This window comes from Phymastichus coffea, unplaced genomic scaffold (assembly GCF_024137745.1).
Source record: "Phymastichus coffea isolate CEN01 unplaced genomic scaffold, Cenicafe_Pcof_1.1 PCOF00115, whole genome shotgun sequence".
Lineage (NCBI taxonomy): Eukaryota > Metazoa > Arthropoda > Insecta > Hymenoptera > Eulophidae > Phymastichus > Phymastichus coffea.
In genome coordinates, this window is record NW_026706926.1 from 340,485 (window position 1) to 411,525 (window position 71,041).

At 45.1% G+C, this 71,041-nt stretch overlaps 4 protein-coding genes across 6 annotated transcripts; all 4 read left to right on the forward strand.

Moving 5' to 3' along the window:
• Positions 1 to 3,901: 3,901 nt before the first annotated feature.
• Positions 3,902 to 29,294, forward strand: LOC131670774 (electroneutral sodium bicarbonate exchanger 1). Of its 3 annotated transcripts, none has more exons than XR_009302474.1 (25): positions 3,902 to 3,974; positions 4,483 to 4,707; positions 7,778 to 8,129; positions 12,767 to 12,927; positions 13,817 to 13,948; positions 15,778 to 15,846; positions 16,905 to 17,043; positions 17,133 to 17,352; positions 17,437 to 17,560; positions 17,980 to 18,153; positions 19,864 to 19,971; positions 21,016 to 21,119; positions 21,206 to 21,391; positions 21,466 to 21,672; positions 21,749 to 22,161; positions 22,234 to 22,399; positions 22,474 to 22,644; positions 22,715 to 22,864; positions 22,940 to 23,215; positions 23,289 to 23,678; positions 23,749 to 23,856; positions 23,943 to 24,077; positions 25,888 to 26,066; positions 26,132 to 26,389; positions 27,235 to 29,294. XR_009302474.1 is itself a non-coding variant. In XM_058946674.1 (25 exons), exons 3-25 carry the CDS (start codon positions 8,110 to 8,112, stop codon positions 27,307 to 27,309), a joined length of 3,831 nt encoding a protein of 1,276 aa, XP_058802657.1. In that variant the 5' UTR covers positions 3,902 to 3,974; positions 4,483 to 4,707; positions 7,778 to 8,109; the 3' UTR covers positions 27,310 to 29,292. The 3 variants fall into 3 exon arrangements, 2 of the variants coding, with proteins under 2 accessions (XP_058802657.1, XP_058802659.1); XM_058946674.1 differs by having other exon boundaries at positions 26,132 to 26,255; positions 27,235 to 29,292; XM_058946676.1 differs by having other exon boundaries at positions 26,132 to 26,246; positions 27,235 to 29,292.
• Positions 29,295 to 31,392: 2,098 nt separating this feature from the next.
• On the forward strand, positions 31,393 to 32,801 carry LOC131670775 (uncharacterized). Its single transcript, XM_058946677.1, has 3 exons — positions 31,393 to 32,438; positions 32,516 to 32,602; positions 32,675 to 32,801. The coding sequence occupies exons 1-3, from the start codon at positions 31,398 to 31,400 to the stop codon at positions 32,762 to 32,764; spliced, it is 1,218 nt and encodes a 405-aa protein (XP_058802660.1). The 5' UTR covers positions 31,393 to 31,397; the 3' UTR covers positions 32,765 to 32,801.
• A 402-nt stretch (positions 32,802 to 33,203) lies between these two features.
• On the forward strand, positions 33,204 to 34,795 carry LOC131670776 (uncharacterized). The gene is made up of 3 exons (XM_058946678.1): positions 33,204 to 34,260; positions 34,326 to 34,412; positions 34,482 to 34,795. The coding sequence occupies exons 1-3, from the start codon at positions 33,259 to 33,261 to the stop codon at positions 34,539 to 34,541; spliced, it is 1,149 nt and encodes a 382-aa protein (XP_058802661.1). The 5' UTR covers positions 33,204 to 33,258; the 3' UTR covers positions 34,542 to 34,795.
• Positions 34,796 to 45,107: 10,312 nt separating this feature from the next.
• Positions 45,108 to 52,757, forward strand: LOC131670746 (uncharacterized). Its single transcript, XM_058946630.1, has 11 exons — positions 45,108 to 45,382; positions 46,586 to 46,691; positions 46,781 to 46,997; positions 47,078 to 48,542; positions 48,610 to 48,723; positions 48,817 to 49,212; positions 49,426 to 49,775; positions 49,847 to 50,362; positions 50,449 to 50,561; positions 50,705 to 50,912; positions 51,047 to 52,757. The coding sequence occupies exons 1-11, from the start codon at positions 45,272 to 45,274 to the stop codon at positions 51,591 to 51,593; spliced, it is 4,143 nt and encodes a 1,380-aa protein (XP_058802613.1). The 5' UTR covers positions 45,108 to 45,271; the 3' UTR covers positions 51,594 to 52,757.
• Positions 52,758 to 71,041: the final 18,284 nt, after the last annotated feature.

Here is a 71,041-nt window from a genome sequence, read left to right on the forward strand (position 1 = left end):
TATCAAAACGTCATCGGGTTTCTCAATCCTCGCCCGTGTCGCTCGCACGCACGCTAGCGCTGCCGTTCGCTCGTGGGAACGTCGCGCTTCGACGCTGCTGCCCCGTCATAAATAAACAATTAACACGGCGCTGTTAGACACAGCTTGCGCATCCGCGGCGCGCCGGGAAAATCGGGCCGAGAGGGACGATTTGAAGAGGACGAGGCCGCGCGCTGAGCTTGTGCTGCGCTCGCGCTGTCAATATTTGGAGGACGACAGGAGTCGCGCGCAAGTGCACTGCAAATATAGACCTCGTCAGCTCGAAATTTTCTGGGAAGCGGAAATGCCGGCAGGCGGGTAGGGGCAACGGCAGGCGATCAGCCTGCACGCGCGCGCCGATAAGCGCTTATCTCGCCGGAGAGGGCAGAGCAAAAAGAAAGAAAAAAAAAACGCCCGCAGAACACGTGTCGAATCCGAATGTTTGACGTGCGCGCTCGTCGTTATTATCCATTAGCGGTGTACGGAGAGTCCGACTGACGGGCAGAGAGCGCAGGGGAGCGTCACGTTTGCCAAGCTCAAACACCGGCTTATCTTAATTCTCGGCTGAAGAAAGCCCCGAATTATCGAGACGCGTCGATGCGCTTATCTTGATATTTCGCGTCCTGTCTCACTACTTCTGCGACCGCTTCCGCGTGTTATTTTTTCGTGGCACACAAAAGCCAAGGGTCCGGGGCCTCGTTATTGGCCGGCTCTCCGGGCAGACAAGCCGCTGTTTTCTCAAGATTCGGCCGGCGCGCGAGCTGACGATTCTGACAGTCCGGAGGGCGCGAGCAGCGGGGACTTTTTAACTCGCCAAGATAAGCCATCTCTGCGGGGCTCGCGCGGGCGACCAAATTGGGGGCCCCGGCCGTCCTTCCTCGTACCCTCGGCCAGCGGCCTTTTATGTTGTCTGCACGCGAGAGAGCGCGTGCCCGCGATGATGCTGCACTTCTTTCCGCTCTTTCTTTTTAGCCCGTCCACTCCTCTGCTGCCTTCTACGCCGACGCGCTCTCATACACTTTCCGCCTTTCCACGCTAATTATATCTCTCATTATCGTCATCAGTTCTTTCTATATCTTTTATCCGAGATCGTCTGATTACTATTGCGCCTTTCGATATTGAAATATCGTGGGAGAGAGAAAAAAACTCTTGGATTCCTTCGGTCGTGCACCGCTGTTTTGCTTTGCCCAAATTGCCCGTCTCACTGACTCTAACGCTTATAGCGTTTCGTTGTAAGCTATTCTGCCAATCACATTCATTTCCTCTTTCCGCACAATTGCATTACCGAGCAGTTCATACGCCCAATATCACGATAACAAGAGTCATTATTTTCAACAGTTTAATTGTCGCAACGTGTATCTCCCAGTGTGATAAGATGCAGTAATGAAATTAAATTACAGCTCTGACAGCTCGTTAATAAATCAATGAATTGATACTATGTACACACGCTTCACAGATTAAGCGTCACTTCCTAAGCTAATTTGCATAACTGGCTGAGTAGATTTAACTTGCAAAGCAAACACTTCATGTCAGTGAACAATAGCGACATCTATCTAACTTCTTTAATTTCATCTGTTGAAAGTCGAGTAGGAATCCACTTAACCGACCGCGAAATCGCGGCTCATCAGTCATTATCTGCTAAATATATACATATTATACGTTAAAAAGTAAAACGAAAAAATTAAAATTTTAAATGTTTTATTATTGACATATTTTTCAAAACCATTTACAACGACGAAATAGTTGATCAATATTTATATTTTTCATTAATTCAGTGAAAACCAAATACAACGACTTTCATCGCAGCTTTCTTCGTAAATCAAAAATCGACAACATCGTACACTTCATAATCAGCAGATCTGTCGAGCCCTACTCCGTTTGCAGATGTTACAGTAAACTAGCATTCCAATCTGCATTACATATTTGACAATTTTGAAAATTGTATATCTAGCGAGTCAAAAATAAAGTTACTTTTTCGACTCATCGTTCGATTATCACAATCGCCAACAGATTATTGCTCTGTAAATACTACATAAAATCGATTTATCTCAAAAATACGACAAATGCTAATATTCGCTCTAAACAACAGCTGTTAAAATAGTTTCAAAAGCTTTTTAAAGAGTCTCATTTTGGCCGAATACTTGTAACACTAAAATCATGTAATCGAAAATGTGTAGAAATTGACGGCATTATATTAGCGGTATATCGTTTAATTACACAGTGTTTTATAAAGTACGCTTAGGTACACAAGTATTGATCGTCATTTTATTTTTTATATATCTTCGCGATTTTTTTTTTATTCGTCGATGATGCCAATATTCAAGAACGATGCTCGATTGCTGTATTTTTAAAGTAAGCAGTATTTGTTTAATAAACATTTCGAACATGTATCAACGAAAATAGAAATCATTCAGTCAATTCGCTAACTGAACACATCTATCATGTAGCCTCTACAATCAAGAATATCGCGACATCTCATTTTCATCTGCAAAAAATGATGACAAAGCGGAGCCACTTGTATAAAGACGATAATAATCCAGTGGAGAGAGAGAGAGAGAGAGAGAGAGAGAGAGAGAGAGAGAGAGAGAGAGAGAGAGAGAAGGAAATAGTCGTGGAATATCAGAAATGTCGCCTCAAAAATAGACAAACGAGTGATTCTCCCTAAGGGCAACAGTTGATGGTTGGGATGTGTGCACGATTCGCATCGATCCGGCGCGTACGCAAGTGCCTCTTTTTTCATCTCGCAGCAGCCCCCAGCAGCCTGGACGTTGCTCTTTGGATCGGGCCGTTTCTTCCTCTTCGCGATCCCCACCAAACCACGGCTGCTGCCGTCTGGACGTCATGACCTTTATTCTATTGCTGCCAGACCGTATTCCCGGGTGCATTGCTTCGCTTGTCAGGCCTGTTTAGACAAAAACACGTCTGAGTTCGCGGGTCGAACGCATTAGATCTGTGGTGAAGGAACGGGAAGTCAATGGAATGAGAGAATCACGCCGTTCCGACAGATACACGTGAACGCGCGATGGAAGAACATTGCGAGGAACTAAAGCCGACGATGAACTTTTTTGTAAAAACGAAAAAAAATGTATATATCGAGAAAAGTTCAAAAGAGAACCCTGAAAAATTGTGACGTATTTGACAGGCGCGGACCTTGAAACGAGATAAGCATTTGCTGTGCAAATGAGCTGACCCCTTGAGATGATCTAAATACGCTAGTTTTAGGGGTTAATTGAGATCGATACAATTTATAGCTATGTCAGCTTTTTTCCTGCATCTCTGCATCGCACATAGTCCCTAACTTTGATGAATTTATCGTGGCACCCGCCGTCCAAACTCGAAATGCTTGACATAGATAGACTACGCGTTAGTATTAAATTTCCAAAATGAAGTAGTACGTTTCCAAGTTTGTGGCGGCTGATAAATATCATAACCTATTGAATTGGAATTCACTGGGAACGCTTAATTTCGAGAGTAGAAAAGGCGCGCAGCGCAGCGTGAAGACGATAAAGCGTAGCCAGGATAAGAAGAAGCCGACGAGACAATAGGATTGCAGCGACGAACGATCTTCCGAGGAGTCCAGCGTAATGATTTTCAGATCTGAATCTTTATTTACCGGCAAGCTCGCTCGGCAGCAATCAAGGCCGCCGCGGCACGAGCATTCGGCGTGCGCGCGCGAAAGCTCGCAAGCTCGCTCCCTCTTTCTCCCTCTCCTCCCGTCCGACCGGGGGGTAGCCGAACGTGCGGCTGCGCGCCTACCCGTTCTCGCTGCCTCGGCGAGAGATCAATACTCTCCCTCTCGCGCTGGTGCTGCTACCACCACCTCCACCACCACCACCGCCGCCACCGCCGCCACCGCCGCCGTCGTTGCTGCCTCGTCGAAGGTAGTAAGTAGTCTACTCTCGCGTGTCATGCGTGCGACAGCTGCTTCTTCTGTTGGCTAACCCTTGGAGTTGCCGGTGCGTGCGACAGGCAGTTGCCGCGAGCTCTCCACCTGATCTTGTCCCACGCCGTGTGCTGCTCTCGCTGCTGGGTCGCTTCGTCGCGTGGATTCGCGCTGCGGCATGGATCGAGCGAGGGAGGAAAGAAAAGCACGAGGCAGAAAACGGGAGCGGGTCTATGAGCGGGCGCGCGTGCAAGGTCGTGCGCACGGCCCATAGAAATCGAAGCGAGCTTGCTGGCTTTCTTTGCTCCTTGGCTAGGCGCGCGAATGCAAAGGCGAAGTGACACCGGCTTGTTTGCCCAGTCGCACGACCCGCGGGCGGCACACGGAGCAGGGCACGGACGGGTCAAGGGTGCGAGCTTCTCCGTTCTGGGCGCGTATCTTGCTTGCTTGGGGCGGCGCGGGGGCGGGGGGAGTAGCTCCGCGAAGATTATCGAGCGAGGCGCACGTGAGGCTGCGTGAAATCGACGGGGAACCTCAGGGCTGAGTGACAGGCGCGAGTGATACATGTATATGTCCGTCAGGGAGGATGCTGCTGACTCTCAGCGAGGAGAACGAGGACCCGGAGAAAATCCTCTAGGAGCTTACTCTCCTCACCTCCTCTTCTTCTTCGCCGTTGGACTTATTCTTCAGTTCCGTTCTGTTTGACCGCCGATGTATTGACACGAGCTTTCAATCAACATCCCTGTGTAGGTCCGCTGGCTTTTTTTCCGGGCAGTAGCAACAGTAGCAGCAGCAGCTTTTGAAGGGTGAGTCTCTCTCTCTCTCTCTCTCTCTCTATCTCGCTTTACGCTCGCAGCGCCGTCTAGCCCTATACTGTAATTGATGTGCCTCCTCATATTGTACTCGAGCTCTGCCCTTTATATTTTGTCGAGCAACGAAGTTAGACCGTGCATTGTGCGAAAGCTTGCCATCGATCGTTGGGCTTGCGGATAGTTATAGAAACGATTGTGCGAGCGAGAAAGTTTGATGAGCGAACAGTTCCAGGAAACTCCAATGTCCTCGCTGAAATTGAAAAGCTTTGAGAGTCTTTTGCGATGAGATTAGCATCGAGCGGCGGCCTCATCTCTCTCTCTCTCTCGCTCTCTCTCTCTCTCTCTCTCTCTCTTTCTCTCTCTCTCTCTCTCGCACAGCAGAGATGTTCTCGAAAGGACCTTCGTTGTCAGCAAAATGCGCGGCTCAAGGTGAGCTTATCGGCGCGCTCTGCACAACTATTGCTTCTTTTCAACATCGCTGGCGAATTCGTGGCTCTAGGTGCACGTGGCATGCTGTACGCTAATTATTATTTCTAGCCTTTCCGTTCTTGCTCGTCTTTAACTGGTCTATCGAGGCGATGACACTTTCGTCGTGCTGCGAGCGCACGTTTTTCGTCGAAAAATCGCGATGGCTTACATGATAACTGAGCTTTCTCTCTTCTCTCGTTTCCCTCGTTTTCGGTCAAAAGTTAAAAAGTTAATCTGAAAGTTTCATAGATAAGATCGCCTGCTTTGCTTATCTTGCGACCAATCTAAGCTCTCATGTTTTGCAAATGAAAAATCTGATAAGCGTAATCCACTTAGAAATACGTCACCCGCAGGATATATGTACATATCAGAAAAATGTGATGAAGTTACTTCGCTCACAGCCGGGGAAGAATAATATTGAAAGATATTTAATTTTTCTCTAAGTAACCTTACTTTTTATTAAAATTTATACAAGGTTTGCTTGGATTATTCGTTATGGCTATAAATCGCCGTGTCTCCTTGGACGTATCTCAATAAAACTATATTATTGCCAGTCAGAGAGTTTCAAAACGACCGAGAATGAAAGTTTTTATGAGCTTTTAGTAATGCTTCTCATTTTTACGTGCTCGAGTCAGGAAAAAAATTTTTTTTAATGTAAGATCAAAGCTGATCTGCTCTGCGCGATTTCATATGCAAAGTCCTACGATTTCATTTATTGTTTTATTTTTCAACGAACGTACAATGTTCTTACCAAAGAAACGCTACACAACAGCCGAGTATCGGGTAATTTTTTTTGAACAGCGAATGACAGAATTAAATAAAATTAGCGGAACGAATTTTGTTGAAAAAATCGTTAAACTATATGCAAAGTTTAGGAAGAATGCGCAAGAAATGACTGCAAACGAAGTGACGCCGCAACTCGTACATTTGCTTTACGTCTAAAAAAAAATTCTGTTCGGAAAGCCGCGACGTGAAAAAGGGGCCTCTGTTGACTGAATCTGAAGTCCATTCAACGCTGCAATTATGGAAATGCTCTGCATAATGCGCTTATTTTGCTTACTTTTTCTCGGTTTTCGACTAGCTAACACTCGCCAAGTGCTAGCTTCAACGAATGGTAATTAGAGCTCTGCTCAAAGCACTCGTGACCCATTACGAAAACGAGGAAAAAAAAGCCTATAGACGATAATCAACGAACGCATACATCGCCCATCGGAATTTCGCTCGGAATCTCATTTGATTTTTTCTCTCACCTTCGCGATTTCGAGAAATGTGCCAACGATTTTGGCATACAGCTGAGAAAACACGCAGGCGTGCGGCGAGGAAAAAAAGAGAGCCGATGATGTAACAGGCTGTGTTATTTGTCGAGCGGGCTTATGCCTCAACTACAGAAATCGCGAGCTTTCCTCGGATAGCGCCGCTCGCACGATAACGCGTTCGGTTACCTTGCTGGCCTCGCCGCCGACGACTCGCCAGCTGAAATACAGCGACGAAAAAAGGCACGGGCGTCCCCTAGAGAAACGGAGCGTGAAAGAGCTTCGCCGAAGCTCCGACTGCGAGCAGACAGCTCGACGCGTCCGTCGAGGCAAATGAGTGCGAGGAGTAGCCGCTGCCGCTGCCGCCGCCGCCGCCGCCGCCGCCGCCGCCGCCGCGAGCATTAATCAGCGGCTTATCGGAGTTTTGTTGTTGGGAGCGCGAGCGAGCTGTCGAGTAGCGAGCGTTATGTGCGCCAGATATATATACGTGATCGCGACAGACAGCTATACGCGAGAGATTCTCCGCAGGTGAGTATTAACCAGCTATCTCCGGTTTGAGGCGGTCACAACCGACTGCGTGCTCGAGAGATGTATTCTCGATCGATATGTCTTTCCTAGCGACGGGCGCTGCCCTCGGACTACGACGAGGTGCGTCAGGCACGTGCAGCTTTGGAAATAGTACGAGTACGCTTTGAGAGAGAAAAAGGGAGAGAATGAAGGGAAAAGATAAGAAAAGTGCTCCCGCCGGTAGCGAGCGAGAGCTGAAGATTGACGCTGTAGAGACGCCGCGAATATATGCATCCGATTCCAAGTAGCGCACAAGACCGTCTACGAAAAGATCGTGCATTAATGCCGCATTAGTTGGAACGGTCTTCCGGGCCGATAATCGACGGCTGTCGTACCTCGCGCGATATTTCGTGCCTTTCACTACGCGGCCCCCGCGGGGACAGTGGACGAGGCTTCGACGCGCGACGAACGCTCGTTTCTCGCCGGATTTTTTATGAAACTCGGCTTGGATTTCGCACTTCGTGAGCGAGAAAACAGACGGAGAGGCGGATGGAGAAGGCAAGCAAGCTTCGGGGAATCGAAGTCGCGCGAATTCCGTGACGATTGTCGGTAATTGAGCGGATCGCCGGCGACGTCGCGTCCGAAGAGAACAGCGCGTACACTCTTCTGGCGCACCTCGAACGCCGTGAGCCGCGGGCGCTAAAAATAGCCGCGAAAAGCGCATCTGCGGGCGAGCGAGGTGGCGGTGCGTGCGCGCGCGCGCGCGCGCGGGTGGAGGGAAGAGATAATCAACAACAACAATGCCCGGAGTATATTAACGCGTGGACAACGCGCAGGGAGGAGCACAAGCGCATTCCTCTTATCAGAGAGCAGTCGCTCTCTTGCCGCGGCACGGCGAGGCAACGAGGACGGACGGACGAACGGACGTACGTACGTACGTACGTTGTCTATCGAGTAAACGCCCGCCGAAGTGAAAAAGCCAGTCGGCGCTGCGCAGCCAAAGCGCGCACTCACACGCGCGCGCGCGCGTGACGCCCGATTGTGACGAGATCTTTTCGACTTTTAATCCCGAGCGCGAGAGTGTCAGCCAGTTGAGAAGATGCTCGGACTGATGAACGTGCAGTGCCGCCCGTAGCAGCGACCAGTGCGCGATCGCAACTCTGCAGCCATGAGCTTCTCGACACACAAGTACGTCGACGATAAGTCAACCGTAAGCTGGCCTATTGCCGATAACAATTTCAACAATGCTTTTCCGTTATCTTAACGCCGTTGCGTGCGCGAATCGTTGCAGTCGTCGGCGCGGCCGCGGCCGGACTGTCCGCGCGCTCGGGGGGCGTGCGCGAGTCGCCGCGCTCGCTCGGGAGAGGCTCGGCAGTTTTTTTGGCACGGCGTCCGAGGCTCACCGACGATCGCGCGACCACCTCGCGATAAAGAGAAAAAGCTCGACGAACGGTGCGCGCGTGGACGAGAGCCACGAGCCCGGAGTTTCCACTGCAGAGCACTGCTATCACGTGCGCTTTCGTGACTGTCGGCCTGCTCGGCGAGATGCACGCTCGTTCGTAGGCGCGAGCATGAGGCAATGCAAGAGGAAATCGCGACTCGCTTCTGCCACTTCTTACTTTCTATCGTCCGTGTGAAAATCTTTTGCCCACGCGATTCTTGCAATGTTGCCAAAGACATACGCATCGGTAATATATCTATAAATAAAAACGCTTGCGATCATTTCATTCAGTGACACACATTCAGCCGCTGTTGCTTTTTTAATTGCAAACCAAAATAATCACCGTTCTTTTGTCGATGCGTCGGTCGCACACGTATGATTCATACGCCCCTCGTACATAAATGAAACGAATTGAGAACAAATCGGATTTCATTTGCTCGTAGCTCAAATACAAATATTTGTTACGCTTTCATGCCGAATTATTGGTGGCCCGATCATTCTCTGGGATATTTTCAAATTTACTCAACTGCAACCGAAAATACTTTGAGAAGGTTTCCAACGTCAGATAAAAGCCATATCTCTGATAAAGTCCTTTTTCATGAATTTTTCAAATCCGTCATCTGACCTCGAAAAATTTCGAAAACTACTGTAATACATTAATACGAACCGTTCGACATTCTCCAAATTTCCAACGAAGAGCTTACACTCTTTACTCGCGCTGCCAGTGGCATTTACAAGCCCGCAGATAAAGTATACTATGCAAACGATCGTAAAAGCAGTCAAGTATATATCAGTATCAAGTAACAAGTTGCACCTTTAAGCGGCAAGTGCCTCAATCTCGCGTTTCTAACGTGTCGGCTACTTTGTATGTATACACACTCGAAAAGCTATATCAACGCCAGCGTTTACACAAGGTTTTATCGTATTACGCTTCTTTTTCTCTCACTCTCTCTTCTCGCGAAATTGCAACTCTGCGAAGGACATATCCCCTCGGCGTCGCTCTCGCGGAAAAGCCCGCAACTGGTGTAAATTCAACAAGTGCACTTTTTGCGAAGTCGCCCTATTCTCAAGATACTCGCGAGCGCAGCGAAAAATTGCAGGATAGGGCGCAGCTCATTACTATGCGAGAGAGAGAGAGAGAGAGGCATTAGTAGCTATTTATCTCTGGAGAGTCCGCACAATCGCGTGTCTACCTCCAGTACAGAGCCTCTGCGCGGGTTGTCGCGGTTGCGTACTCGGCACGAGGAAAACGCGACAAGGACTTTTCAATGGTTTCGATCATGCGGAAGTTCGATATCGTTAATTATTGGAGTTCCGTGCAAGGATTCACACGGAGAATCGCTCTCGGGATGAAAATTCATTGGTCGCCGCACGCGACACCAATTTCGATCCGAGTCGAGCGCGGGATAACGGGTGGGTATCGACGACGACGATCACGACGACGACGTGCACTCCGGCGCGTCAATTAAAAAACCGAAATCGCGAGCGCGCGGCAGGCGCTCCTCTCGTGGCTCGATTCCGATTCGTCTCGGTCGCGCGATATTATTAAGCGCGCGCATACGCAAGCGCTGGCGTAGCCAAGACGCAAACGACGATCGCGGCAGAATGTGTCAAATGTGGCGCTGCGGTGCGACGCGGATAATCGCCCGCGGGTAATTGTCCACTTGACGGACGCGTAATCAGCGGCGATCTTGACATTCGTACGCAGACTCGTGCCTCGCTCGGTCGAAAAGCTGGCCGCGCGCGCCTGTTCGCGTGCGTTGCGTAACTTTTGCCTGGCACAGCGTTCGGGGCGCGGAACGCTGGATCTGGGGGGGAAATCGAGGCGTCGCGCGAATGTGAAAAACTCCGCGACGACGTGGTTCGCGCGCTCTCTCTCTCTCTCTCTCTCTCTCTCTCTCTCTCTTTACTTGCGCCTCTTATTTTCGCGCTCGGACGATTGGAAAGCGCTCGAAGCGCATTCCAAGAAAAACCAATTAAAACTAATTAGCGCTGCCGTTGACTAAGCCGCTGCTGTTCGTATATACGGAGGTATCTATGAATTTCTCGCGGCTAAATATACACGCGTGCGTGCGTGCTTTGATGTGTGTCTATCCGCCGATCCGCCGATCCGCCGAAGGCTTTAAGTGCAGCTTACTTCGTTTTTGCCGATCCAACGGCTTCTGCTTGCGCGACGCTATTGTGTTTACATAGCGGGATGATATAACGCGCTTGTAACGACATTAAATCCAAAACCGTAAAGATGACTGACGTCTAAAAGCGCTCGGCTGGCAAATTGGCTATACGTGCGCGCGGCGGCTATCGTTTGTGAATAGAATCAACTTTCTGCGAGCGAGGCTGTTGCGTAACGCACTCTTGACCGCTAAATAGGAAGCCATTAATTCACCTACGAATTTGCCAGGCGCTGCTCTAACGCGATTGTTGACAGTGCCGGCGTGCCGCGGCACTCTGAGCACCGAAGACGACGAGGCGCTCGCGCAGCCTTGCGAATTGCTTATCCTCGCGAGCACGTGCACGCGCGCCAAAGTTCGACAAGTTGTCGGCGTCACCGCTGCCAACCAGATGTGCCGCCCGTCGACCTCTTCCAGCACTCGCGTGCTCGGATTCTTGACCTAGATCGGCACATACATTATGCGCGCATTTTAATAGCGGATTATGCACTTTTCTTTGTCGTCGCCAGACGGCCTGAGTCACGTCCACGTAATGCGAGCTAAGTGTTTCGACCGTCGCCTTTTTCGACTCTCCACTCGGAAAAGTCGCCGTCGCTAACGAAGCCGCCGAACGTGGCCTCGCACAGTGGCGTTACAACGACAGACGGACGCGAGCCAGCTCCAAGAGCTCCTTGCACGTCTGTTCTCTCGATTCGACTCGTCAGCAGACGTCTTGTGTATTCCACACCCTGTCGCCGTTATTTCTAGCATCGCGGCTTCATTTGACTTTGCGCGCGCTCGGGTCGTATACCCAGCCGGCTCGAGCTCGGCTGTCGTAGACTAAAGCTCGGACCGCCGATACACATGAATTAAGTGTGTCGCGGTCGGATGCATTAGTTACGATGCTTATTAGTGTGCAGCTTCGAGATAAAAGCTACACTCGCGCGCCTCTCGACTGAAATATTATCTTAGTCGGGAAAGCACTCTTATCTTTTTCACAGTTCGTTATTGTTCGTGATCTTTGACCATTATTGACAACGAAAAAAAGCACAGTGCACGCACTTTTGTCACTTTACCCGCAGTTGTCTTTTATCGCTGAATACTTATCGTTCACCACGTATTACGTTGTTAAAGTATTACGAGCGTTTAAAAAGATACTACAAAATGACGTTCCCATATTAAAGTATACTTTTTTTTTTTGTTTTTTTATTATCAACGTCCTACAGTCAATCTTTCTTTATGCGGGAAATAAATTTTTGTTTATCTTCAGCTTCGCAAACAATTTTTATGATAGAGAATGAATTTGAAGTTCGTGTTTGACTTGACGTTTCAAATACACGAGCTGGTTTTCCTTCTTCGAAACATCACGTCGCGAAATAGATTAGCTTGGACGTCTCTTCAAAACTGACAATAATTCAGCACCGCGAGCTGTTGATTAAGTCAGTGCTGTTGCGCTTACCACCTGTCATCTTGCTACGGCGATTGCCGCATTCAGTAAGTCCCTTGACGATTATCGCAGCAAGGCCAAGGAAATGATTTCCACGAGGCCACGTAATCGGCCCTCGTGCGCGCAATTCTTTAAACGCTTCCTGGTCGTGCGACGTGGCCGAGGCATCGAAATTCCAGATGAGAACGCCAGACTGCAGTTCCCTCGGCAGTTCGTCGGGACAGGCGCGCGCCCAGCGAACGTACAAGTCGGGGGTGGAAGAGTAAATCGAGCGCGCTGGGAAGGTTTTCCGAGCGGCCGGCCTCGCGCGGTGGCTTTCTCGCCGAGTGCGAGCTTTTATCCGAGCGCGGCGCGCCGGCGCTCTCGGCGATCGCTCAGCTCAACCCGCACTTATCCAATACTTTCACGTCAATAGCGCTCGTTAAAAATGTCAAGGTTCAGCGGTATAGCTTGCGCAATACGCGCACTTTGTGTTTCTTGTTATTTTCCTTTTTCTCGGAAAATTAGCAACGCTAAAAACGCCGACCGGCAACGCGTTTTCGCTGCAGCACACGCGAGTTTTCGTGCGCAATTAGTATCGGTGTGCAAGAACACCTGTTCAGCCTAATTAGGCGTTTCAAACATTTGCATTAACAGAGAGAGAGAGAGAGAAAGAGAGAGAGAGAGAGAGAGAGAAGGCGACTGTTTAGAGAACTCTGTCTAGTTTTCCTACGTTGCGGAGTCGTTAATTGCGCAACTCTATTAGTCGCTGTAGTTTAATGCCTTCGTTTGCGCGTTGATGTCGCAGACCGTGGATGCAGCCAGGGGCTGGAACCGGCGGTGGTGGCGGTGGCCACCAAGCGCCGACTGGACAAGCTGGTGGTGGTGGCGGCACTGGCGATGACGAGGCACCCAAAGACCCTGGTGCGCGGATTACTCATGCCTCCTACACAGAAAAGGACTTTGAAGGTAACTTCTTTATTTATTTGACTATTTATGTATCTACTCCGGAAGAAAATTGTCTTCGGTCCCGGTGTTTCGGTGACAACACCGTGTACAGTTTCGTGTAATTTTCTTGCACTCGGCGAGCCGTCGAAAACGCTGACATTTTCATTAAATAAAAAAGCATTTATCGACATGTTGCCCGATCCTCATCGGATTAGCGAACTAGAGCGATCTCTGGGGAAGGGTTGATTTCGCAGCCAGGTCGCGTCTGTGATTGTCCCAGCGACAGAGTAAAAACTGTGGTACGCTCGTACAGCGAGCCATATAAAAATCACCCTCGTCTAATCCGCAGTATGACGTCAAATCGGGGCGATCGAGCGCATGTCACTGAAAATAAAAGTCGATTCCCCGCCGCGTCGAAGCTCAATCATCGAATTCGCGCACGAGAATGAGAGAGAGAGAGAGAGAGAGAGAGAGAGAGAGAGAGAGAGAGAACGACAACAATCCTCTTGCTTATTGGCTCGCTCTATAAATGCTCGGCGGGACACGGACGCGAACCTCGAAGACGATTGCCTATATAGGTCACAGCATTATACGAATCTGGCTTCTTCGTGTGTGCATACATACCGGTGCTTCGAAAATCGTTAGCAGCCCTTGACTTTGCCGCCGCACGCGACCACTAATACTCGAGATTCGAGTGCGCTATTGTTGCGAGCGCCGTGCGCGCGTGTATTTGCATAGCCGATTTGAATTTCAAATCAACCGGCGCGAACTGCCGCGAGGGCATGCAAACTCAATTGGGAGGCACAACGTCGCGCATTGTCGCCGACAAAAACAATTGGACGAAAAAGGTGAATGAGCAGGGAGAAGGTGAGAGAGGAGCCGACTATTGAGGCTGTTCGATCCGTTTTAGGTCACCGAGCGCACACGGTCTACGTGGGTGTGCACCTGCCCGGCGAGCGCAGGCATCGTCGCCACCACAAGCATCATCATTCCAAGGGTGGTAATGGCAACGGCAAGGACGAAACGGACCTCGACAGGCCCAGTGAGTAACGACATCTCTGATCCTTTTTCTGCCTGGTTCTTTTTTTTACAGCTTCTTGCACAGAGCAGCGGACTTTACGGTGATATAATTTATCAGTTGAATACCTCGCGACAAGAGAAATTAATATGCCGGAGCTTTCACCGAGTGCGTGTGTCGTTTGCGTCACGCGTGTCTAACGGATTTTATTTTTAGGTCAATGTACAAATTTGATTTTTTATTCTTCTGCCGCAACATTTTTAGACCATGCGTGGCTGCATATAATCTAATGAAAATACACTAAAGCTAGACTCTAATTATTTAACAAATTATGAAACGATTGGCGTCGGAACTTAATGGATGTATACCGAGCCAGGGACACCTCTCGACTTCAGATAAACGTCGAGAATGTACAGAAGCCGGCGCAGCTTGGAAATGAAAGTTATGCGATTATCAACAAAGCCATTAGTAGCGATTTTCTTCAAATCAGTACTTCCATTTAATTAATGAGTTTGACTTTTAAAACGTATGGAATAACAAAACGAACTTGGACGTTGGCTGACGACACGCTCGAGAATGGTATTTACGAGGACCCTTATAATAGCTTCATCAACTTTAACTGAAGAATTTATCAAATCGAATGATAGGAAAGCTTAAAAGTTTCGGAACATTCGAGAGTTTCGCGTAATTTCTTGATAACACGCACGCGCTGGCAATATGACTTATTTAGTCGGGGATTTTTGACGCCAACTAGACGTTCGCTTGTCATACAATCGTGCTAAGTGACACGGCTTGCAAGCACGAGCACACGAATCGATGATTGGTGGCAGCGAGCCAACCACTTGTCAGGGAGGAAGGTTGTTAGACCTGCGAACATGCTTGTCGAGAAACCATCGAGGATGAGAGGAGAAGACATTTGCGCGTATATGTAACGAGACGCGCGCGACGTAGGTCAAGGTAGGCCGGAAACAGTTCTGCTGAAACTCGATTGATGAAAAAAAAGCAACGGGCTGTACTCTCACCACGCGGGATTTCTCTTATTTTCTAAGCAAATAACTACAGATCAATTCGGAGGTACTTCTGCGTCCTTTAGATGAAAAGCTTTTCAATGCTGGCGTGTTATTGTTTCGTGCACTACAATGACTCGCGACACACGTTTTTTTTCTTTTAGATCTCCTTCTTACTTGCACTTATATACGACGACGATGAAGTGAACGCAACCCGGGAGGTTACAAAACATAGTTTTATACTACTTTTTGACGATAAGATTATAAGATTAGTCGTTTCCGCGTTGGCACCGATAAAATTAAAAAGTGAGCATATGATATATGGCTACTAAAACTACTTCCTAATCTATTGGCTTTCATTGTAGAAACTTCGTGCAAGCATTGTAATTTTTTAATTAATTGTACATTTAACCTTGTCATATTATCTCGTGCAATTAAATAAATTATTTTGCAAAGTATTTTACTTTCCGTTAAAAAGTGAAGATAAGGAACGCCGCCCTAAAAAAGAAAAAAAGAGACAAATAGGTCGTCTGAAAATGGCAGAGTGGCAGTAGGTCTCGTTGTGCGAAGCATTGCGTAGAAAATGGGTAATTAATTACCCCGGATAAGGCTAATGCTTGACGAGTCGTCTAATTTAAGTAACAAAACATAGCTGGCGGCGTCGGTGGCGGCAGAGCGAGAAAATCGCAGCAATTTAGCAATTGAGCTCGATGGGTGTATGTACTCAAGTCACATGTGTCGACGGCGCGCAGAGCTTAGAGTTTTTAGTGACGAGAGCCAGGCCGAATTTCGCGGCATAAGGCAGTCGTAGCCGCAGCCATTCTCTCAACTCCTCCTCGTTTGCAGGGCAGCAATTGCTGATGGCTCGAAGGGGTCGACTCGCGAGTATCTGCGACCCCGACGGCGAGTTCATATGTAAGCCGCACACCAATTCACTCGAACGTCGCACGAACTTTCTACTCTCTCTCTCTCTCTCTCTCTCTCTCTCTCTCTCTCTCTCTCTCTCTCTCATGCTAGCACTCTTTGCTGTTGTTTCCTCTATTCTTCCCATTTGCACGTTATCGCGCTGCATGAATCAGAAGTGCATGAACCGTCACTATTCCCAATAATTTTTTCCTTCCCCTCGATTCCAGTCAGCTTTCAATCCCGCAGAACTGCCACCATTTGTAACTGAGTGCATGCTTGGTATTTTCTCAACGGAGCATGAAATGCCGTCAGCCTTATCTATGCAACGGCCGCGATAAAATTTATGTAACGTTCAATTATGCAATTTTTATGAATGCTGCATTGATTATCGGAGCCAAACCCGACCTTGTTAGCATATTTACCAAGAGCATTAATATACAATAACTCAAACGATTATGCGAGCTGGCTGTAATATATTACACATACATAAACGCATCCTCGTTGACGGCTCTGTTTGCTTCAACTTCACACTGCGTATCGTATGCGTTACAAGTTGCTCGGATGTTACTGATTGATTGGCACACGCTTATGTTGACATTTATATTTCTATGTTTTTTGCTCGTTGGCAATGACACTCAGAGCAGACAATTTTACTTAGACTTTCCATTAGTTAGATAGATTTGACGCGCAAATCAAGAGGCAAGCGATACTCGTGAGAAGCGCTCAAAATAAGAATCAATCGTCAGTGGAAAATAATTGGAATTATGCAAATGTATAATGCTTTGGTATAGCTGCGCGGAGTGAGAGACGTAGAAGCCACTCTCTAGATATCATACAAATAGATATCGATAGTCAATATGGGAAAGAAAAAAGTATCCTCGCGACTATCGGCATTTATCGCTTACCCCGACAATGACAGATTATATTTCACGTTTTTTTATCTGAGGAATGCCACTTATTTGGTGTTTTTGAGAGCGTTCAACCAACTCGTGCACACTGCACCCGACAAAGTAAAGGCAGCCAGTGTGATCGAATGTCCGCTCGGACGGGCGCTATGTTTGTTGCAGTAACGCCACCGGCCCAACGCGTCCAATTCATTCTGGGCGAAGATGTCGGGGACGACGCCCATGAGTCGCACCCGCTGTTTTCCGAGATGGAGGAGCTGGTTAGAGACGGCGACGAGATGGAGTGGAAGGAGACCGCCAGGCAATTACCATTCCCATCGATCGTTCAAGCTTCCTTGCGCCGGGCAGAGCACTCATCGGTCCTGTTTTTGTTTCTGTCATTTCGCACAGATGGATCAAGTTCGAGGAGGATGTCGAGGAAGGTGGCAATCGCTGGAGCAAACCTCACGTGGCGACTCTGTCTCTGCACTCGCTGTTCGAACTGCGCAGTCTGCTGCTCAACGGAACGGTGATGCTGGACATGGAGGCTAGCGGCCTCGAGCAAATCACCGACCTCGTGCTCGACAATATGGCCAACAAAAGTGCTCTATCACTCGACGTTCGCGACAAAGTGAGTGTCTATAGGCTGCGGCAGAAAGTGAGCGTACGCCGTAGACCGGAGATTGCGCACGCTTAAATACTCGATTGCGTGCAGGTGCGCGAGGCGCTGCTGGTCAGACACCGACATCAATTCGAGAGACGCAAGGACAACAACATGTCGAGATTGCCGATTATCAGGTCCCTCGCCGAAATTGGGCGCAATCACTCATCATCCAAGAGTAAGTTCTCAGCCGATCGCCTCTCTCGTTCGGTCTCTGTATATACCATATATGAACCGTCTCCTTTGAGAATAAGGACAAGAAAAACTGCCGTAACAAAACAAATTATATGCCTCTCATGACTATACCATTCGATACTCGCAAACTGGATGAACTTGCTCTCCTCTACGAACCAGGCCCGAGACTCTCAAGACACTCCACAAGGATTTGTTAAACTTTCATTTTTTTTCGTTTATACTTTGCTTGGTTCATTGTCTTATTTTCCACTTTTCTTGCCTTATAGTTGCCTTATACTCTGCCACATTATGATTATTTATGATTTTGTTTTGTTATGTATGATTTTTTATTATGATTATTGATTTTGTTTGACCAACACAACTTACCGAAACACATACGACCTCCCGGCCAAACTTTTACAGATTGTGGATGTTCATGTGGTATGCATGCCTTGTTGACGTCAGATTTGCAGGAGCGTCACGGCGACGCTTATGTGCCGGCCTCCGTGGCCAGGAGTACAAGCTGCCCGAATCCAAACACGGCTTTACTCTCCAAAGAGGCCAAAGACCTCAAGGGCCCATATCTATTGGTTCCAGGTATTGTTTAGGCCAGTTGCTAACTACCAAGTGTCGGATGCCTCCTCGATCAACAACAATCATAATAATCCGACTGCTTGACCCGAGAAAAAGCCATGTACTACCATAATCTTTCTCTCTGCCTCTTTCATTGTATTTTCGAGTCCATATCGCAAGCATGTAGATATAAATATCTTGAAACGTAGCTGTTACTCCAATGAAACCAATCATATCAAGTGCATGCTCTCGATATGGGTGTTGCGATTAACATCATGGTAAAAGCAGCATCATGATTACAACGCTTTGTTGGGATAAAATTAATCAGTGCTATGCTTGTGATTACTGACAATTTAATAGCTATAGGCAACTAACCAGATGCTTGTGAACAGCTCTCCAGTTACGAGGATTACGGCGAGAAGCTTAAATAGAGTAATAGCGGATAAATTGAATAGTAAGGCGCGTTTTGATGGCACAATATAACCATGAGTTGCGAGGGCAAAGTCTTTGCGTGCCTCGCAGCTATTAATTTGGAAATCATCTAGGAATAAGTGGTGTCGTAAATTTATCAACGCTTCTCACTTGACCCAATTGTATATATTGCGAATATAACAATCGCATGTATCTCATGGAAATCGATGTTTTCCGTCCATAACCGATGCACTGAGATACCAACAAGTGATTAGCATTTTATGCTTGTTTTTGATAGATGAAATTGGAATGCCCGACATCGTGGGCTTTACCACCTGGTTCGCCATGTGTCCGTTAAAAGGTTAGGATCCAATCCAGTTTTGACTTTTGTCCGAATATTTTTACAATTCATTGTTGTCGCTCACTTTTTCTTTATCTCTCTAGTTTGGTGTATCTTTTCATTGCGTGTTTCCTTTTTTCTCGATTTTTCAAATTTATATTTGTAAATTTTTGATATTCTCTTGGAACAATTTACGAATATTTTTAATGTTTAGCCTACATTCGATTTGCCAACAACCAACGATTCATCATCATTTTATCCTATCTTTAACAGCATCAGTATCTTATCGTAATAAATTGACACATCAATTGTCATTACTTGATCATTTCTTATGTATGTGTATCAACACGTAGTTACTTCATTAATGTGAAGTCATTCAATTACATTAAAGATTTTCTAGAAAATATCTAATTATAAGTGACTATATGTCGACATGAAAATATAATAGTCACTTCTACGTCAATTTTCTACATATATTCCACTTCTCTCGATAAATGACTTCTGTTTGCACACTAAAAGATAATCTATTTTTATGTGATCTATAGCATGATGTTTACCAATACGCGTCTTGCTTGTCCGCTATGTGGGTAATGTTTTAATTTATATAAACACACATGGTATATACAAATGTTTGCATTAATTTCTGTCTTCGTATACAGTACATACAACTCATTGACCTAATTTCCGTATAAAACTTCGCGGTTAATCTACAACTAACAACCCAGTAGTAGATTGATGCAATTCATTGGCGTATATTGAATCCTTTGTGGACGTTGTTCTACATAAAGGGAAATAAAATATTCAAAGATAAAATAATAAAAGCTCCGATAAAAATAGTCTAATATATATAAAACCACTATAAACGAAACAGAACTACAGATAAACTATTTCGCACGACGAAGCGATTGTCCTTTAAATGCAACAATAAAATCATTACGAATAAAAACAAAACCATTAGACGATATCTATTTGGTGATTTATAGTGGAAGAATCGAATTCAGCGCCGGCTATCGCCGCCACGTTGGGTCAGGGCGGCGGGGCAGGACTGAATCCTTCGAGCGGACGCTTTCTAGCGATACCCGGTAATCCTGGTAACTTCGACTATAATAAGGCTTGAACTTCTAGATATATCATGTTATATGCGCACTCCATGCATATCCCTATAATATCCCCGCTACATATATACATATAGTTATAGCTCTCTATTAATTCCAAATCATAGTATCTTTGAAACTATATATACGTATATCATGATACCAAAGCATTTTATACATTATGCTCTGTTGTATCTGTATATTATATAACTATACTGTGCCTGTTTTTCGTTGAAGTACGACAGAAAAATATTACAACAGAATGAACAAGTAAAATTATTCGTCTTTGATCATTCCGCGACTACCGTATATAGATATCCACAACGCCTTGATACTATAGTGAATCACGCTATAAATCGATAGACTCATTTGATTTTCAATCTCAATGCTTATGTGACATGAATTTGACAACCTTGGAATGATGAATAAAAGATTTGTGCGTTTTGTCAAGGAAATCATCGATCGCGAATTGCCATTAGATTTGCACTAGCATCTCCTGCTGCATTAGCAAAAGTTTGGTATTTTATTTTTTAATATTGAGGTCACCTTGCACTTCAAACGAGTTCATATCAAATACGTTTAATTGACTTTAAATCCTCGTAGAATGATCGTTTTTGTACATGATTATAATGTTATTTTGTTTGCATAACAGTATGATAAATGTTCATTCGCGAGGGATTCGTTCTAACTGAAAGTAAGGTTTTGTCGTGCTTCAATTAGATTGACTTAAAATAGATTAACGGGACAAATAAATCTAAAAACTTCATTATTCATTGGATAAAAAAGCAAAAAATAGAGAATTGGTTATTCGCTAAAGCACGAAGCATGTACATACAAAAGCTTGACTCTAGCAAACTACAGTCCTCTATAACATTGGCTATAAGAGTTATACCTGCATGTTACATTAAAGGTGATAAGTCCAAAAGCTTGCGAAACTTTCGCTATATGCCAAAGCAGTCAACTCGATATGGATAATTTTTGCAACTTAGATATAAATCATTGAATGAAAAAGCAGTAGGCAGTAAGCTAGTTGGATTACAGGTCAAGAGCCCGGAGGTATGGGTATGGATCGCAGTCCTAGCTCAATGTCCATCAGCAGAAATCACAGTGCGAATGCTTTGGAAAATGGGGATGCCAATCACAGAGTTAGTCGCATTTTTCACGTTGATGTAAAGCAATGATAACAAATGGTCAAATACATTCTAATACCTTGTTCACGTACCATTTTCAGGGTAATACGCATTTCATGCGCAAAATACCTCCTGGGGCTGAAGCCAGTAATATCCTCGTGGGGGAGGTTGATTTTCTCGAAAAAACTCTTTCTGCTTTTGTCCGTCTCAGCCAACCTGGTATCATGAGTGATTTGACGGAAGTGCCAGTGCCCACCCGATTTATTTTCATCCTACTTGGTCCGACCGTATGTATATACTTAAAGATTATATAATTATTAATTAATTCGGATTTATTGAATTGTGAACGAGAACTTTGTAGGGTGGTATCGCGAGTTTTCACGAAATCGGTCGTGCTATGGCAACGTTGATGTCGGATGAGGTCTTCCATGACGTAGCGTATAAAGCAAAAAATAGAAATCATTTGTTAGCTGGAATCGATGAGTTTTTGGACGCGGTTACTGTTTTACCACCGGGTGAATGGGACCCGACTATAAGGATAGAGCCGCCTGCAGCTATTCCTTCGCAGGTTAATATCATACTTTTCTTTTCTTTTCTCTTCTTTTAATGATCTTTAAATGAATGATAATGTAATTTTCGTCCAGGATACAAGAAAACGTCCGAAAGAAGAAAAAGTTAAGGAAGATATAGACGAAGAAGCTGACGAACAAAAACAACGAGAGGAATCAGGTCTATCGCGAACGGGAAGGCTTTTCGGAGGACTCGTCAACGACATTAAACGAAAAGCACCGTTTTACCTGTCTGATTTCAAAGATGCCTTAGCTATCCAATGTGTTGCTTCATTTATCTTTCTTTACTTTGCCTGCTTGTCACCCATCATTACATTTGGTGGACTCTTAAGTGAAGCAACCGGCAAAAATATGGCTGCCATGGAGTCTCTTGTCTCTGGATTTGTATGCGGCATGGGATACGGCTTCTTTTCCGGCCAACCACTTACCATTTTAGGGTCTACGGGCCCGGTGCTAGTTTTCGAGACAATCGTTTTTGAATTTTGCAAGTACGTATGATACTCACTTGATCTGTTACAAAGAAAAAAAATGGTAAATTATCATTAATATTACTTTCTTAGGAAGTATGACTGGAATTACATGTCGTTTAGATTTTGGATTGGCACGTGGATAACTATTATTTTAATTACTCTTGTGGCAATCGATGCTAGTGCACTAGTTTGTTACATAACAAGATTTACAGAAGAAAATTTCGCTACTCTGATTGCCTTTATTTTTATTTATAAAGTAAGCTGAGCTGTAAAATTTGTGAAGCAAGTGGAAAAGCAGTTAGATTTTTAAACTAATTGTTTGATTTTCAGGCCGTGGAAAACGTATTCGCCATAGGTAAAAAGTTTCCAATCAATACTCACACTAATGAACTTTTGAATTGCTGGTGCACCCCTCCAAATAATACTTATAATACGTACAATTCATATTCATCGGGTAATGATAAAGTCAATTGGTCTATCTTAGACAAAGCAACTTGTCAGGTAAATTTTTATTTTTATTAATGATTTAAAATATAATCGATTTCACTCAGTTTCATTATACCCTTTTCAGAGTTACAACGGCACATTAGTTGGAGATGGATGTGTGACACAGAATTACGTACCCGATGTATTTCTGATGTCAATTATTCTTTTTATGGGTACTTTTATACTTTCAGTTCAATTGAAAGATTTCAAAAATTCTCTTTTCTTTCCTTCAAAGGTATAATTGTTACATTATTTTAAATGTTTTTCTTGAATTTCTTTCTATTAGAACGTGTTTTTCATCCCTTTCTAGATAAGACAAGTCGTAAGTGACTTTGCCGTAATAATAGCTATTCTTTCGATGAGTCTCCTCGATCATTGTGTTGGTATAAAAACTCCTAAATTAGAAGTGCCAGTCGAATTCAAACCGACATTAGAAGGGCGTGGATGGTTAATATGGCCGTTCAATAATAATCCATGGTGGAGTGCTCTTGTGGCCGTTGCTCCAGCACTTTTGGGTACAATTTTGATTTTCATGGATCAACAAATCACCGCAGTTATTGTCAACAGGAAAGAAAATAAATTGAAGGTAATTTTGAGTTGCTACAAATTAGACGAGGCTCTCTTCGAAAATTATAATTTAAATATTGTATATATTACAGAAAGGGTGCGGTTATCACTTGGATTTATTTGTACTAGCAATTTTAATACAAATCTGTTCTTTAATGGGACTGCCCTGGTTCGTAGCCGCAACAGTATTGTCCATAAACCACGTAAACTCATTAAAATTAGAGTCTGAATGTGCTGCACCTGGTGAAAAACCTCAGTTCCTAGGAGTTCGTGAGCAGCGAATCACTCATATACTGATTTTTTTAATGATCGGTTGTTCGGTTCTGCTGACTCCTATGTTAAAGCACATACCAATGCCGGTGCTCTTTGGTGTATTTCTGTACATGGGTGCTGCATCCCTCAAAGGATTGCAATTTTTCGATAGAATACTCATTATGTTCATGCCCCAAAAGTATCAACCAGACTACATGTTCCTCCGGCAGGTAAATATCAAATAATCTATTTGATTTAACTTTTAGTCAGAACCACTTTTGAAAATCACTGTTTCAACAGGTTCCAATAAAACGAGTTCATATGTTTACAATTATACAACTCGCTTGCCTTGCCTGCCTTTGGACCATTAAATCATTTAGCTCCACATCAATTTTGTTCCCACTTATGGTGAGAGACACATTTCAAGCACCTTTCTAATTCATAATATTTTTAACTAGCCTATATTAATGAAGTAAACGTGTATTACGTTACAGCTCGTAGTAATGATCGGCATAAGAAAATCCTTAGATTTATTGTTCACGCAACGAGAACTGAAAATTCTGGACGATGTAATGCCGGAACATCACAAGAAACATGCCGATGACCTTCGCCAATTGGAGAGTGGCGAGGTTAGCACTGCGACTCGAATATTGAGAGCGATAACCTGTAAATAACACAGGAGCAGTGACTCCAGGCCCTCGTGTCCTGTGGTCACTGTTGCTCTCTGCGATTACGATAAAGTAACGCTATACGAGGGGAAAACTTAATTTAGTAGACTAATTTTTGTTAGTTACACGGCTTATATGTCATTTATTATCAATTTAGCGCGCAACTGAACTAACGCATTTCAATTGAGTAAAGCCATCCAATGCGCACACTAAGAATTTGTTGATTTCCAAGAATTTTTTTTAAAACTATGAGTGGTAATTAGATTGTTGCGATGGATTTGTTAATGTGATTCTAACTAAGGAAGCGCTGAATCTCGTACCTGAGAATACATATATTGTCTGGTACAGATGGCATTGAATAATCACTGATCAGTATTAGAAAGATTGTTATGAACTATTACCGTGAATGATTTGAGTGTGGCAATGGCTCACGTAAACGTTATTCTTTGTATTGTGCCAATTAGGAAAATAGCTGAAAACGAAAAAGTACATTTGTTAACTTTGTTGATCTCTCATGATTATTTTCATTGTTTGGCATAGCACAATGTTAATATGTTCTTTTAACGAATTCGCCATGAATAATTTTATTTTATGTAAAGTACGATTGAAAATAATCCTATAAGAGTATTAGCGTTGACAGTTTCGCGTTTTTGCAAACAAGTTTTTTCTAAACGTTGCCAAGTTTTTTAATAACGGAAATAAAATTCCGACACTTTATTGTCGTTGTATTTTTAGGATTTTGTACTGGAAATTTATACAAATTTATAGAATATTTCAACGATAACGTAAAATATATTAATAGACAAAAATTCTACTAAAATGAAAATGATGACATTCCATCACAGACGCGAGACTGTCACTAAAAACAAACATTACACCTGCAATATATACACCCATTTTATATTAAAAGAGAAAAAGAACAACAAAAATGGTTAACTAAAAAGTGTTTGTTTTCTGGGTATGCCAATGAATTTATTAATTGCACATCGATGTATCATTCACAAATTTATACACACTTATACACGAAAGTTTCGTACATTCTTTTATTCTTTTTTTTCATGTAAATACACTGAAAAGTTGATCACCTAACAAATTTCTCGATGTCAGTTCCTTTCAATTTCGTAGCACCATTTCCCTAGCGTTATGCTCAGTGAAAGTATAAAGTCAAATTTTATTTTAATGTAAAAACAGCATGTTTGTGAAAAAAACAAGGTTCTTAATAAATAATCAGTTTCAAAAAGGAATTTTATGCTTTCATTGGAAAACATATTTATAAGCTTTTGAAATTTTGAGAAATATTTGCTTCTACCAATTTATCTCCTGTCGTTGGATCTCGTTTTGAGGTATGAAATATTGTTGGTTTATCAAAAAAAATTGTTTGAGCTTTCTAAACAGATGAATAGTCTAGTGATTGCTTTGATACTGCTTTTATTACATTAACCATAAAAATAGTAAATCAGTGGCAATCATCGAAATTACGCATTTTTTCATGGTCGTACGTACAAGTGTTTTTTTTAATCGTGAGAAGTTAATCTCTGATGATCACAAGACGAAATACAATGCAATAGTCGATCAACCCTCTTATCGTCCATCATACATCGGTACGTTATATCATACATGCACCTACCTTTACCTGTAGTATATATGTACTGGCATCGAATTCCGCATCTCATCCTTATTATCTCATTATGCATGGGCTTTTGGTTTTTAATGATTTATGTCCAAAACATAATGCAGCTATTCACTAAAAGTCATCTGACTACTTTTGTAGGAGAACAACGAACCCATTGGTTTCGAATCATCCGGAAATCTGCAGATTCCTTTGGCGAATGGAAATATCATGAAAATACCTCTAACAAGTATAAATATCAGTGAGGAAGTCAACAAAACTGGAATCTGGCAGCAAGTGAACGAAGGAAACGAGAAATCTAAACAATCCAAGATGATTAAGTAAGTGGTAGAAAAAAATGGGTGACAGTAAAGGTGCGGAACCAGCTAACGATGAAAAATTGCAGTGTAGGTAAGCAAAAAAAGCATTCGAAAAAAGACGCTGTCCTGTCGACAGATGAGACAACAAGGCTAACTACGATGACTGAAGAAGAGGAAGATGACGGTGGAATATCGATCAAGGTGAAAAATGTAAACAACTCAAAATTTTAATCACCACTACTACCATCAATACAACTACTGCTACTAAAACAACAACCAAGATAATAAACACACGGAAAGAGCACGATTTACCGGCATGCGACATAACCTTATGTAACACGGCTGTGAGTAAAATTCACGCGGATGTGAGCTGAAGCTGACATGAACCAGTCGCCTTATAGATGGATGTAGCTTGATTACCAGCTTCTTCAAATTTATATACTTTGCATATCAAACGTGACTAAACACACATTATTCAATTTTATTTTGCATTGGAGCATCGTGGAGCATAAACATTAAAATATACTTAGTGGTTATGAATACCCCGAATGATATTACTTGCAAAAAAAAATTTCCGTTTTTCTTTTTCAATTTTTGCTTAGAGTATTATATTTTCTTCTTCTGATCCAATAGCGTTTTTTGTATGTCATTGTAGACAGTAACATATTCACATTATAACAAAAGTATACGATGTATTTGAAATGCGTCAATATTTGCAGATACGTATAACAAATACGAAATACGTTTGTTACTTCTAATATCTTCAAGCAAATTTTATGTAAGTTATAGCGCTGTGACATTTGCTATTTGTTTGCGCATCAAAAGTAATTGCTTCGCTTTTACATGTAGCTGCTGTGATAAGTGTACACGTGTTAGCACACAACAGTTGCATTATTATCATGAACAATAATGTGTAACATAAAATAAATTTATACCATTAATGTTAACTGCAATTGGGCCATTACTAGAATTTTAAGTTTTGTTCTCTAATTAGAATGCCTTGTATTGACTCATTTCTTGCTACTAACCCTTTTTGGTATTTGAAAAATATTCACTCAATGTATCACAAACGAATACTTTATCATACATACGTAAAAATATCATTACTGGCTTGATTGTAATGACATTGAGTGTTAAACATTTGTAAATAACTACCAGGTACATAGGTATTGACATTTTTTTCTTCCAGGTTGACTTGATACGATCAAAAGATACTAGTCCTTTCAAGGCTAATGGTACTACTTCCGCCGAAACTTCCGTCTAATTTGTATCATCGAAATCACAAAAAACAATTACAATTTAAATAAAAGTAAGACCGAAAACCAAATATGTGAATTAAACTGATGAAGTGGAGCATACTCGTCGAATGATCTCTCAAGACTTTCGAGGTTTTATATAAACTCAACTTATAGCTAAATGTAGATTTGATAGTTTGAAACAAATAAGGAAAGATTGATATACATATGCCATGAGATAAAATAATTTTTCATACAATTTTGAGTTTCGTTAGTACACATTAGTTTTAATACCGTTTTCTTTATTGCCAAAATGGTTTGTCAGTTGATTCTATTTGAAAATTTGAATCCTATTTAATATTTCAATGAAATTGAAAGAAACAATACGTATGCACACACGTTTATGAAAGTACCTACATAAGTCTAGAAAATATGTCTGAGGAAAGTTTTACAAAGGTTAAATCGTGTAAAATGTCATTACTTAACATCACGTATTACCGAATATAAAAAAATACCGTTATGTTCATTCTATTTACTTGTTATTCGTGGGATTGCACGTGTCAGTCAATAGTGTCTGATAAAATTACATCTTTTAGGTAATAGTAATTTTTCATAAAAATCAATATCAATAATGGACAGTTTTCATTGCATTTAACACAGAAACGCACATTTTAATAATAATATATAACTGTATCAATTTATTCATTTTGTTGATGTAAGAAATTAAACGAATTATTTAATGCTTTTAGGAAAAAATGGAGAAAGTTACGCATTCATTAAGTGACTATTTAGGGCAATGTATCATAGTAATTATTTTATCATTTAAACTTTCAATTGGGTATGATTAGTTAATTAATAGTTTAAAAATAGTGCTTACTAGTCAAATTCATTTGAAGAGAGCAATGTTTTATTATAAGAACTTTATTGTTACAAATTGTACAGAGAATGATTCAATTAATGATTAAGCAGAATGCCAAATAAACCCCACGTCAGTGCTTCCTTTGAAGATTATTCTTGACTTACAAATGAATTTCGCTATAATAATAAGCATTAACGTTGTTTGCAATGAAATTATCATAAAATATTAGTAAAATATACTCATATATTTGTTAAGTTTGTGATGAGATGTACTTTTTGAATATAGGTTGTCTATTTAAATATTCAGGTGAGAAGAAAAATCTCGAAATAAGATTATTTACAGGGAATTATATCACAATTCAATGATGACGGATGTACTACAAGGGCGAATGTAATTTTATAATAAATTATATTACTGTTGATTAAACATTGTATTCATGTAGGCATTATGAGAAAAAAAATATTTCAAGTATTCTGTTAATAAGTTGGTTTATTTAATATTAACACATATATTATTGTTATTTAAAAATTTTCTATGATGTGTCGAAAAATACCAAAGAAAGTAACATAAAATTACCATAATCAATGACGTAAGAATGAGTTGCAAAATGTATCGTTTTTATTAATTTGGTATTAATAGCAAAGTTTATATAAGAATATGTTCGATATTAAACCTGGTAGATTAAAAGTAGTAGGAATACTAGTATTAATAATTGGTTGTGACTAGAAAAATATAATGTTTTGAATTCGGAAAATGAAAATTATATTAATATGGATCTATAAATACAACATAATTATTAATAATTTTGCCAATTTGGTTTGTCTTTATAAAAAATCCTTTTTATTAGATACAATTGCACATACGTTGATTTTTTTTATTTTAAACAGACATTCTTTTATTTTAAAACAAGGTAGTTACTGTACTTTGTGTGGTAAAAAACGATATAAGTGTGGCATTTTCGTCATGATCTTGTATCGATGTAAATAAGTAAATGCGTGTATAGATTAGGACATAAACATGGTTCATGTAATAAAAAGTCATTGGTACTAACTTAAATGCGTTTAATTTATTACAAGAGCGCTTCAATCATTTTACAGTGGTGTTGGTCTAAAAAATTTAATACAGAAGTGATATAGATTAAAAATTTACGTACAACTTTTTACATAAACTATTCATTTATTTCATTTCAAATTTGTTATTTTTATTTTTACAATTTTTTATTATTCATAAAATTTACTATGGTTTCTTATGTTTTTTTATGTTTAAACGACTGTTTAAAGTACATAAATATAAGTATGATTCCATCTTTGAGACGGATTCCTCACAGTCAACATATACGAGTATATGAAGATGGGTAAGAAGGAATCTATTATTTCATCATATATATGAGCAATTCCACGGATAAAGTCGATTATTTTGATTCATCTTTTTTATAAAACTAAACTAGGATGCATGCTCCTGTTCTGGACGATTTTAATTAATATTTATCATGTAAAATTGGAAAAAACTTGGGTCCATCACCAGGAAGGCTCGTAACACCCTTTTTTCGACTATAATAGATTTTTTTTAAATGGAAATTTTGAATGACATAGTTAAGTTTGCGAAATAAAAATTCTTTTGATAAATAATGTAATATATCTATTCTTATGTGATTTGACTTGCTGCATCCGAAGCTGCAGTTATAATTACGCCATCGTAAGCCATTTTTTTAATTGTAAAAAAATACTCAATTTTCGAGCATTTTTCAAAAATGTTATATTATTTCGCGGTTTAAGAAAAAGAAGAATTACCACATAATTGTAACTTCAAATTTGGATTCAGTGAGGAAAATTACAAAAGAATATATGTATAATACATTTGGAACAAACAAGTGCAGAAGATTTTTCTTTTAAATGACGAGCCTCCATAAGTAATGTAATTTTGGAGCAAGTTTATAAAAGTTTACCTGTAAATAAATACTTTTGTGTAAATAGTGGCAAATTAGCTGAAAGAAAATTCCCTAATAGACGAAGAGATAGAGCGCTGAAAAGTGTTGCTTTTAAATAAATATAAAAAATTAAAAGACGAATGTGACTATTTATAAAGAAAATTAGAGAAAGTAAAAACTTTTTCATTCGGTCGTAAAAGAAAAATAATTAACGGAAATTGATGACTCACGTGAATTGAAATTCTGTAATTCAATTGTTGAAAATTTTAAAATCAAGAAAAATCAAATTACAAAATCTAAAGAGAAAAACTCGTTCAGTCGATTAACCAACATCTTTTTAATTAAATTGTTCTATATTAAAAGCGGTAACTAAAAAAAAATTAAATAATACAACTAAAAATATATCTACAAAAATAAAGTGTTTTGTTCCAAAGGTGTTATACATAGAGTGTTGTATAGTTTAACTCGCTGAACTCAAAGCTGAAGTCAGAATGATGTAATTTTTTTTAGCCAAGAAATAATGTAAAATTTTTGAAAAAAGTCCGAATATGTAGTATTTTTTACGATTGAAAAAATGATTTACAATGGCTTAATTATAACTACAGATTCGGACTCATCAAGTCATATTACATAAGAATAGAAGTGTTACACTATTTATTAAAATAATTTTTATGTTTTACAAGCTTAGCTATTTAGTTCAAAATTTGCGTTGTTTTTAAAACCTATTTAAATGATTGAGAAAAGGGTGTCACGAACCTTCCAAGTGATAGGCCCAAGTTTATTCAGATTCTATGTGACAAATATTAATTAAAATTAGCTAGAGCAAGAGCGTGCACCTTAGTTTAATTTTCTAAAAAGTTGAACCGAAATAATCGATTTTTTCCATGGAATTGCCAATTGCCTATATATCTTTGTTGTTAATACTTTTAATATAATTAAAACATTAAATTAATACAATAGTTTCCAAAGTTTATATATATATATATATGACTACTATTTTTTCTATCACTTCTTTTAATGTATAAAATAGTCATTCGATAGTCACATCCGTTTACATGGAACGTGATGAATATTGGATTGTGACAATTGTTTAATTTTCTAAAGTACTTTGTGTATAATTGAAGAAGAAATTATTAAGTGATTGTAAAAAGGAAAAAGTGGAAATTCTAAAATTATACATTTATATTACGTGTTAGAAGTATTTGAATTCCGTTATCTTATAAATTTACGTACTGAATAGTGGAACATAAATTTTTTTATTATAGTAGTTTACTCGGACTGTTAGAAAAATATTAAAAATATTTGTTTGTAATCATATACCATCGTAATTCATGGCTGTAAAGCTTTATCAAATGACAAATAGATTGCGATATTTTAGAATTAAAATTACTAATACCTATGACTTAATAAAACCTTGCTTATTTTTATATAAAACTTGTGGTATATTTCCGTACGTGAAAAATAATAACAATATTGTATTATGTAATATAGGATTTTGTTTCTCTTTATTCATTGCTATAATTTGCACAATTTATTTATTAATTGCTATGTATCAATCTATTATTTCCAAAGAAATAGAATTTGATACAGTCGAAGGGCTTTTACAATACAATTGCTATTTTGTATTAGGGACATTTATTACAGTAAACACTTGCGTTTCATACAAAAAAAGATTTTTTATTTTACGACAGATTATTGAAGTTTCAGTTATACTATCTGCAAAAGAATTACAATACATAGCATGTGTTATTTACACCATAATTATAATAGGATATATCTTTCTGTTAGCTCAATTTCCTCACACATATTCAGAGGATTTAGTGTTGTTCATATCTAAAATGTACACGATGTACATAACAATAGTTGTATTTTTAATGGATATGCAATATATGAGTTACGTTATGATATTGAAAATTTGTTTTCAAAATATAAATAAAAATATATTAAAGTTAAAAATGATAAAAAATCAAAAATCTATTCATAAAGCTAAAAGTATAAATTTCTCCCGTAGCGAAATCAACCTACAATTAGTTAAATTGCAAAAATTACAACAAAGACATCATAATGTTAGTGTCATAGTTCAACAATTAAATAAAGTGTTTACATTCCATGTCATAGCTACAGTTCTTATGACTTTTATTGAAGTGACATTTGGTTTATACTTTTTCATATTGCATAGTCAAGGTAGAAAAGGAATTGATTTGGAAAAGCAGATATGGTATAATTATTTTATAACCTCTGTGACTTACTATTCGTTGAAAATTGTGATAATAGTATGGGTATGCCAAAAAGCTAAAAACGAAGCTTCGAAAACTGGTATCATAGTGCATGAAGTTATTTTAAACGTCGATAATGATGAATTTGTTACAGAGGTAAAACATAACACTTTATCTGTTTACACTCAAATAATATTTTCCAAAAGACAAATTCTTTATTCTTTTTATCGTAGCTTAATTTATTTTCACTGCAACTACTTCAATGTAAAAATGAATTTACATCAAAATGTATTACCGTGGATGCAAAACTTCTTACAGCAGTAGGTTCTGATCCATTGAAAAATTATCTACTTTGCTAAATAAATCAAAGTCATTTATATTACATTTTTCAGATTGTCAGTGGGATAGCTACTTATTTGCTCATTCTAATACAATTTCTTAAAAGCAAGAAAAATTTATCAGCAGGAAATAACATCCAATAAATACTTTTCGTATTTGATACATAGTGATCGTGCTTTTACGTATACACGGTTGCCTATACACAGGATTTTACTGAATGTTAAATTTAACATAATCCTTTTATTATAGTATAATATACGCACAACAAAAGCATTACACAGGCAACAAATTTGAGGTTACATTTGTATTTTGTGATTTTAAGTTGTTAAATATATTTTTCCCTACCTTTGAATTTGAAGAACTTTTCTGTAAATAACTTACGTAAATTATTCAAAATGTGATATTCATGAAAATTATGAAATCCATCTAATCAACTTTTTGTATGCCGTTAATGTGACGTTACTGCTCATCAATAAATAGTACTATACAGTTTTATGTCATTAATCATAATTGAAAAGCATAACTATTATTACTACTCAAATGCAATTGAAATATAAAAAGAGCCCTGTTTTTTAATCTTGTTTTTAGTATCGTACCAACGTTTAAGAGCCTCGAATAAGTTTTATTAGTTAGTTCAATGTTACAAAAATGCAAAGCCACAACAAATTTAGTGAATCTGTTAAAAACATCCTTTTTTATATGTCGAATATTTGGACTACTGTCTTTTGAAATTAGAGATGGGAATATTAGAGAATCTCAATCTGGGAGTATTTATTGTTCAGTTATCATTTTCTTTTCAATGATTGTCTCATTATTTTTTTTGTATGCAACAAACGTTTCAGCATTTATGAATAGGATCAGTACATGGACACTACAGGGAAATTTTTTTTATACGCTTTCTAGCTTACTATTATTATCAAATTATATCTTTGGATCATCTATTATAATAATTTTAAAATATCTCTCGTCAACTGCAGCTAAACTGCCGAAAGAAAAGTTACAAAAAATTACAAAATGGGCGTATTTCAAAGATATAACATTGTTAATTCTATTAATGGTTCATACGCCAAAAATATTTTCTGGGCCTCTTTCAACAAAGCTTTTAAAATTACATCTCTCTTATTTGGTGCAATCATTATTTTTTTTAGATTTTCAATACATTAATTATGTATATATTTTAGCCAGTTGTTTTGAATTTATAAACGAAGAACTAATCAGCTTGAAAGAAAATGTTCTCACGGAACAATCGCATCTACTCAGACGAGTCTATCATAATCAATTTAATCCTCTATTATTTATAAAATTACATTATTTAAAACAATGGCATTATGAGCTCAATGATATTATTAGAAAAATGAATGCTACTTTTAGCTTGCAAATTGTTTCTTCTATAATTATTACGTTTAGTGAATTAACATTTGGGTTATATTTTTATATTTATGATTTGCTACACAATAAACAAAGACCAACTGATCAGGAGTGTTGGTATTTATATTATTACGCTGTATTGTTTTATTTTTCTTTAAAATTATTACTACTCACAATGGTTTGCCAGTTCGTTAATGATGAAAACTGCAAAACTTGCACAATTATAAATGAAATTATAATAAATACTGATGATAAATTTTTCAAAGAAGAAGTAAGCTTATATTATTAAATATATTAATATAATAGCATAGAATAATAATTCATCTATCTTTTTAGGTACATATCTTTTCCTTGCAGTTATTACATACAAATAGTGCATTCATTGCTAAAGGTGTACAATTAGATGCATCACTTCTAACAACTGTAAGCATTGAATATTTGAAATATTGGTCAGAAGAAATTTTATCAAAAGTCTATATTACTTTTTTGCAGATGTCAAAAGGAATATTTACATATCTCTTAATATTAATACAATTTTCTTCTACAAATTAACCATTTAGATTAATTTATTTTGCTACAACGGAGTATGGTTTTGCTGTGAGAATGATTTTCTCAAAAATAACTGATAAAAATAACCAGATAAACAGTTATTGGAATAATAATCTAACATAATTGCAATTTTCAAAAATTAGTCGCCAACAATAAAAAATAATAAATTATTTAAAAAAAAATAATTTCGTACAGTATCGAAAACAATTGGCTTACCAATTCATCCAGTATTATGACGAGTCCAACTGTGAAATGAATAGTTACACGTATATTAATTGTTTTTATAAGTTTTTATAGAATATATTTTGAATTTTGTTTAAACAATTGGCCGTATATATTTCATTTTTCCATTACGTAAATTTTATCGACAGTTTTAATTTAAATCGTTACTGATAACGTATGTGAATTGAGATAGTGAAAAATTCCTAAAAATATCTATTGATTGATTGATTTTGTTTTCAATGTATGCTCTCAAGCTGAAACCAGAAGAGAAGGGAATATGATATTATAAATAATGGATTAGCGGGAATGAATACACAAAACTCTTGATTTGTTGAATGACACTAATAGATAAAGACATTGCTGCCGAAACAAGTATTTTCGGTAAATCAAATGTGTATTTGGCATATGCCGTTCTTATATAAAAGAGGTGTATAACGAGATTTTGTTAATCATTCCAAGTGCACAGATTGAATTGCGCAACACAATAGTAGTATAGAGACAAATTACTTTCTCTGCAGTATGATTAGATGAAAATATAATACCCTTTCAATTGCAGAAAGTGCTGCACTATTCATAAAATATTCATGCGATTTTGTTGAATGACGGATCACCTGGACATAAGTCGGGCAGTTGATTAAACGCGACGAGCACATAAAAAAAGAATTGTTCCGATGTAGTCTTTCGAGAAAATAAAATAGAAATGCGTTGCGGGTAGGTTCAATACAGTCGATTTTAGTTGTGCGCGACGTGCACTTGATTGCCTATACGCAGGCGAAATATCACGACCATAAACAGTATAAACATACGCATTTTTCGCGCCGGAAAGAAACATCAATTTCATTAGTTTTTTATTTCGCTATGCGTCACCGTTTCACAATCGCGTCGAGCATGGAAAAACATCAGAATATAAAAAAACAAACAAACAATGTTTATAATGTCCAATAGATAAAAGAACAATTTATCGCACTTGACAAGCAAAAATGTGAAATTCATTTTCTTATTTATCAGTCAGAGCACAGATAAATATTGTTCATCCTCTACAATTCAAGTCGCTTCATGAATCTATAGCAGCCCGATGAAGTTCATTCATGCTAGCGTGCAGTGATGGATGACGCACGGCCGGCCGTGCCACTATCGGCGCTCTCGACGCGCTGCAAGACAAAACGATTTCTCAATTTATCGATTTCCACTCTCTCACTCGGCAACGCAAATAGCTTCGCTCGACGGGCAGTTACACCTGCGCGATATCCGTTCCGAGAAATCGCGCGCATATCAATCGCTCGCGAGATATGTGGACGGACAAGCCGTGGATTACGCAATTTCAATCTACCGCTACAGCCAGTGTCATTGCAATCGACGCGGCATCTTCGTTCCTCTCTAGCTCGTAGCCCGAGAGAGCCGCGAGGATTGTAGCAGCGCGCGGAGCAGCGATCGCTGGCATTCGGGGCGCGCGCCGCCTGCTCCGTTCGCTCGTTCGGCTCAGTTGAGCGCCGACCTCAGCGCGGTGAACGTGTGCCAGGGAAAAGGCGACGCGCGCGCGCACGCTTTCTCCTCGCCGCTGACTCGGCCGAGAAAACAAACGAACAAGCGATAGCGACGATCGTGCAACCGGGAGAGTCTGTGCGCCGCGAGTGCGGACGTGTCGGTGGTGTGCGCGTGGATCAGAGCCTGCTGAAAATCGGGGAGGCGCGCAGTGCCGGCAGAAGGAGAGGAGAAAGCCGCGGAGAGCCGAGATCCGCGGGATGAGCAGCTGCTAGCCCGCCAACTTCGAACGGCTCGCGTAGCAAGCGCATGCCCCGAACTTCTCGACAGGACCGCTGGCCGAGTTCCACTGCAGCTCTCGGCTGCGCGACTGTCGGCGGGGCAGGGAGTGAAGTGAGTCGGCACTCGGGCCGCAGCTGCCGCCGCCGCCGCCGCCTCGCTAGTGCATCGACGGCGAAGGCCGCCTGCGTGCTGCCTGCCGCAGCGCGCTGCCGCGCACCGTTACGCGACGACGCGACGCGGCGCGATGAGCTGTGTCGAGCGTAAGGGCCGCGAGGAGCTTGCACAACAACGATCGCGGAGAGATGTGCTTGCGTCCGCCAAGCTATCCGGATAACGAGGAGCAGCGCCGACCAGGCAGACTTGGAGTGAGTGCCGTCGTCGTTGTCGCAGGTGAGTCTCGATGCGCGAATACAGTTGCACGCGCACGTGAGCGCCGCGCGCTTGTTTGCTCAACAAACGGAGATGATAATCGGCAATGACGCGCTGGAAGTTTCCAAGTCGCTATTGCGATTTCCCGGTAAACAAGTGCGCGCGCCGCCACTGCCGCCGCCGTGGCAGCGAAAATATGTATATCCGCGAGAGCTGTTACGTCGCTCTCTCGCAATGATGCGGTGTTTAAAAAAAGAACGCTTTTTTCCTCCCCGGTCTGCCCACGCGTCGGTCTCGAGAGAGAGGCATTGGCAAATCGGGGACTCACGCGCCGATAATCAACGCGACAGTTATCGCCCGTTAAAAGTGGCAAAATTGGCAGCGTACGCGCTCGAAAGAACGTGAAAATATCTGCCGCGAATCGGCTGAGCCGTGCAGACCACCAACGACTTTCCCGTATAAACACAATAACTGAATCGAGAACGGCCGGAAGCGTGTAGGCGCGCGCAGTCTCTCGGCAGCGTTTGTTGCGGGCACGGCGCGACCTGCACGTACAATCGGCCGGCTGAAAAGCGAAAATAAGAGCGCGAGCTTATCGGGCTAACCTTGGGCGCGCGTTCCAACGGTGAATGAAACGGAGTCTGTGCGAGACTCGACGGTGGGAGAACTTATGGGCGTCCGACGACGCGGACGCAAGCGCGAGACAATGCTGTGCGCGCGCGGCGATCAGCTGTGCGCGCTGTGCGCGAGATAAAAGTGACGCAACTGTCGCGTCGGTCCGTGCGGATGCGCTTTTTCTCGCGCCCGGGCAGTCGCTCTCTCTCTCTCACTCTCCCGCTTGTTTTTGCTCCTATGCAGCGGCGATGCCGAGCCATTGGCACTGCGACTACCGCGCAAAAACGAAAAGGAAAGCTGCGGCGAGTGTTACATTATTTGTACGGAGTTCTTCGGGCCGAGAGTGAATGAACGTTGCCCGATTTATCAGCTGCGCCGACGCTGACTCACTGTTTATTTTTTTCCTCCTACCTCGCACTATCCAGACGTGTTTTTTTCGCAAGAGTGAGTTACTTTCCTTCTTATTGGCGATGGGATGTAAAAAGTTATTTTGCCTTTGAAAGCCTGGAAATGAAGTTGGCGACGAGTTCGTCAGCTTTGCAAATCGGGAAGCTACGTTTGCGAGAGGGTATATCCTTTCGCTATGCGCTCCGCGGTCGTCTTTTCTGTGACTTTAAAACGTCGTGCGTGCGCGTGAGAACTCGAGCGAAGGAGGTCAGCCTTTCACAAAAATGAAATGCCTTCCATCTCAGTATATTGAATTTTAAGCGTCTTGCCTAATAGTTTGATCGTCAAGTACGAGCGAACATTTATTATTGTTATCATCGTTAGCACTGGTATTATTATTGTAACTCGTGATTCACTGTTGCCTTGAATTTGTCGCGAGATACGCGACACGGCCGACATCGCTTGATAAAAGCTGATCTAGATCGCGCAATCCAATGAAACATGCGACAATGTTCGCGCATGGGCGTGCTTCAAATAATTGCGAGCGCTGCGTGACTCGCGCGTAATTCATCGGTTTTTATGACACATTATCACCTGCGCACCGCGTAAATATTATTTTGATAGCCCGTCGATCTTGGATAACAGCGCTCTTCGACATACCGGATCTGAAACAAAAAATGTTGCGTTGCCGGTAAATAACGTCGCGATTCAATCGCCGTCAGCATCGTGCAAGAAATTTATCAGCAGTATATTCTTACGCTTTTATTTATTTAAAAGAGGCGGCTATTTTTTGCGTCTCATGCGTACAGGTCCTCGCTCAATTTATCTATTTTCATTAAAGTTCTGTTAAAAATATCCACGCGATGCTCGTAAACAACAGGCATTTCTTAAAGCCATACGTTTCCTTTCAGAACTCTTTCCGAGTTAATTTATTTTTTTCGCTCGAAGGCAAGCCTAAATTTATCTGTTGTTTGTTGCAGGCCTGCTCATTTAGTTAACGGCTTGTTACAGGATGCGTATTACTTTCTTGTCACGGCTCAGTGCGGGGAGCTTGATGAACGTCCACTTTCGTTACTAAACCTATTGGGAGCACGTCATCTGGAGAGCAGTCTAATATTATCGGGAAAAGGAAAATATAGGAAAATAGGCAACACGTGCTCGTGCCTCGGCGCGTATCGCGTCTATGTTGAACGTCGCGAGTAGATATAATTAGCCGAAGCAGCGCGTATAGTTTTATCTGGGTTCGGCGTAGAACGAACACGTAGTGGAGTCTCTGCCGAAGAGGGTCATTACCACAAGTTGCGTTGCTCTTAGCTAAAGCTTTCTAGAGGTTATAGAACACCGCTGGAGCAATCCTATCCGATCGAGCTATCTTTACCGCCGGCAGTGTGAAGCAAGCACAGTCGTAATGCGTTCACTCTGTCACACTTTCCGCTGAATAACCTGGCGCGCGTGTGTTTATCGATTGGACTTTTGCTTCTCCCCTCCAGTGCCCTCTTGTCTTTTTATATACAGTTCTGCCATTAATAACGTTGACACTCGGCAAAAACAACAGCCCCGACGATCATTTATTACTTGCCATTCGCCATTAACAGCGCGTGAGACAAACGGAGCGAAACTTGCGAGTCTCTCCGTAAAAAAGCACGAGTGTACCAGGCGTAGCCAACTTTGCGCTTCGTAAACATCATCCGACAAACGTGCACGGGCAAAGAGCTGCGTTGCGTCGGAAGTGCGCAGTGCGCGCGAGGAACCGAGTTTTCATAGAATAACGCGCCGAGGGACGCGGATCTTTCGCCTCGGGAGAGAGGAAAAAAAACCAGTCGTGCGCATCCTCTCAACATTCTTGGGCATGTTGGACGCTTCCCTTTACAGTTGATTCGCCGGAAAGTGGAAAGGGCTAGTGGGGAGCAGGCAAGCGCGTTCGCCAAAGTTGGACAGCCTTGAAGAAGCCGCGCAACTGCGACGCGCCAAGACGTGCCGTTATCGCGGACGAGAAGCGGAGCGCTGCTTGCCGATTGTTAATCATTCGATTGTGAGCAAGAGAACGGAAGGTGAAAGGTGCCACCTGCGCTCTTTCTCAGTGCAAGCAACCGAAAAGAAGAGCTTATCTTACCTTGGCGTGAACCGATACATCCTCCGATGAATCGGTATAGTGAGTTTCGCTCTTTTTTTCCTCTCGATTTGATCCTCTCGGTCTCGAGCCGACGCGGGGCCAGCGTTCTCATCAGATTAATCGGACGCACAAGATTCTTGCCGCTTTTGAAGAACCTGCATCCGAAAGTCTGATACTTTCGTGGCCCGCTTGCTGGAAAGAATATTACATTCACGTATTTAGCTCTCGAGATTAGCGATATGCCAATCGTGTCTCATTCTGTTTTCAATTGAAATACATCTTTTTTTCTGAAAGATAATGTCAACAACAATGTTCATATTGTCGAAATGGTAGTTCGATAAATTCTCAGTGCGCGTCTTAGCCGTATTCTTTTAATTAGCCTGCTAATCTTATCATTTAAACTTCAATTAAAATGATTTCGCTCTTGAGAGAAACGAAAATAGTATGAAGAGTCCGGAATGTAAAGCTCACTTATATTGAGTGAAAATGTGGATAGCGAGAGAACAAATAGTCACCTACTCCAAATTTACATCACCATAGCTAAGATTTACCAGCGGATCAAGTGAATTTAATATCGACACTCGCCTCATGACTATCCATGATACATTCAATGCCTCGCAGCTACTCTTTTATTTTGGAAATTTCCAACTGAGCATTGATTTTATAGTTAGTTGAGCACTTTTACAAACAACATTATTACAGTTCGTCCTTGATTTTTGCCCGTTTATTTTCGCTTGATCGCGTATATAGGCGGATGCCGGTGCTTGTTTTCGCAGTTCTTTTATCATACACCCGAAAATGTCGCGAGCTACTGTTTTAATTTACATGTTTATTTTTTCGCGACTTCTATATCATACTACAAGTTACACGGTCACACATCGCTTGAATGAACATTTTCAAAGCGTTCAGCGGCTTCATAATCTTGTTCTACTTTCGCATCATTTTCAGACTTAGCACTGGCGGCGTTCTCGCTAAGAAAAACATATCTAAATTACCGTTGGACAAAAATGCTTTCGATGACGTATTGCGACAATTTTTCCGGTTAGTTTCTTGTCACTATTCAAGAAATTCGCTTTCCTATTTTCGGACGAGCGTAGATAATACCTATTCTCCGTCTTACAAATGTTTCCAGTTTCTTTTTACCAAGCGGTTGTTTTGACCGAGCTTTAAAAAGTTATTCGTAACTTTCTTACTTCCAGCACAAGCGCGGCGTCAAGCCGACAAGTCACATTGCCGTTAGAGGAAAGGAATTCTGCAGTAAAAAATAAGTGTTTTATATATAAAACGTTTTTCCTTCTATTCCCGAAAGAGAAAAAAATACCTCTCACGCAAAGGGGAAAAAAACCTAAAACGACGATCGATGACAAATTGTTTACAGATTTCACGTAGTTAGCACATTGCGCGACCAGGAAACTGCGCCGTTTTCCTCCACTAAATTAGAGCGGATTTCTGCTTGTTTGCCTGCAGCAGCTATAGCATGTGGGTGGCGACGGTCAGTCTAAGCTGGAGGCTTATACACGCTTTATCGATGCTCTGCTTCTGCTTTTCTTTTGCTCTCCTCTACGTCTGCAACGCGTGTCTAAATATTTGCCAGGGCATTTCTCTGACTTTCGACCTTTGTGAGCTTTCATCAATTAGGTTGCCTTATTTAAATGCGATTTCGTGGTTTGATCAATGCACTTGTGCTATTTTTACGATAAGCTGTTTCGGATATGGTAGGCGATAACACATCTTATTCGCACGCCATGCTCTGGTGTTTTGTCAGATCTTGAAAACATGTTTATTGCAATTATCTACCAGAATTATTGTCATATGAAAAATATAGTTGAAGAATGACGACGCTAGTATCTTTTCCTCGAAACAATTACTAAAACAGCTTCAAAATTGCCGCTGACGTCTTTTAAAATCGAAGAAATAATAGTTATATTTGTCAGTTGCATTTCAAACTTTTCAAGTTTTTCATTAGCTGCCTAGTGCAGTTCGAGCGTGAGTTTATCGATAAACATATCGATAATAAACGTCTATTCATCTCCAGTTAATACTTCCGACTGAAAAAAAACCGAAAATTACGAAAGACTCATTTCGTAAGTCTGTAAAACGATAGTGAATCTCGTCATTACCACGTCCGTTAAATTTTTTGTTGAGGAACGGTAGCAGAGTCGTCGATCCGGACACATTGTGAAAGTATTATAAAATAAAATAGGCAAAAACAACAACAACATCAACAACAACAGCCGTACAGTAATAAAAATAATCTCTTTGTCTTTTTTCCCCTCAAGCGCTTAGATAACCGTGATTGCGCTCACGTCACGCGGAACTGCTAGTCATACAATCTCTCAATATAACCTCATCACCGATCGTCGCGCGAAAACGTAAAAAAAGTTTACGAGCTGACGCAGATGAAAATTTTACGATTTGCCGAAAGCGGAACAAAGAGACGGTCACTGGTTACATCCGTACGACGTGTTTTCTCGCGCGACTACGACAACGGCAATGAATGAAGATAAGGTGGATACGGAAAGGTAATAATTGTTAATCAAAATCTAAATATAAGTGTCTGCGCGATCAATCTATTTTTCCGCGAGTGCAGCGCCATCGATCACGCGGCTCGACCTTCAGCGCTGCGCAGAGAGAGAGAGAGAGAGAGAGAGAGAGAGAGAGCGAGAGAGAGAGAGAGCTGGATCCGTTAATTTACGTTGACCCGGCAAGCGCAATATATACAAAGAGCTTTCGCAACCTCTCGATGTCAATTGTTAACCTCCTCTTTCAATGGGAGTCCTATGGTGCCGATCGAATTAGCATCCAATCGTTTGTCTATCGATTGTTGCTTGATTTTCCAGCGCTCGCATAGAAAGCTCTTCCCCTCCCCCCTCACCAAAGAGTCGGAGCGAGCATTGTTCCCTGTTTTATGACGTTATTGTGCTTGTATACGATAACGATCAGCTGTTGGAAGATGCAGAATGTCAATATCGGCCCTCACTCGCATAGGATTCTTTCCTTTTTCGTTCAATTTTTTTTCCATCGGCTCTTCGTCTGAACGACGCCAACGAGATAAGATTAGCTGCCGCCTGATACTTGTGCGCTATTTTTCTTCATTCATTCGTGGCAAATTGCTGCCAATCAGCATTCGTCTGCTTCACTTTCTTCCTCTTTTTCTCACTTGATTCTTTGTTATTTACAGCTGTATTTATAAAACTTGATCTTGCCTTGCCGTGCATGCAAGAGCTCCAATCAGATCTTAATTATGCAACAGTGGACTTTTTTATCCGACGTTCTCACGTACGCGCAAAACAGACGAAAGCGAAACGCGCGATAGCCCGAAAATAAGTTGTTTGATTTTTCGGCGAATACACGTTGTTGCAGCAGCATCGGGTGAGAAAACGAAACAATCTTTTGGGAAATGCCAATTTACTCGTTCGCGGCGGTAACGCGATTGGGCTTTTAGACACGATAGTTTTCGAGCGAGAGCGCGCGCTCATTTTCGTGTTACAGACGGCGTACGCGACGGCGATACCTCCGCGCGCTCACGACATTTCGGCGAGCGGGGAGCGTAATTTGCGGGCATTCCTGCGGCGTGAATCGACCCGCGAGCCTTATACAAAAGTACAAAGTTCGCATGCGCCGCGGAACCTGTTCGTTTATTCACCAGAAATAACCGTGAGCATGAGCCACTGTACGAGATCCAGGCAAGAAATTTAGCTTTAGTGTGGAAAAAAGTGCTAATCACGGCTGACAGCTGTCAAACTAGATTCTCGACAATGGATCAAGCTACACGGTCTTGCATTTACGATTGAAATTTCTAATGTCGTCAAAGATCATCTGCTTTGCTTTTATTCTGGTCGCTAGCCATCCTACTTGAACTATCAGGTTAATAAGTACAGGCGTTTTTCCTGCACTGCTCCGTATCTTAAATCTGGTTTCGAAGCCCAGTCGATAGAAATCGCCAAGCTCCAGAGCGTCTCTCAAAGCTTTTCCAGCCTCCCTCCCTCCCTCTCTTTCTCTATAATTAGAGGGGTCGTCGCGAGATTACCTCCCATGGTCTGAAGCGGGACTCTAACCTCGTTCTGATTCACCTGTGTTGCACGAAGCCACCGGCTGCAGTGAAAGCGCCGCATGCATAGGAAGGATATTGCTCAAAGGATACGAGGCTACGGCAATCGTCGTAATGTCGTTGCACTCTCTCTGTCGAGGCGACTCAAGTTTCACTCGCTTCAGCGCTCCTCACAGCCCATTATGCTATTATTAAAATGCGCTCGCACGAACGCCAGGAAAAATACGTCGTCGGACGTCACCGCACGTGCATAATGTCATATCTCGCCACTCTACAACAGCCAGCTACGAGCGTCGTCGTCGCTGACGCGCGTTTCGAGCTTGATTGTGCCGCAACTGTTGCCTCTAACGATTCGTGCACGCGCGCAACAGTTACGCGGCGTTTCGCGCCAATTCATACGCGACGCGTGAATCACGCGTGAGCCACGGCATCGTCGCGATAGCGGAGCGCTTTACGTGACCTGACGGCCTTTACCGGAGAATCGGCTCACTGACGGCATTTCGACAACTGTTCCTCCTCGGCCCGTCGTCGCTCGCTCTTATGGTGCGCAACGTGCCTGTGATGCGTATACGCGCGTCTGCACGCCTATAAAAGTCGAAGCAAACAGCAGATGCTGACGTCAAGATAACCCGCGCGGCAGGCGGTTGCTGTTCCCTTTTTTCGCCTCGTTTCGCGTGCGCTCGCAACGAGCACTTGACACAAAAGAGAGAGAAGGGTGGGGGGAGCGCCAAGATGTTTTTCTCACACGCCCGTCAATGGGCAAAGTTTACTCTCAAGATCCTGTCCTGTGGCCAATTTCCGAATCTCTATCGAGAAGCCAGCAATTGTTTTTTTCGTTTCCTTTCTGATGCGCTCACAGATTTCTCTCTCTCGTCGCCGTCATAATTAGATGGCAGCTGCGCCGAGAGAGATGTCTTGCAACCGGTATACTGTTAATTCGGACGAAATTTATTATTAACTTTCGCGGCACCAGACGGCTGCGTTTGCACTCGCGAGCTTTAAGGCCGTTGACACACTGTCGCTTACCTATCAGCCTAACCACGCGAATGATCGACAACAAGTCGCAAGGAGAACGGCCGTTCGCGAATCAATTTTGTCGAGCGTTCGCGCGAATGAGCTGGTTTCGATAAGGACTGACGATAACGCGCGCGTCAAGGCCCTGCCGTGCGCCTGATTTGGCTTGTGATCTCGCGCGAGGGCAAAAAAGGAAGCATGCAAAATCGACGGTACGCGTCGTATGCAGAGCACGCCTGCAAGTGTAAAGGAGGTCGTCGGGATGCGAAGAAGCCTCGAGATCCGCTCTGGGTACTGCGAGCAAGAGGTGTAAGTACCAGAAGGAAGCTCAGGCACCGCGCGCCTGAACAAAGACTCCGATTACACGCCATTGGAAAAGCGCGCGAGTGCTATTTGGTCGGGCGCGTGCCAGCGGCGTCCCTAGGAGCGCGACGGAGCGACTGGCGACAGTGCCGAGAGACACTGTGTCGCAATGTGGCGCGCGATGCTGCCACGGCCAAGAATAGTCGGCGCTCGCCGCGGCGCGTAAACAAACACTCTCGCTTCTCGCGAGCTTATATAGATCGGCGGTCGCTCGCGTGGCACACTTTCACCACGACGCGCCGAGCTCCCCATCAATCTGCCTCCCCGTAAAAGCCGCGACAAGATGCGCCGCCGGGAGCAGCGCGATTAGTCATCGCCGCGAGCTTGCGCGCGCCGATGACTCCTCGTGCCGCCGTGACGTCGCTCGCCGACCGACGGGGCCTTTTGCGCTCCGCCTCTCGGGCATTCCGTGCGACAGATTACGTAGTCAGCTGGGCGCACAGGTGTACGCAGATGCCGAGCGGCAGGCCTGTCTTTCTTTTTTGTTCCCCGACACGCAGCTTTCCGATTGGGTTATCAGTCGCGTGCGCCTCTCTTCCCCTACTCTCCCCTCCGCGGTCCCTCGGTCCCGCGCTGTTATTGCGTTGCCGAAAATTATGCGCGCCGCTTCAAGGACGCTCGCCGGCAGGCTGTTTCTCGCGGAGTAGGCTTTTATTTTTAGCGACGATCGCGTTGTCGAAGAGCGCGAGCTGCCGGGAATACACGGAAAGCTCTCTCGGACGCGCGTTCGCGCGTCAAATTGGATACTTTCTATACAGCTGCGCACGGGTGCCAGCGGGACAATGAGGCTCGATAAACAAGTTTATAAATAGAAGCTGCACGCGCGCGCGCTCGTGTCAATTCTGAGCGTGAATTCTGCGCTCGAAAGGAAAAGAGAGAAACGAATTAAAAATCAGAGCGTGCGCGCGATAATCGTTGACTTTCGCGAGGCGAGCCGCTCGCGCTCTCGTATCCGTCATTGTCAAAAAGTTAACATCCGTTTGGCTCGCGCGCCGCTCGATCGCGCTGTCGCGCTGTCGCTGCCGTCTCGGACGATTTCACTTCGCGTAGGCGAAAATCACTCGCGACAAACAGCGCCGAGTCATGCATGCCCACTTGCAGACCCACCATTGGACGGCATTTTCAAAAATCACCACTTGCATGTTCTAGATGAAAGTCAAGATGTGGGGAACACGGAGCTTACTGTGTTTACTGCTCGCCGCAGCCTTCTTCGGAACGGCTGCCTCTGCGAATCAATGCCTAACGATGTTACAAGGTGTGTAAACGGGTAGCAAAGATTTACGATGATATCCAAGTTGGAATTTATTGACAGTCGATGCGTTTGCTTTGTTTTCAAATCGACAGAAGTGAACCCTAAGCGAGAAGTTCGGATCCAAGAAACATCGGTAAATATAACCTTTGGCGTAGCCAAGAGGGTAACAACCCAGAGGCTAGTCAGCAGAGTTGCCAAGATTTACCTTGAAGAGGCACTCGGCTTCGCAAACATTTCATTGATAGAGACCGAGGATGATTTCGATCTAACGCGGACTATCACCGAGCTGTCTGGGGCCCGATCTGCCGAGTAAGTATAGAGCAAATAAGAAATGAAGCCGGAATCGTAATTGATGAACATTGATACGATGCCGTTTGCTCGTTGAACAGAACGCCAAAGGTGATGATCAACATGGAAGTATGGGTTCCTCCGGATTTCGACGATACGGTGGGGACCCTCAACAGCCGCACCGACGACGCCAACTTGAGTGTGTTGCCCGTCGGCTTGATAACGTCGCCAGGTCACTTTGGTTGGTTCATACCGAGCAGATTGTCAAGGCAGACCGACACATGGCTGACGTTCACCAAGCAAGAGACTGCCGCGCGCTTCGCCGTCAGCGACGCGAACTTCCGCAAAATCATGAGCGTCACGAGCAACGACGAGGCCGAATTTTACTGTCGAGAGGCGTTCTGCCAAGGCGGAATGTACGTGCCCGCTCAGTGCCAGTCGAACAAACCGTGCGCTTTGGTGCTCGGCGCTTACGCCGAGACGACCAAGTTCGTCAAGGACCACATCGATCATTGGAAGCTTTACGCCAAAGTCGTTTGGGTAGGACCGCACCTCAGGCAAATAATCAAATCATTGACCAAAGAGTACCTGCAGCAGAGCTCGGGCTCGTTGCCGCCCGAGCGATCGCTGGTCGTAGTGCACTGGACGCCGAGCAACATCATACCCAACGAGCGCCAGTTCGTGAACGTCGCGTTCCCGAGGTGCCAGACTCGCGGCGCGAGCCAGGGCTGCGCGTACGAGACCAAGAGATTGGAAAAGCTCATGTGGGGCGACTTCCCGACCATCGCCAAATTGGCTTACGAGTCGATCAAACTGATGCACTACAGCGACGACAAGTACGAGAGCCTAATCAACAAGTACAACGAGAAATTGAACAGCATGCAGTACAGCAGCGAATCCAAGCTGGCGCTCATCGAGCAGGACGTCGCCTGCGAATGGCTGCGGGACAACGCCAACTTCACCCTCCAGCAGTGGATGCCCAGGCAAGAGGACAAGAGCATCCTCTACGTGGGTGGAATTTTCCCGATGAGCGGCACCTTCTACACGGCTAAGTCGATCGTCCTCGCGGCGCAAATGGCCAGAACGGCCATCAACGCCGACGTCTCCGTTCTGCGGGACTACAATTTGCAGATGATCGTGAACGACGGCCAATGCAAGAGTGAGATGGTGATGAAGGCCTTCATCGACTACATTCTACAGTACAAGTTTCACAAGCTCATCGGCATACTGGGACCCGCTTGCTCCGAAACGATCGAGCCGCTGGCCGGTGTGTCCAAGCATTATCACACGGCGATCATGAGTTATGGCGCCGAGGGCTCTGGCTTCAGCGACAAAACCAAGTACCCGTATCTGTTCAGGACCATCGGCGAGAATCGGCAGTACAAATACGTCTACTCGCAGCTGCTCAACAAGCTCAACTGGAACCGAGTCGCTGCCTTTTCCGAGGACGGCCTCAAGTACACCGAGTACATTTCCTACATGCAAGACATGCTGCGGACCAATGGCATAACATTCGTAGCTAATATCAAGTTTCCACGAGAGTGGAAACCCGATACCCTAACCAAGGTAAGTTCCATCTGCTTTTGCTCAGCCCTCGATAGTCATCTGACCGCCATTAATAATGCGACTGCAGTACTTGGAAGACTTGAAGCAGAAGCGAGCGCGAATCATAATATCCGATGTTAACGATCAGGTGGCTCGACAAGCTATGTGCGAGGCCTACCGATTGGAAATGACGGCTGCCCAGGTAAAAAAAATATACATGTCGCTTGCGTTAATGCCGACAGCGGTCGACGCGTGCCCCGATTATCCTTTAACGTGCAGCGGCTGTCTCCCGTAGGGCTACGTCTGGTTTCTGCCGCAGTGGTTGAAAGACGAGTGGTACGACGCGGACTACTACAAAACGCAAAACGAAACCATACCCTGCACCACTGACGAGATGAGGCGGGCCATAAACGGCCATTTCAGCATCTCTCATGCCAACTTTGCACCCGACGACAGTCTCATGCAGGAGGGCATCACCGTGCGGCAGTGGCGCGACAATTACCAAGACTTCTGTGCCTCCCGTAACGAGCCCACCTCACCTTACGCTGGCTACGCCTACGATGCCATGTGGGTCTACGCTTACGCTACTGACCGGCTGTTCAAAACTGATCCCAATGCGCTTTTCAATCTTCACTCGGAGACGACCGTCACCAACTTCATCGACATCATCCAGAAGACTGACTTTTATGGGGTGAGTGCAAATTTTCTTCCACAAGTACCACGTTTCATTCAATGCTACTCCATTCATTTCTTCCGTATAAAGATTCGCATCCTGTGATTCCGGATAGTTTTAATGCCTCGCCACTTTGCGAGTGAATCGCGCCAAACAAAAACGCCCAGTTGTATTTTGATTTGAAAACAGCATGTTCCGTGAGCGCAAGCTCATGAGCTTTATTTATCATAGGTATCGGGTAGGATCAAGTTTGTCGACGGGTTTCGCTCGCGGTTCCCGGTAATCAACGTCTACCAGCATATTGACGGCGAGTCCCACATCGTAGGAAATTTTCATCCAAATATATCCGAGGAAACGAACGAAGTGATCGGTGGGAATTTAGATTTAAATACGTCGGCTATCGTATGGCTGAGCGGCAAAAAGCCAGACGACGGCTCGGAGCCACCAAAGAAATGCGTGTTTTCCGGATTCGCAGAGCTGCTCAACGTTTCCTGCGAGGGTGCAATAGTCATAGTTAATATTATCGGCTCTGGACTGCTCGGACTGTTCCTTTTAGTCATCGTCATCAGCATCAAGAGAAAGTGAGTAATCCAAGGCTGTTGAAATCGATCGTCTAGCAAGACGCCTAAACCGTCTGCCTGTGATAATGTAGGTACGATCAGAAAGTTCGAGCGCACGAGAAGTACATGAAAGCTCTGGGTCTGGACTACCTACAACCCGACGCGTCGAGCCTCGACAAATGGGAAATCCCAAGGGAGCACGTGGTGATCAATCGCAAGCTGGGCGAAGGAGCCTTCGGAGCGGTTTACGGCGGGGAAGCATGTATCCCGGAGAGAGGATGGCTGGCCGTGGCAGTGAAGACGCTCAAAATGGGAAGCAGCACCGAGCAAAAGCTCGATTTTCTCAGCGAGGTCGAAGTGATGAAGCGATTCGACCACAAAAACATTATCAAATTATTGGCCGTCTGCATTAAATGCGAGCCCGTGCTGACTGTCATGGAGTTCATGCTTTACGGCGATCTAAAGACTTACTTGCTTGCCCGGCGTCACCTTGTCGGCGGCAAATACAGCCGGGATAACGAAGAAATATCGGCCAAGCTGCTCACCGGGATGGCTCTCGACATTGCTCGAGCTCTAAGCTACTTAGCTCAGCTCAAGTATGTGCACAGGTAAGCGAACATCGAAAAGAATAGGTGTAACCGCTCGACGTCACGCGATGGAAGCTTACAGCAGGACTCGCCTTGTTCTTTTACAGGGACGTTGCCTCGAGAAACTGCCTCGTCAATGCTCAGCGAACGTGCAAACTCGGCGATTTTGGCATGACGAGGCCTATGTACGAGAACGACTATTACAAATTACACAGGAAGGGTAAGCCAAAGCCTCGACGAGCCAATTTCTTCATCGTTGCTTTCATTTGTAAACACAACCACGCACGCACCCACGCACGCACCCGCGCACCCACACGAGACTGCGAGTTAATTGTCTGATTAATGGCATACTTGTTCTTACAGTAATGCTTCCGATACGGTGGATGGCTCCCGAGTCGTTGAGTACAGGACTTTTTACACCGGCGTCCGACGTCTGGTCGTACGGTGTTCTACTTTACGAAATTATTACCTGCGCTAGATTTCCCTTCCAAGGCATGAGTAACAATGAAGTGCTCAAGTACGTCACGGACGGTAATTCTCTGACCGTGCCGCACAACGTTAAATCGCCATTGTAAGTAGATGATATTTCATCAATAATTATGAGGAAAAAGACCGGCAATTTTCTAATTAACTCTCACGTGACGAATGAATCATGCCTTCAAATTGAATAACTTAATATTTAAATCTGAACTGGTCGCTTTGCAGAGATAAACTGATAATCTCATGCTGGTCGATAGACCAGACGAAGAGGCCAACTGCACCGGAAATCGTGGACTTTTTGGCAAATAACCCGCGAGTGGTAGCGGCCTGTCCCGAGAAACCCAAAGTTCAGGAGCACACCGACCAAATGGAAATGCAGCTGAGCACGACAGCCGACAGGTGTCCCTGGCCGGAAGAGCCATCGTTGACTACCAGCGGCACTGACGCGAAAAACGAAAAAACCAGTGACACGCCTCTTCTCGACATCGACGAATTGGCGGAGCGAGATAGAAATGCCGACATTATTCATGGCGAGCAGACCGAGCACGTAGAGAGCACCGAGCCATTGTTGGGCGATGCGATAGATTCTGGCTTGGGCAGCGGCAGCTCCAATAGCGACGATGCCGCTAGGTACGTTAACATGCAGCCCGGAGTTACCAGCTCGTTTCTCGATCGGCCCAGCACCGATTCCGTCGACTGTATCATACCCATGAGCGAAAGAAGCTCGCCGATCACTCACGCGACCAACTTCAACAACATGTCGTTCTTGTGAATCGTTAAGATTTGGCGTTCCTAGTGGGCAAATCAGCCAAGTTTCATCGAACAGTATAGCGAATAACATTTTCGTCGGCCGAATCGTGCATCGCCAATGTAACGACTGGCTCGTGCAAAACTTACTCGTTGCTTTATTTTCTTGAGACTGAGCATAGGGGAACAGACTTGGATGTAATCATAGACGATTGCTTGCTAACGGTTAGAAACATTACTGAATTACATTAGCTTTAGGTATCCATGACAAACGCTACAGATATTAAACCTATAATTAGCGTTGACAGTTAGATCATATTTTATGATAAACGAGTTTATTATCTTTTGACGTACGTTTATGTTTATATATTTGCATCACAGAAACGTCCACGAGTATTTGTTGTACCATTTTAATTTGCAAATATTTCATCTATCTTAGTAATAGTAACTGTAAATTATTAATTGGATAAGCACCGAAAAGCATATCGTTATGACCGGGTCATTTGTTAATGTGCACATTCATGGATTTCGCGATATTGGTTGCAATTCTGAATTGTAAACAAAATTTTAATATTGGTTTTGATGATAAAATTTACTTTTACGATAATTGCAATAGATTATCAATAAGGCTGTGAATGTAAATATGAACATTTAACGCAAAAATGTTTACGTGTACCGTGTTCCGTCATTAAAAATTTGCTGATGGATCAATGGGTTCGTTCCTGTGCGATAATGTTCCTAAAATATTTGGCAAGCTTTATACTATTTTAGAATAACTAGTTTTCTCAACTTTTATAAAACACATAGTTTAGAATAAAAATCATTTTATTATATTTTAAGTGTTACGATCGAAGACTTATCGTAAGAGTAAGGAATTACGTGCAATTACCTTGTCAAATATAACTCGAAGACCATGTATATACGTAAAAAACGATAAAGTGAACATTATTTTATATTATTTTCATATTTGTAATATTTTGATATCTCGCATACTTAGTTTTAAAATCACAAAATGTTACTAGAATGTACGCTTAATATTTATTGACATTTTTATAAAAATAGTACTGAAATTTTCACAACTCTGAGTGTTATTATATCATCCCTTTTCTGATGATTGGGAAAAATGGTATTTTTGTAGCGAGAGGGTACTAATTTTGAGAAAATATCGGCTCCTAACAAGAAGCTAGATGTTCTCTTGTAATAAGAATATTCTTTTTAAACGGCGACAATACTATAAAAGTACCGGTTGGAACTATTGCGACATAAAACTTAGTGGATATAACAGTAGTTATTTCTTTTCTTGATGAACCTATTACTTCAAACATTCGTTTTTTCAAAAAATAAAAATTATTTAGAAAAAAATTGGCTATTCCTATTAACGACATGTCTTCGTCTAAAGATTCCCATTTCCCACCAAACTTGATTTTTAAATACCAATCGTCGATAAAACAGATGCCTGAAAATGTCAACGATGGTATGTATATTATGATTATTTTCGGACTTTACTACCTAGCCAGATAACACAGCACCATACACTTAGTATGCAGTGTTACCAAAAGATGTCGTCTTGAGTACCAATTCATTCAATTTGAATTTACTGGCATTTGGGTTCTATGTACTTGTAAAATGTTTCTGTCAATAAAAATACTTTACTATAGAATGCAATATGAATTTATTATTAATAAATTATGTGTAAAAATTGGTTTTTCTATGCAAATATTGCATATTTTCCGATCCTAACTATTTGATAACTTGTCTCTATCAGGCATGCTTAAATTATACACAATAGATAGATATTAATCGTGTAATGATATACCAAAAAGATGAAATTAATTATGAAGCAACTATTTGGAGTAAGTTAGTTTCCGGAGAGGACGTTATTAATTTATAATTGTATTTGCACTTATTCACGGTAACCAAGAGTCACGTTATTTGCAAGTAAAGATTTAGAATAGTAAATAGAATATGGCAATTTAAGTAAAAAAATGCAGCCATCGTTATGTTGACAGTTGACAAGTTGCTGTTATCAAGGTTTACGATAGAATCGATATAATCGAATAGTTGATATTTTATTAGGAAAAAGATTAAAGCGCCAGTTTGAATTCTGCGATTAGTTATATATTTGAAAATACATGAACTGTTGACGCAATAACAACAAACAAAATGAATCCTCAAAAGCAGGCTTCACGATGCGCCAAGTGCACTAAAGTTGACGAGTAATGAAGTGTCCAACTTGCACGAGTGACCCTTGATAGATTCGTCCGGTGAGACAAAAAACCATATGATCGACTGAGAGCAAATTAGTAGCGATTATTACGAGCAGCAACAGTCACACGCGCCAACGAACGACGAGGGTGAAGGAAAAACGACGCCACGTCGCCGAGCGCTCGAATAAATTAGCCGAGGCTGCAGCGCGCGATCGGCTTTAATTGCGATTGTGCAACGGGCACGAGTGCGCGCGTCGAAGTGTTGTTGTTGGGCCGCGCGCTCGGAATGCGAAATGAGCGCTCTCGCGCGACCCCCCGCAACGAGTCGCGCGCTATCGTCGGCGAATCGCGGAACTTTCTCTCTCTCTCTCTCTCTCTTGCGAACGTCTTTATAAAGCGAGATGAGGATCTAATTCGATGGGCCAGCATTGTCTTGCGCGGCCGAGATGCGAGCTGATACGCGAGCGCCGCGCGGCCATTATGTCGCGTTTTACGATTGTTACTTTTGGGAGCGGTTTATGCGCTGTCCGCACTTGCACTTCCTGGAAAGCCCAGCGGGAAGCTCGTGCCCATCACGTATCGCGTATAAAACGTCGAGCTGGCGTGCCTCGACTTGCTGCCGGCCAGCGTGGACTCCGCACCTTGCACCCGCGCGCTTGCGTTCCCGCGGCAAATGTCGCCAAACAACGGCAATAATTAGACGCCGGCGCTGCCGCGAGCCGCCCGTAAAAAGGGCTAGTGCGCGAGTCGCCTCCGGCAAGTACTGTTAGGCGGACTGGGCAGCGCCGCACGGGCGTCCTCCGCTGCCAGCCAGCCTCCCTCGCGTGCGCTTCTAATTATCCCGGGCGCGAGCTGCTCTGCCCGGCCGCGTGCGCGTAACGAGAAACCCATTCTCTCTCTGGCACGGGCAATTTGTAGCCCGGCGCTCAATTATTTGCCGGCTTCGGATGTCTATGCGCTCGCGCCAGCAGCTCGGGAGGCTTCCGTGGGGGCTAGGCGAGAGCGAGAGAGACGCATGAAATCTCAATTGAACGATCTCGTGTCGGGCGCGAGACGAGGATGGGCAGTCGTTTGTTTTGCGCGCGAAGTAACAACCACCGTCTCGCGTAGATCTTCTTGGGAAACGAGCGCGCGGAGCGAGGACGAGCCTCCGAATGGTTGCATCGCGCGCATGAACACGCTGATTTAATTACGCTGTCGAGGGCGTGTGCGTGCAGCGAGCGAGGTACGCTGCCAAGTAGCGCGCGCTGCTTTATTCCTATAGGTGTGCTTTGAAACGCAAGGCGCGCATTGACGGACCACGGACCGAGGTCTCCGGGAAAAGAACTGAAAAATGGGAAAAAGGCGATTCGCGCGCGCGACGCATTCGTCATGTTAATGAGACAACGCGTCTGTGTTCGGAAAAATTTCGAGGCGAACCAGTGTCGAACCTACATGGCGAGCTTGTCTCTTGCATTGTCGAGCACGTGGCCAGAGAGAGAGAGAGAGAGAGAGAGAGAGAGAGAGACAGAGAGAGAGAGAGAGAGAGAGAGAGAGAGAGAGAGAGAGAGAGAGAGAGAGAGAGAGACGCCGGCAGCCATGACAATAATAACGGTAATGTAATAAGCTCAAAGCGAGAGCATGTATTCCCGCACACGTAACAGCGCAAATTGCTCTGCGCTGTTTGACAATGTTGCTAAAACCTCTGGGATATTGGATATTGTTTGACGGGTCAGTGGCCGCACTATTCAGCACCATTTTGAAAGGCCAGCAATTTTACCGTGTCAATAAAAATGACTGAATTGACGTGCAACTCGATGCGTTGGACTCGGGAATGACGAATGAAAAATCCCGTGACAATTCGGTTGGAAAAGTCCAACCATAAGCGATCTGGCGAACGGCAGTGGGCGCTAAGCGTGTAAACCAGCCGGGAAAGCAAAGTTCAAGCGTGTAATATCTGGTCGCGCGACAACAAACGACGCGTAGTGCGTCTGGTAGTCGGCAACGGCAGCAACAGCAGCAGCAGCGGCGGCAGCAGCCCAGACAGCGGCACTTGCGAAACTCGCTCGCGCCGGTGACACACACACGCACACCGCGTCTCTCGATCTCCTGCTTACGCCTTCGCTCTCTCGCGGTACGCCGCGGCTATTGTATGTCGGCCGAGCGGGCAGCCGGGAATTCACGGCTTCCACTCTTCTATCGGCTTTTGTTTACGACCCTGTTGCGAAAATTTCATGCGGCGCTTGCGCGCCGGTTAGTTGTGCGTGATGTAAGGGACAGCCTAGCGAACGCCCGATTTCTTTTCTCTCTCTCTCACTCTCGCTTGCTCTCTTGCTCTCCTTTCGTTCGCCGCGAGCGAGGGCCACCCGAGTGCTATCGCGTTGGCGGAGAGCCACCGTCCCATCGGCCGCTCACTTGGAAATGCGTTCGAGCGCACCGGTAGCTCTTTAAATCAGCGGCTCTAGCCGCCACAGCCGACGTAGTTTTCTTGATCTACCAATTGCGAGATCTAAGTGTGTCATCGCACGGCAACCGCAAGAACTGCAGCGAGGTGCTCGCAAATCCCGTGTAATGGCGCCGCGCAACAATCGCGAACAGAAAACAAACGAACGAACGAGAAAACCGGCGAAAATTGCGCGCGCGCGCGTCCCGTTAAGCGCCGAAATCGGCGCTGAGCATCTGCCGAGCGGCGAAAAAAGGAAGCTGCCGGCTCAACAAATAACAATCGGCTGGCTTGCGCCTCTGCTAATTACGCTCGCGGCTGCACGTGCTCGAATAAACAGCCGAGTTTATTGAGGGCTTCGCGGCGCCCGCTCGGGTAATAAGACTACCTAGTCCGAGCGGCAGCGGTTGATTCACGCGACGTGACGAGCCCGCGATATTGCACTTGTTGCATATCGGAATGCGCGATGCTTATCGCTCGGCCGAACGCGTGCATGTGACGTAGGGCCGCTTGTTCGTCACTTTATCGAGCGCATTTTTGCTCAACGTTCATCTTTGCCTTCGCGAAGCCTCGCCGTTTTCCCCCGTCGACAATCGCGACTTGCTGCAACGCGCGTACAGGGATTAGCAGTTCGCAGGAGTAGTCGGGCCGATGTTAGACACGAATTTCGAAAGCAATGGCGTTCCCGCGAATTGATAGCCACGTGTGCCTTATTAATATAACACGCTCCCATTCACGGTATATTTTTCTGGCGAGTCAGTATGTTTACAAGCTTCGGCGCTGCGGTAGATAAGCTAATAACAATATTACAGATCTGTAATAACAGAGAGCAGCTGTACGCAGCGTTGTGGTCGATTGTCAACCGATAAATTGCAATCCTTACGGCTAAATTATTTGCGAGTCTGGCCGCAGCTCGATTAGCAAATCGGGGCATTGTATCGTTGATCTATTAACAATTAGAGTCTTGATTTTTCAGCGATAAAGCGCGCGCAGCTTCCGATCGATGTCGCGGCGGCGGCGGCCAATGGGCTATTGTGCGGCGCCACCGCAGCCACTCGGACTTTTTCGTTGTGATCTCGTTTCTGTCGTCATTCCCATTGTGCGTGTGCTGTTTTGCTTTTGCGTAAAATGCGCGCGCGCGCGTGCGTGTCTTTGGCGCAGAAAACGAGAAAGAGAGAGAGAGAGAGAGAGAGAGGGAGACGCGTCGTACTTGGTCGTCGTAGTTGTCGTTGCTATCTGTCGTGAGAGTTGGCTAGGAAGGGTGGGAAAGTTCGCCGGGTCACGGCGCGCTCACGAGGCATTCCATGTCGATGTGCCGCGCTTTAAAAACTCGACATCGCTCCGAGCTATGGGCTCGATTTGTGTACCTGCTTCGATAGGCAAAGCGCTATGAGCAAAAATAGACGTTGTTACGTTTCTTTTTTTTTCTCCAACCCGATTACAGACGTGTTTTCGTCGCTCGACAGAGCGCGAGAGAGTGGGAGAAAAAAAGCTTTTAGTTCAATTGAGTCGCTGAATTTTACATCCTAATTACAATAGAACAAAGTCCTCGCTAACAGTCCTTTGTTCCGCTTGTTAACTTTCATTTATTTCTCACGCGCCAGCACTTGAATTTGATTTAACGAACTCTCTATTAATTTAAATTTATGCGAGGACTCGATGCCCTTTGATAAGCGCTGAAAAATGACGGATGGAAAATGTCCGCGATATGAGCACAAAGCGCGTATTTAGGTCAGGAATGCGCGTGGCGTAGCAGCGAGGTACAGAGCGGATGACAATTAATTGAGCGTTGGCACAGTCAGAAAACGGCCAGAGTCCCATTTCTTTGTCGCGAAAATCCACGAAATCTGCTGCGACTGTAGGCAACGCGGCGCGGCACGCGATGATTGAGATTTATCGGTCGGGCTTTGTCAACTCTCGGGCGTATGATTCAATATTTATCAGTTGCAGGGCTGTTAAAGGCGATGTGAAAGCTGAAAAATCGCTCGGCCGCGGGTTCGCCAGCGGGGAAATGGTCTTGCTCGCGGCTAATGAGAACGCGGCTCTCATTTTCCATTTGGGAAAGTCGTTTATTCAGTCGTTACGCGCGACCGCTGCGCCGCGATCATTTTTTCGTCTCATCCAAGTTGTTTGTACGAAAGGCCCCGGCTCGACTGCGATGGCTTGATAGCGCGCGATAAAACGAGCCGCGCCGGCCGTTAAGCTTCGCCCCAATTATCACGTGATTTTCCGCGAGCTCGAGAGCCGCGATTAAATTGCGCGATCGAAATCTCGCTCGCACATCGATCGGCGCGAGGAAGCAACAAACTATTAACAGGTGCCGGCGCGAGGCCCGAGGCGCGAAACTCTAAACTTGATGAATAACGCAGGCGGCGAGCGGCGCGTAATTACAGTCCAATAAAGCCGGAGCGCGCGTGATGTCTTGATAGCGAGGACGCGTCGCGCATTATATCGGCGATGCGCCGCGCTGATAGCGCGCCGAGACCGGTCCGCGGCCGCGCACGGCAACGCTGCAAAGGCGATGTAATTTTAACGGTTAAGTGATTTGATTTACATAAATGCCGCGCCGCGCGTATCTTGTAAAGGCAGCAACCTGCCGGAAAATATCCTCCTTTTCCGCCGTGCATCCTATCCGCTGCAGCCAATAATTTTCATCATTTTTCGTACGCACACGCCGTGCATTTTACACCCCATTAAGTACTTGAAGCTTTGTGTACATTCTCGCTTGGGTAATTGGATTTATGGGCACCGCGCGGGTTACAACTTAAGAAGCTGCATGTCGGCCCTTTACGACTACTCAAGTGCAGAGAAAATAATAATTCACAAGAGTTGATAACAACGAGAAAGAAAAGGAAACAAGCGAGCTTCGTAAAAGCTCGCGTATAAAGATGTTGAAGAGGCTGCACGGGGGACGACGGCCGCGACGCTGGACGCAGTGCGCGTTTAATTAGCCTCGCTAAACGCGCTGCCGTCGTGGAAGTGCCTCGTAAAAGCGCGCCCACTGGCCTCGGGCCCTCGGGGGCGTCGCACACGCCGCGTTCTCGCGAATCCAGGGTGACTCGGCCGCGCGGGCGCGCGCCTCGCGGATCGTCGGCGCTCGCGCCCAATTAATGCGCTCACAATGGGCCAGCGTCGCGCAAACAAAGCAATTACGCCGGCGCGCTCTCGGCTATTGGAGGCTCCGGCCTCGATGGGATCGAGATCGGGTTACCATGGTCGAGTCAGCTTTGCAATTGCCGAGCCGTGGAGCGCGCGCGCGCAGGACGAGTTTTTTTTTTCTCCGCGCGCTCGTTGTTTCCCCTCCAACGAAACGAAAAGTTCGCCACACGGCGCGGCTAATGAGGTATGCGCTCGGTCAGCTTCCGCGAAAGTCGTCGCGTCATAACTTTGGCTTTACTCTCGTTTCAGCTCTCCTGTATGTACCTACGTGCGCGCAGCGGCATTACACGCGAGCCCGTTTATTTACTCCCGCGCGCGCTGCGATGTGTGTATGCGTGAATTATGCTCGCTGCGAGATTAGTTGCTATTTTTCTGCAGCGGCAGGCTATACGTCGACAGGTACATAGGTGGTGTTCGCGGACCCCCCTTGGCGATCACCTATATGTGTATCCTTGCGAAAGCCCCGACCGGCTTAACAATCGACTGGTCGCGCCCGAGAGGCTGAAATTACGTATTCCGCGACGAAACTTCAATCGACGATCGAGGCGAAGAATGGCAGAAAAACGGCTCGCTACCCGTTTACTCGCGGCTGAGCTGCGAAGCAGCCGGGGCCAATAAATAATCCCGCACGATGTGTCGAGGAACCGCGACCGACTGACGCGCGACTCTCGTTAACGTTCTTTCTTCCGGCTTTGCGATGTTGGACGTGCTCGCGATCGATTAAGCCTATCTTTCTCTATCGTCGCGCTTTCGCTTTCTGAATATATACGTAGGCACAGAAAGAGAGAGGGAGCAAATTTCGACGACTGCGAGGCGAGAAAGATCGCGGGGATCGTTCGATTGATCGCAATCGCATTTGTCACGGGTGTGTATACTTTCGTTTTCGTCGGTTGGTCGCAAGCAAAGTGCTTCTTGAGAAAATTCGTTATCCAATCTCCCGCGCTGACAAAGTGCGGCGGTCGAGCTCTGACGTTAGTTAGCTAATTGACATTATCGCAATATTATGATTTACTTGGAAGCTTTCGAATGGGCAAGAGGCGATTTACGACTCACTCGTTCATTAAACTTGCTCGGTGTAACATCGAGCCCGGACCGACAAAAAAGACGCAAGATTACTTTATTATCGAAGCCGTCGGCAATAAGAAAAGCCAAAGCCAAAGCACGGCGTCGAAGCCAGTTCGGCGCGCGCTCGTATTAAATTTAATGGAGCAACGGGGCCCGTTGTGCATAAAGCACACTTTTCCGAGCGTCAAGAGCACTGTAACTCCCGCGCGCGCGCTTTAGTATCAATTCATAAAACGTCATCGGGGAAATATGGAGTGCGCGCGGCCGGCGCGATTTACAGCCGAATCGTAATCCCGTCGATGCGTGGACACGCGCAGAGAGCTGCGCAATGGAGATAAAGGCTCTCCCCCAATCAAGCGGACAGTCGCCCCGGCCCCGCGCGCGCGCGCGCGATCGTTTGTTATTTGGGCCCGGTGCTCCTTGCGACTCGGCGCAAGACAAGTAGCCGACGCGACCCGACTGATCCGCCGCCCTGCGCTCGTGCTTGCGCGAAGGGGAGACGCTAATTGATAGTCGAACGATGCGTGGCAGACCGCATTAATTTCGCGCACGCCCCGCGCGGCATCATCTCCACGCTCGGCTTTCTTCTCCGCCCGCTGCCGCTCTGCTTCTGCTCGTACTCGAGACGCGGAGTGATTCATTCCCAGCTAATTACCGGTCTGCCAGACGAGCTTGCCGCGCCGCGCATACCTCGCTTGATCTCTCGGGATAGGCTCTTCGAGCTTCGTGCCAGCTGCGTTGCGCAGATGCATGGCCGTCATATCACGCGTGTTTGCTATTTCCGAGTCGAGCGACGGAGTTCATCGCTGCTCGCGTGCGCTACTTCAGTTTGGGTCGCCAATGGTTACCGTTCGCGTGGATCGAATGATCCTGAAACTGCGGTGCGCAGCGAGGAGCGAGGAGGGATATTCGTACGTCTAGTCTGGAACGAGCGCGACGTATAATTCAAAAGCCCGAGCACAATCGCGAGTGGCGACGATTGGACTTCGCGTGTCGGCCGACTGTTAAGACGTTGCTATTATTAATGATCATTAGCCGGTCGTGCGAGCGCTGATTTAGTGGCATCGCCGTGGACGCCGGCAACTGATAAACTTTTGGCGAGCGACCGGACGGGACGGAAAAGCCGCACGCGGCTAATTGCTCCGACGAGTATTTTTCCCGGCATTAATGTCCCTATCTCTCTCGGCCATTGCACACTTAATAATCCCATGTGCGCGCGCGTGCTCACGACCACAACTCATTTACCTCCTTCGACAAGAAGTGCATGTGCAGTTTTAACTGTATTTCAGGAGTGGAGGGAGGATGGGGGGGGGAGGAGAAAAAGCGTCAAGCGACTGCCTTCTGCCATGTCGGCACCATGGACACAAGGTATACCGTTTGGAATTTTAGGCTCTGATTTAATATCTGTCTTCTCGCCATCCTCTTAATAAACGGCCTTTCAGCTCCAGCTCGGAACTGTGCAACACAACCAATTAAAGTCCTCTCGCGGATAATCTCGTTAAAGGCTGGCGGGAGCTGCGTGTGTCGCACTACGCGCGTCGGCAAAGTGTTATTACTCAACGAGCTGTCATATATAGGTCCGTTCCGTCAATTAAAAGCGCGTGCAGCGTACTGACGCGCCACAAGGGTGGCAGGCCACGCAGCACCTCCGAGGGGGACGTCCGCCTGGTCCAGCATTCGAAACATATGCTGCACTCGAACTTTCCACTACGTGAGGAAAAGCGGGCGGGGGGAGTGTGGGCCGCTCGCGTCACCTGTACGGGTACACATGGGTGTGGGAAAAAGTCTACGCGAGGGAGATGGGAGAAGCTAGATACCGGATTTCGCGATTCCGCTTTCTTTCGCTCTCCCACGAGTGAATCGTGAAACTAGGGTGCACGGCAGCAGCGCCGCTTGCTTTTACGAGCCGCGCGACAAAGGTCAAGCTGTCGAGTTGTACTTGACTATGGCTATACTCGGCGCTTCGTGGAAAACTGCGAAGTGTCCGGCGGCTGCTTACTTCCGCGGGGAGGCTATTTTCTCACAGCGCATAAAAGACTCGATTGTCGCGCTTCGGCATCGCGCCTATTCACTTTTCATCCGAGTTGCCTCTTCTCTGGGATCGCAGTCATTTTCCGTCAACGAAGGATCGTCGGAGGACTTCAGGAGCAGCTTTCCAACGGGCGCAAGAAAGCCCGCGAACAATCGCAGGCTTCTTAACGAGTCGATAAATCGATATCGGCATATCGGCCGGTGGTGCGTTGCTCCGGAAAAGCGGCGATTGTCCGAAGCTGGCGCAACCGCCAACGAAAAGTCAGGCGTCATCGAAGCCAACATTGTCGCGCGCGATTAACACATGGCGAAAGAGCGAAGTTTGAGCAACAGACGGCCAGTCAAGTCGGCCGTGCGGTGGCCGAATGAAAGAGCGACCTCGTTACGAGCTTTAACGACTTGGCAATCGGCCGAACACCAGGCGATTGAATCCTTTAAATCACGGCCCATTATCGGTAATGGTCGCCGCCGTCGTCGTCGTTGCTGCGAGCGCACGTGCCGCTCTCTATACGTACACTCCAAGTCTGCTTGTCATGAGCGAGAGTCGCGTGCGCCGAGGGTTTATAGAGGTGCAGCGGCATGGCAACAAACCGTCTAATTGCCAAACGCCGCGGCGAGAGAATCGCGCGCGTGCAGTTGATGGTTCTTTGTGCGTTTTAAAGCCTCTCCGGAAGATAACTCTTTGTGTCGCTCTTCGAAGAAGGATCGTGCGGCCTGCGCCCCCCGAGCTCCTCGTCTCTTCGCAAGTCACGTACACAATGCGCCGCGACTTCGCAGCGAGTCTGCGAATTCGTTGTTTGTTCCGCTACACGTGTGTGTGTATGTGAAAACAAGTGAGCTCACGGAACGCCTATCAAATGTCGCTTTTCGCCGACATCGACACCGAGAAAATCTTGGTCTCGTCATCGGAATTCCACGGGAGCGCTGCCGATAAGCAGGGGAAAAAGAAAACAAACACGTCGAGAGAGCCACGCCAGGAATGCGCGTCGCGTTGCGGCCTCGGAGCGACTAATTTTTAATTAATACAACTTCATTAGCGGCGCCGGGAGTACATAATAGCGACACACATGCACGCGCAAGCGCGGCTAATTGATCTGATAATGCGACGCTGTATTCTCGTGTCGACAATCGAAAAGCGCTTGGCCGTGCCTCTCGCCACTTGGCTCTCGTACAGCTCGTTTCCTAAAAACTCCCGTACGCGCGGAGGCTCGTTACGCAAACGAGACCCGACAAAAATCTTTTTGCACGGCGCCCGCGCACACGATCGCACCCCCTACTTCTCGCGCGCAGGTGAGCATACGGCAAAACCTGTATAACTCGGCTAACGAGCTGGATTAATTGATACACCACTGAATTGTCTGCTCTCGCGAGAAAGTACGAAAGCGATCTCGTGCAAGCGCCGTTCTCTCCGTTACATATTTCGATATTCAGTGTCAAGTTTCAAAATTTATTTATATTACGTAATTTTAATATATCTACGTGTCATTTTATAAATACATCCGTTGAATAGTCAATGAATTATAATATGCCACTAGCGAGGAGAGCATCAATTGTGAATTAGTTTTCTCTAGAAATGATTGTCACTGATAAAATTACGCGTCAGAGCGAGTTCAAGCAACTCTGAACGTCATTAATGCGCTTTCTCAAAGCAAATCAAGTAATAGAAAATTATAAAGTCAGCTTCACGTAAAATATTTCAGGTTCCTTGGTTTGACGATCGGCTATACTGGTTTATTCCCACTTAAAATGAAAGAATATCAATGGATAGCCTGCCTTACTCTGAATTTAATCCAACCTTTGCAGAGAAAATAAAAATTAGGCGTACTGTACGATCGAGAATATACTGTGTATGCTTGAATCAAACAGACGTTCAGCCTATTTAGAAAACAAAGCTTCTGACAATTGACTTGGGAGACAGGCTCTCGACCTAGACTCTTGGTGCAAACGTGTGCAGCAGCGGCACGTGAAAGAAGCCCTCGAAATCTCGTAGCCTTGACACGCAGTGCACGCTGCAGATAATGAAAAACTATCGCGGATGAGAGTTCCCACAGGTCCATAACACGTGATCGCTAGCATATTGGCGCTGTTGACAAAGACCCTAGGGGGCCACTCTCCCACGAGCACCCGCATCCCCCTTTTGCCACTAGCGACTACCGCGTTGCACCAGCCGCCCCCAATAACGCTGCGACCGCCATCTCATTACTGGTTCCCATGGGTTATCCGTGATGCCGCGGCTGCTCGCTAGGAACATCAGCCTGGACCACTGTTATGAGAGACTTGAGGATTAACCTTTCAAATGATTGCAGGTTAATAGCCTTTTTTTCACAACTGGCCATGAAATATTTAGGAAACTTCCACATGCTGGTTGATTCATCAAGTGACAAGAGTTTTTTTTTCTCTCCATATATTTTCTCCGTTCTTTCAAAAAAAAAGATTGATTTTTAGAACCTGTTAGCAGTGGATTTCACAACACGAGTGTAACATTAAACTTTGACAATATAAATGTCTATAGAAAATTTTACAGTTTATTACATATTATATGCATATTCGTGGCGTTGTTTTTTTTTACTTAAAACGATGAAAAATTGAAGCTTATTTACGCGCAGACTGCACGAAAATTAAATTGTTCCATTATTCACGTACGATTACTTCATTTAAAAATGACTCAAATATTTATTGTTAAACATAATTTTCAATACGAAGTAATTCAAGCGTATACACATGAATACGTTGGCGTATTGATTCCTTAAGAATTTAGTACTAATTACTGTTAGTTATTGAGAAAATCTTTATAATAATTATTTTCTTATTACGCCAACGCTTGGATAGTCTGGAATTCCCAAGTAGCTAAGAAAATTCACCAACAACTATGTGAACTACGTAAAAAGGACTATAAATAAGAAGTAATATAACGAGTGAAATATAGAACTAAATCAATAAGAATCAGCTCCCCCGATTGCAGCAGCACCCTAATCTGGAAAAAACTGGCCGAGCAGTTAGTTACAGCCACTCGTTTGCAGCGGGTACGCGTGCCCAGGGCAGGTCAACAAATCTGGCTGGTGGCGAGGGTGCATCCCATTATACAGTTGTACGCTAAAGCGAGGACGCGTGTGAACTTTGAGAGGTTGGAGCCGCCATGACCGGGTGATTAATTATTTCTTCGGCCGATCGGAAAGTTTTTTGCAGCGCCGAAAGGATGAGCGACGACGCGCAAAAGAGGCGCGAAAGATGAGGCGGCCCGCCGGACCGTTTTTGCGAGCGAGCGGCGCGGAACAATGCCGCGACTAGGCTGACCTCCGACAGGTCGACGCGGGCTTTTCTTATCGCTAGGTGGCCGTGAGAACGGGATACGCGAGCCCACGCTCGCGGCGCTAATCGCGCGAGAAGCGTTAGTTTCGGCGAGAACGATTTGCCGACATCAATACACCGCAATCGGCGAAGGCAAACACGCGCGAGCAGCGCGCGAGGCACACCATTCACTTGTCAAATGCACACAAAAGCCGCCCTCGAAAAGTGCAAACTTTTATGCGCGGCCTACAGTTCTTTCATACCCACGAGCGAAAGAAAGACTGTCAGTGGCAGCGCCGCCGCCGCCGCCGTCACCGCCGCCGCCGCCGCCGCCACGTGGCTTCGTATCTCTTGGTCGTGCGATAACGACTATTGTTATGCACGCTCGCATTCATATGTCAATTAATTCCGACTCGGCGCTGATGGCTCATGAGATATACCTGCCTACGATCGAATCCACAAAAGCAAAGAACGCTTTTTTCAGCTGAAAGTGCTTAGACAGGCCTGCTCTTTTGTGCAAGCTTCGAAAGCTGCGCTCGCGCGAATCCACGGTGTAGGACGACCTGCCTCTGCCATATAGCGGCGCTCCCTACGAGAAAAAAGGCTTGCAATGTCAGGCAGACGAACTTTACTGTCGGGCCGCAATGCGTTACAACCGAGGCACTTATTGCTACCGAAGAAGGCCTACACAATAGGAAGCCAGTGAGTTTACATAGCCGCTAGCGTCAGCACATAAACTGAAAATCACGCGTCGTATCTCGTATCTTGGGCCGTATAATGCCATTCATTCGACGATACTCGTGGGGTAATGCACAATGGTCCGTGTATATCTTTCCCACACAGGCGCGCGTGTCTCATTATTGCGCGTACGCGCACGAAACCAAACCCCCGAAACGGCCCCTCAGGGACGACCAGAGGCGTTTTAATTTGCACGCTTCCACTTATTAGCCGTTCGCCTCGTGACGGATCGCTTCATTACCGCAGTGCTCGTTCGCTTGCCGTGCCACTTCGTCATGCAAACGACTCGAGATCTGCCCAAGGAAGCGACGCTGCACTCGGCTCAATCGCCCAGAAGTCCTTTCCTTCTCCCACTGCCGATCCTGACGCACATCCGCCGAGCTGAATCACGCCGCAAACCTACTAGGGACGAAAAAGCCGAGATTCGCGCTGTGCACGGCAATCGGAAGCCGGCAGTGCGCGAGAGGACGCTTAATGGACGAATTGACTTCAATTCAACGCTACTCGTAGCAGGTCTGCCGGAAACTGCAGCTATCGGCGCGCGTGTCGAGGGCTTTCGTTCATCAATTGTCCTTCCTCGCTGCTTCCCATCGCACTGACGGTCTTGCTCCTCGAGAAAAAGCTCCGCTGCTTATTCCAAGATCAAATTTGACCGCTGCTCGAGTGGACTCTCAGCGAAACGCCGTAACGAGCAGAACGTTATCGAACAAAGTTTTCAATCGAAGCAAGATTATTCTCGTGTTTACAAAAGCTGCCAGTACAAATGTAGCGACACAAATAGTATTCGATTTGGAGGAGCCGCTCCGAGTCCATTATCAGGCTCCGCGAACAATACGCCGTGGAGCCATTCTCCACGCTCATCGCTGCAGCACTTTTTCCACCCTGCTCATCCCTCAAAGATCAGCTCGACCAGCAGCAGCGTCGAAGCATTGCGCGGGACAGGTTCCGTTCGGCCACGCGACCATTGAGCGTGGGACTGTATTTGACTGCCACGAGGCATATTGTTCGGCGCTGCTCGTACGTCAAGCTCTCTCTCTCTCTCTCTCTCTCGCTGCTGCTGGTTTTTTCCGGGGGGTCGCCGATGCTCGTACACGCGCGTGTGTGCGCCCACCAGCCGAGGGTGAATCCAGTGGCGTTCTTACGCGCGATCGTGCAAATTACCGGCCACGCGCTCCTCGATGACGTGAGATTTGTGCGCGCGCGCGCGCTCGTTCGCCCGATCCTGTGGGAGCAAGTGGTCCGATGGCTGCACATGCTTAATGATGCCGATTTGCCGATAGGCTCGTTAAATTGACGCGAGCTGCGTATCAAAGACTTCTTTCTTTAGTGGACTCGGACTGGAATAAACCTCGTAATAAACCAGACAAAAAGATATTCCACCGGCTGTGGCTCGACAGAATCGGACAGCTCGAAAACTCTCGGTCCGTATGGAGTCCTTCCCGATCATCGACGCTTCGTTCGGTCTGCTTGACTTCCTTGAGAACGTCATTGGCCGTGGAATGCTCGCAGCGCAGGAATAGCGACTGGTACCTGCGGGTCTCAGGGCGCATGGGAGCGACGAGCAGCCAGTACGTTGAAGTGGCCCGCATGCGGCCAGGTGTGGTCTCGACCAACGAGTTCAATTGGATTGTAATTGGACGGGCGTAAGATCGCTCGCGCGCGCGCACACGACCCCCATGCCCTTGATTGGACGAAATTGACCGATCGATATCCGCTTCACGCCGAGACACTCGCGCTTCTTTCCGAACGGCAACGCACGGCTGTTTTCCGACGAGGCGTCTTGACAGCCGATGGCGATTCAAGCGCACACGGTAGATCGCATACGCAACGCGGAAATGCAGAGAGCTCGGTTGCGCAATTAGCGTGCCTACGTGCGCACGCCGCGCTTTACAAAAGCTCCGATGGACTCGTCTAAACATATCGCAGCCGCTTTCTCACGTAGACGAGCCGTCGACGGAGCTCTGTTACTCGCGCGCGCCTATTCGCGCCAACTATTTGTCATGATGACGCCTGCCGAGCCGCCGCGGCTCGTACCCGAAGGGAATGCTCGCTCGACAATTGAAAAGTGCCAAGGCCCGCCTACGTCTCGACGCCGGCGCTGCGATTCGTCGATGCAGCTCCGACACGCGCCTCATTGCTTCGCATGACGTGGCCAGAATCGGCTTTTTCAGCGTCGGCAATTTTCGGCAAGGCGCCGATAGACGGCGAACGTCTTGATCAGTCGAAAAGTCGGGACGGCCGCGCGCTGTTGCCGAGAGAGGCTATTCGAATGTGAAATTATCCCAGTGGCCCGGGCGATTAGCACGCCGGGCGGCAGACAGCAGCGCCAGCGTTTCACAATTTTCTCGGCAATGACTTGGCAGCGAGCGCACAGCGAGGTGTTGTCGACATGTAGGCGCATTGAAAAGAGCGCACGTGTCTAATTAGATTGGCAGGGCGCGGGCCATGACTATTGCGTACGGCTAACGAGCCGCGAACGGGCGACGCTGAAAACCACTCCAATCGCTCCCTCGACTCGCGCGTGAAAGTTAATAACGCGGTTGCACGTGTAATTCGTCAGGTATTTTCGGCTGCCGAGGGAGCTCGTCTAATAAGACGTAGAAGCGTGCAGCGGCAACCGTTAGCGCTCTTTTTCAGCGTCGCGCTACAACTCACGAAGCCGACGTACAGCCGCTTTTCGTAACTTTAACGTTTCGCGGGAATTTGCAATGCGTACACACACGCACCGCACACCGTGCGCGCACACATAACGCTTTATTGAATGCGCATTGCCTTCGCAATGACACTTACTGTGAATTAACAGTCTGCCATTCAGAGAAAATTTCAGCTATAGTTCTGAGATTGAATGCGTAATTAGTTGTATCGAATTTTGCGCATTATCGATTCAATCGAAAACCATTATCGTCACTGTCTTCGCGTTTGCCCAATAACGCGCGCAGCAGCCTTTCAATTGCTCAACGGCTAACGCTTGCGATAACATAAATCCATTGTTGTGTTAAAGAAGTGCAATTACTGTTTAGGCGCAAAAGAGGCAACAGAGGAGAGAGAAAAAAGCGTCTTTTATCTGTCGATAATTATGTTATAAATCAACGTCGCCTGCACTCCCCTCGTTATTCATTGCTGCCCATTCATATTTGCGGTGCAGTTGCACGCGTTTCGCCAGCTATAATGCAGTCATCCGCTAAACTGTTATCGCACAGTGGCGTCTGAAAATGTTCATCGCGGTTATGCAAATTGCGCGTGGATTATCGATTTCGTTTCGCCGGGGCACAGGGCACAATGGGCTTCGAATGCGAACATCATTTGACGAGTGATAATTTGCCTCGGAGCCGCAGCCAGCCGCGGCGGCAATTATCGATTTCTCGCGCGAGCGCAAACGAAAGTGAAAAAAGATGCACGTAATACGCGCGCGGTGAGAACGCGCGATGATTGGGCTGATTATTCGCTTTTAATGGGAAGCCCGTGCTGCGACTCGCAGCGTTACGTGATTTCGCTGCTCGCCTCCAAGCTTCTTTCATTCCGGCAATTTGCACTGCTCGCGCTCTCCGAGGAACGTTCGACGGGAATGACGACGTCGCACCAATCAACCATCGTCGATTGCCGAAAATTGAATCGACTTGTCCTCGAGCCCCAACGAAACAATGTACAAGCAGCGCGATCTACATAAATGTAAGAATCCAAAGCAAAGTTTTATCGGTAGGAGCAACGGCGGCAGCCACAAGAAGCACGGCTATCCGTTGGCAGCGAATGATTGATGATCCGGCGGGTTAACTAGGCTCACGTAGTCATAGAGTCGGTACACACGAGGAGCTCGCAGCCAGCTCTCTTTCGTCAGAAGATACGTAACTCGCCGACGCTGCCGTACGTAGCCGCCTGTCCGTTAATGAGACTTTCGCACTTCACAATGCGAGAGCGCGCGCGCGACCGGATTATGCTCTCTCCGTGGCTCGCGGCGAAAGTCGAACATCAATAACCGCCCCGAGTTTGCTGCGCGTACGCGCCACTTGCGCGGAACCGTTGCGCAAGTGCAAGCGCGCTCCGTCAGCCCCGACCCCCGCCGATCCTTTCGCAGCCTGTTATTGGACTGGTCTGCTTTTCATTGCTATGCGCTCCATTCACAGAGCCGACTAGTGCTGGACGCTCGAGAAACACGAGCGTTCGCCCCGGTATGATGCATGCTCCGAAATGCAATTTTCCGAAAGTTCCAGTGGCACAAGTCGACGTGCTCGAACGCGAGCAGCTACGTGGCCATTTGGATTCGGCCCCGAATCTCAGCCGCATCGTTCTCGCGCGACGGACGTTCCCCTTGCGCCATGAAGCGAAAATCCGCGGCGCCGCCGATTCCAATTCGGTCACACCGCGCGCAATCAGCTCCGCGAGCCACGCGCGCGCGACCCACTCGTCGCCTTTACCCGCGGCTAGTTGACTTAATTGATTTACAAAGTGCCTGCTGCACGCGACAATAAAGCAACTCGAGCGCCGCGATCGCAATCACGAGGATCACGATTTACCGACAAAGGGGCGGGGGGTTACGACCACTCTAGCGTGGATGATTACGCATGT

Bases quoted from the DNA above. Each gene is read 5' to 3' on its own strand.
- LOC131670775 (XM_058946677.1), top strand. From the start codon at position 31,398: ATGGCTGTAAAGCTTTATCAAATGACAAATAGATTGCGATATTTTAGA. The intron at 32,439-32,515 runs GTAAAACATAAC...TTTTTATCGTAG, and splicing joins ATGATGAATTTGTTACAGAG to CTTAATTTATTTTCACTGCA. The intron at 32,603-32,674 runs GTAGGTTCTGAT...TACATTTTTCAG, and splicing joins ATGCAAAACTTCTTACAGCA to ATTGTCAGTGGGATAGCTAC.
- LOC131670774 (XM_058946674.1), top strand. From the start codon at position 8,110: ATGAGCTTCTCGACACACAA. The intron at 8,130-12,766 runs GTACGTCGACGA...TTGATGTCGCAG, and splicing joins ATGAGCTTCTCGACACACAA to ACCGTGGATGCAGCCAGGGG. The intron at 22,400-22,473 runs GTAAGCTGAGCT...TTTGATTTTCAG, and splicing joins CCTTTATTTTTATTTATAAA to GCCGTGGAAAACGTATTCGC.
- LOC131670746 (XM_058946630.1), top strand. From the start codon at position 45,272: ATGCAAAATCGACGGTACGCGTCGTATGCAGAGCACGCCTGCAAGTGT. The intron at 45,383-46,585 runs GTAAGTACCAGA...TGCATGTTCTAG, and splicing joins GGGTACTGCGAGCAAGAGGT to ATGAAAGTCAAGATGTGGGG. The intron at 46,692-46,780 runs GTGTGTAAACGG...TCAAATCGACAG, and splicing joins ATGCCTAACGATGTTACAAG to AAGTGAACCCTAAGCGAGAA.
- LOC131670776 (XM_058946678.1), top strand. From the start codon at position 33,259: ATGTTACAAAAATGCAAAGCCACAACAAATTTAGTGAATCTGTTAAAA. The intron at 34,261-34,325 runs GTAAGCTTATAT...CTATCTTTTTAG, and splicing joins ATAAATTTTTCAAAGAAGAA to GTACATATCTTTTCCTTGCA. The intron at 34,413-34,481 runs GTAAGCATTGAA...ACTTTTTTGCAG, and splicing joins ATGCATCACTTCTAACAACT to ATGTCAAAAGGAATATTTAC.